We start from the raw sequence: 72,089 nt of genomic DNA, 5'->3' as shown, positions 1-72,089 counted from the left end.
TCTATCTTGTGCAGATTGAATGCTGGTGGATTCTGAAGATCAATACCCTCAAGTTTACAAAAGTCCTTAAGTATTTTGTTCACATATATGCTTTGATTTACCATTCTAAGAACTTTCGTGGCTTTCCTTGAGTGCTTTTCAACATGAGCCTTGAAGGCTAGAAACTTATCCAACACTTCATTCTCGTGATGAAGAAAGTAGACCCGAGTGTAGCATGAAAATTCATCAATGAAAGTAAGTATGTAGCGACCTTGGCTGACTGATGTCATTACAAAAGGTCATGTTAGTACCATGTGAACCATCTGAAGAAAAATTGGTGCTCTTGAAGACTTCCCTTTATGTAACTTCTCATCTGGATGCATATCCATCGAACATGCTGAACATTCACCTTGGAAAAAGTTGATTGTAGGTAGACCTTTGACCATGTTATTTGAGAAAAGTAGATGAAGATAGCAGAAGGCAAGATGTCCATACCGCTCATGCCAAAATTTGGTTTGTGAATTGGATTGAGTCAACAAGGCTTGTAAAGGAGACTTGGGCACAAAGTGAGAGAAAGAATACAGCTTTTTTTCATGATTAACTTTCTCCATTGCAACCAATGAATCATCTTTTAGACTGCACACCTTTACTAAGTATGGAAGGAACTCAACTTTGTGGCCATCTCCAAGGTGAGTGATTTGGTAAATTGAGAGGAGATTAGAACTTAGCTTTAGAACATAGAGAACATCTTTGAAATCTCCATTATCCATCTCCACATTTCCTTTCCTTTCAACTTCCATTTTGTATCATCTCCCACAAAGATGTGTGGTAACTTTGACTGCTTCAATGAAGAAAAAACTCCTTTTGAAGAACCCATATGATATGAGGCACCTAAGTCAACAATCCATTTTGTTGGAGAACTTGAATTTTCCATGAGTGCTTGCCCTTTGCCCTTTGAATCTAAAGAAGATCCTTTCTCCTTATAAGCATTAGACAGTGGAACATTGTGTTTCTTCATGATGTTCGTCAACTAATCAATCTTTTTATGATAGCAGTCATGTTTTTCATGACCCAACTTCTTGCAATAGGCACACTTTTTCTTCTCCTTATTAGTGTCCCCCTTCTTGTTTGAATTCATGGAAGACTTTCCTTGTTGATTTGATGATGGTGTTTTCTTATTTGCATCCTTTGATTTTTTATTCTTCCACTTCTTATTCTTGCCCTTTCCTTTATTTGAAGATTGACTAGCTGAATTTTGAGAACCCTCATTATTTGCCGCCAATGCCTTAGACTTTGAGGAATTGAGAATCCCCATTGATTTCAACTTCTTTTGTTCTTCATCCAATAGTATAGCATAGCAATCAAAAGAGACTTTCTGATAGGCAGACCCTAATGTAGTCTTTGAGATGTTATAAGAAGAAACAAATGTGGAGTACTCATATGGCAGCTTATTATGTATGAGATAGATCAACCTATCATCTTCAATAGGACTACAACAATCATCAAGCTTTGTTCTTAATTCATTCACCTTTATGATAAAATCCTATATGAAATCAAATCTCTTTGGATCTAAGGAGACAAGCTCATCTTCAATTTTGTAAACATCTTCCTTGGACACTTTACCATAGAGGTTTTGGAGGGTATTTGAAGCTTCCTTGGATGTAGAAGACTTCTGAATCTAATATATGATCTTGTCTTCAACCCCCAAACATATATCACCTAGGGCTTTCCTATCCATTGTTTCCCAAGCAAAGATGTCACTTGAAGATACTTGATCACCTTCTGGTTTAGGAAGGGTACCATCTACATATGTGAAACTCCCTTATGCATTAAATGACACCACATATTAATGGACCATGTAGTATAGTTATATGGAGTTAATTTTGCAAACTTAAAATTTCCCATGATGTAGAAAATGAAAGAAAATGGTAGAAAAAGAGGAAAACAACACCAAGAACACCCCCCTTTTTCACTTAATCAAGAAACACCCCCCCCAAAAAAGTTGCTTTTGGTACTTTATAAGTAGTGTGTTTATAATGGCCACTTGCTAATTTTGGCCTTTGTGGGCTTCTGATTTTGTTGTTTACAATCTCTTTATGGAGCACAAATTTGAAACTTTACAATGTACAACAATTTTGAAGTAATACAAAGCAAAGAGAGGACCTATTTTTGAAAGTGATACTTTTATCCACATAGCCCTATAATTTGATTGTAGATCTAGAAACTAGATGAAAAATAATGCACTTTCAAAAAAAGTGACTCTTGTTTTCTAGTCTAGATGAGCCCGTACGGAGCAATTAAAGTTGCCAACTATAGGATTAGATAGGTACAGTTGCCAAAAGATGCAATTCCTAAAAAATTTGTGCACCAAAACTAGAAAAGAACTACACCACTAAAAAGTTCAGGAAATTCTAACTAGAACAAAAAAAATTCACCTCCCAAAGTTGGACTGTCAAATCAAAAATCAATCTAGAGACGTGTTGGATCAGCAAAAGATGGGGTTAAATTTGATGGTCAAATAGCTATCACAATAGCTCAAATTTGACTCCTGATGATGGTCATACAGTCATTAAATATAGGCTTGTGATAATTATGACGTCAACAAAAACGTTGCCCCTAGATAATGTCAGTGTGATGTGTCATGTATGGATGATGACATTAACATCTACAAATTTGTACAAAGCCTAAAAAGACTGATAAATGTCTGGCCTATGTGGGCATACAGTCAGGGTGACTAGGTTGTGCTAAGGGGGTGGTACAGTTGCCTGTGTGTCAGTCGAATTGACTTGCTGATTGGGTGCTGACTTTATTGTCAAACCTACGACAGACTGGGTGAGCTGGCATATCCAACATGGTGGGTTGGCAGGTTTGTTGAGTCCACATGTCTTTGCAAATGGGCAAGGGGTGGGATTACGAGCCACGTAGCAGCTGAAACTAGAGATTGGTAGGGTTCTGGTTACTACTGTCACCGGGAGTGATTAAACTACCAAATTTGTTGTTGTTGATGCTAGGGACTTTCAGCAATAGACAGCGATTGGGATTTTAATCCCACATTGCCACGGTGTGAGTAAATACACTTATTTAAAAGTGTGATGCTGCATAAAGAAAATAAAATGAACTACAGGGGGACTTGTGTAGTCACCGATTTTTGTTTCACTCACGAGATTGGTAGTTGGCCGATCGGTAAAACTAGGTCATTGGTAGACTTGTAGAAGCCAGAACCTAAAGTGTTGTCTGACGATTAATGAAGATAGAATATGTTGTTGAATCGTGATAAATGTTGATGGAATATTCAACTTGCAGGGCTAGGGTGTAACTGCCTGACACCTACAAAAAATTTCTCTGTAGCCCCTAACGGGCTAAAAAAAATTCAAAAAAATACTCCAAAAAATAATTGCAGAGAATAATTAAAATTCAAATCTAAAAATAAAATTTGTAGATTGAATAAATGACCATACCCAAGTTGCAAATTAGGCCTTCGGGTTTCAGTTTGCAAAAAAAAATTTCCTCAAAATCAACTTTGGCCTAGCATAGGCGAATTTATAGTTGATTTTCACTGAATCGATGTTCTAGACATAATGGCGAGGTCTGTTTTGGCTCTAAACTCTCCCAATTTTTATGGATTCTCCAAATCTGGGTCAAGGTGTTGAAGCACGAATGGTCTCAAATGACTATGTGAAGAGAATCTCCCCGAGCTCTGATACCATGTAAGAATTTGCCTTAGGGAAAAAATCACCCAAGATCAAGGAACTCAAGCACAAGAAAAATAGTAGACCAAAAAAGTATAATCAAAAAATTTGCGGAAGCCGAAACCTTGAGTGTTGTCCACCAATTAATGAAGATAGAATATGTCGTTGAACTATGATAAATGACGATGAAATATTCGACTTCCAGAGGCTGGGGTTTAATTGCCTGGTACCTACAAAATTTTACACTACAGCCCTTGACAGGCTAAATTTTTTTGAAAAAATACTTTGAAAATTAATTGCAGAGAATAATTAAAATTTAGATCTGAAAATAAAATTTGCAAATCGAATAAATAACGATACCCAAGTTGCAAATCGGGCCTTCAAGTGCTGGTTTGCAAAAAAAAATTGCCTCAAAATCAACTTTGGCCCAGCATAGGCAAATTTATAGCCAATTTCACCGAATCGACATTTCAGACATAATGGCGAGGTCCATTTTGGCTCTAGACGCTCCCAATTTCTATGAATTCTCTAAATCTGAGACGAGGTGTTGAAGTAAGAATGGTCTCAAATAACTATGTGAAGAGAATCTTCCCAAAGTCTGATACCATGTAAGAATTTGCCTTAGGGAAAAATTCACCCAAAATCAAAGAAATCAAGCACAAACACAATAGTTGACCAAAAAAGTATGATCAATATGAGAATCAATTATCTCAAGCATGTATATACACACTAGGAGTGCATGTATATAAAGGCCTCTAAGATGCATCTAGAATGGTTCTAGAAAGAACTAGGAGATAAGCATGAAAACTAAGCACACGTCCTCCATTATGCATGAATATACAAATAAAGTGCTCAAATAAAGTGCTTACTCCTATGTTGTAGACACCATGTGCATAATTAGAGTGCTAACTCCTATGTTGTCAACATGACAACTCATAAGAGTATGCATACTCCTAGGTAACTAACTAATAAATAATAAAATAATGCATTAACCTAAGTAAACTTAAGTAAAGTGTAAATAGTAATTACTTATTTACACCAACAAGATCGAATGCCTCCTACATAAACAAAAAGGAAAACCCAAAGTTAGAGTACTAAATTTATACAATTCTATGTATCTAACATTGAATTACTCAAATGCATAATGATCATTTTTCTAATGAAGATTTATAATTTTAAACTTCCATCCTAAATACCTCTATCATTGACCTCCTAGGGTGGTTAGGAGTCCTCTCACATGTCAAGATTTGTGGAAGCTGGTTGGTTGTGGCCTATATATGTTCAAGTATGTTTGTTAGATGTATCTACAACTTAAACTATAGCATTATAATTCATAGCGTACTAAATTTATAGCATATAATCAAGATTTCAAACTAAAACTTACCTCTGTCAACTACTCCTCTAGATATAATGGCTGCATGAGCAAAGATACAAAACTCTAATGGCTGGCCTCTTGTGCACTAGGTGTTTCCTATAAGATACAAAATCCTGGCTGTTAATATCATGGAAATCAGTTTTGAATTTGTTCATGAAAATAAGGAAAATAACAAATAAATGATACTTCTACATACAATGGGGTTGTCATTGCGAATGGAAATGCTAGAGGGTTTACAATGCCCAATCTACCTAGACTCACCACCACTAGCCACACCATGTACAATAAAGAATGTAATTAAATTTCATTAGCACAAACATTGTACAAGAATGCATTGATATTTAATCACTTCAAAAGCACCTAATTACCTTTCTATTATCAATGGGTTGTGCCTCACCCCCTGCACTTTACCCCCACTGATAGGTGATACCTACAAGAGAAAAGAAAGATTAGAAACCATATATGTTCCAATATAAAAGATAAAAATAATGAGAACACAAAATAATGTATCATAGATGTCTAAAGGAAAAATGAAAGAGCCAAGAGTATGACATCGTCAAAATTCCTAAGCTCCTCCTTAGTCACCAACTAAATATGAATGAAAATCACATACATGTATAAGTCAATATGGGTTAAAATTACTCTACTATAAAGATTATCTTTAAATCACATATGTCATAACAAAAAAATGTATACACATACCAACACAAAGGGATCCCATGGCCCTGCATGCCTCTCCTCTCTCACGTCAAGGTGTGTGGTCTCTGTAGGTGCATCTATTGTATCATCCTCCTCAAATAGAAATTGATACTTAGAAAGATCACCTATGAGCCCTAGACAAATATTCTTGCATGTTATGCAAGTATGGGCACATAAACATGTGATGAGTTCGCCAGTGATGAACTCACATCAACATCATCAATATGGGGAGTCACCACTGACCTAACATGGGATATCAATAGGCTACTCAATCTATGGACAGCTCTAATAGTTTGAGAGCTAGCCTCTGTAATGATATCAAGGTACTACACTAGAGGAGGGGGAGACACCATTAGGGGGGACAAAAGTGCTAGCTTTCTTCCATTGGGAAAAGGGTATATCCTGAGGATCTCCTCCTCTTATAGCAATATTGGGCCTCATGCTCCAATTATTCACCTTGAGGCCCAACAAAAATTCAGCATACATCTTCTTAATGGAATAGAATGGCACCTCTAAATTGTTGTATGGAGGTTTGTCAAAAATCATCCACCAACAATCCTAAAATTTCACATGCATAGCCTCATTTGTGCACCATTTAATTGATAATTTGGTCTTTTTGTAGGCTATTGGTTTACTGATTTTTGGGTTTGCAAAAAGGTTAACTATATCATCTTCACTTATGTTTAGGGCCACAACCTCATCATAGTCCAACCCATCATCAAACATGACATGCATTTTCTCACGCTACTAAAGAGTAGGATTTTGTTCATCAATAAGTGTTTGAATATTATCCACTATGGTGTTTAACGTGGATAATTTGGGAGCCAATGTAGGTATAGTGTTATATATGTTTTACAAACCCTTCAGTTCAGTAAGATTTTCTTATATGAAATCTTCAATTCAAGGAGAGTTTTGAGGGGGTAGGGGATCATTTGGTGGATGGTTTTGAGGGGGTACTTGATCATTTGGTGGAAGGTTTTGAGGAACATTATTTCATGGCTCAGTGTCATCAATATCACTCGGGTCAGCCATACCTATTAAATTGTAATTTACAACATTTTAAGTTTTTATTTAAAATAAAACAAACCAACAAGTTATATTAAAATAAACATAATTTTAATTAAAATTCATTAAAAACCATCAAATTAAAAAAATTACTTACCTAAATCGTATACCCATTCTTGTATCCGATACCTAAAATGGGAGGAAAAACAATATTGTTCGAAAAAGACTGATCTTGCTCTCAATTTTATTTTACTTCATTCCTAGTCATAGGTTTCGAGTATTTGATCTCATGTTGGATACTTGATATGATATTGGGTAGTTGATAATGGATCAGATACCCAATAAGGGTTGGTCTAACCTTTTTGCCTTGGTATCAGGATGGGTGGAAAAAAGTCAAAGCGGATTTTGAAATGCTTTTAGATGTTTGAAAACTCCACTTTTTTCACATTGCCACTTTTTGGCTCACCATGATCCTACACATACACTAGAATCTCTGTTGAAATTTATTTGAATAACCCATTACCAGATTCTATTGAAATTTGTCTTGGTTCTTCTTTCTGGGTGCAACAATTGGATTATGAATCTCTTCCTTTCTGATGTCAAATATGTCATGATTATGGTCATTTGCATCATCAATACCCTTGAATCTCATCTTCTAAAGGGAAAATTGGCTCTGCTACTAGCAATGGTAGTGGTTAGACAAACACTATAGGAAAAGGTAAAGCTTAGATGACTAACATATCTAAGGGGCATACACAAGAAAATAATGCAGGAAAACGGAAGACTTAATTGAATGATATTGGCCTAGCTAAAGATGGATTTATTCCTACTTTCCCATGACCTAAGGGGTGTGGTCAAAAAAGGCCCTTCAAAGACCATCAGTTAGATTCTAGGTTTAATTAATTTGAGGTGCTAGAAAGTATGGTTTTAGAGGATGGTATTCCTCCTAGTATCTCAATTGATCTAGTTTGCAATGGGGAAGATCCACCTCATGATTCTTACGAAGCATCTCAAGTTGTGGTTTGATAGAAAAATGAGCTCCCTATTATTGTTGAGTCTAGAGATTTGGTGACTCCTGTGGTGCCTCAAGATAATGATGATGTTTTGGTGGACTTAGTTAAGGATGTTTTGACATCTGGTAAGGGTAAGGGGTCTCCCCTCCCTTTGGGTTTTCTGCAAAGACCTTTTAAGAGGGTTTCACTTACTCCTCTAAAGAGTGGGTGTAAAAAAGACCAAGAGAAGCTTAGATTTGGAGGAGATATGTTGATAGAGTTTGGGGTTGTGAAACACTTGGGTTCTCAATTCCCCCATTACACTAAGTGATGATCATCAACTAATGGAATATTAGGGGCTTGAATAGAATCCCTAGACAAAAGACTATTCACGATTTGGTGATTGATCATTCTCGAGACATTTTTTGTGTGTCTAGGAGACTATGCTTTTAATGGATTCTATAATTTGATTTGCCTCTAGTATTTGGCCACTTGGGCAATGCCAGTGTGTTGTATCTATGGGGATTGTTGATGATTTGACTATCTTTTGGGACCCTCTAAAAATTTCACCCCTTGAATCAATGTCTGCTCATTCAACTATTTCTATGATGGCTTCTTCTTTGGATTTTGGTTGAAGTAATCCTGATTACTAATGTGTATGTGCCTGTCAATTTTTTGGAGAAGGTGGAACTCTAGATGCATATTTTACATGTTATAAACTTGCATTCTTACCATCCTTGAGTGTTAGCAAGAGATTTCAACTCAATTTTAAGTCTAGAAGTGAAGCAGGGTAGGTTGCCCCAATTAGGGCCTTCATCTGATCTTCTTCGTCAAAATATAGATCTTTTGCATCTTTCTAATATTAATCCTTCTAATGGTCTCTTTACTTGGAATAATAGAAGGATTAGATTTGAAGCTATCTCAAAATGTCTAGATAGATTTTTAGTTTCTTGCTTCTGGGTTAGTCGTTCCCCCACTATCTATTCTAAAATTTTAGACTGGAGGGGTTTTTATCATTGGCCAAGTAACTTATCTACTACTAGGGTAATTATTTGAAGAGTCCTCCTTTTATGTTTCAACTCATGTGGCTTTAGGACTCCTCTTTTCATGACCTTATTTCTTGGTGGTGGAGGGATGGTGACCCTACTTTAGGAACTACAATATTTTCTTTTCTTCTAAAAAGCTTCAATATGTCAAAAGGCATCTCAAGAGATAGAGAAAAGATTTTTTTGGGAACCTTCATTCCATGAAGAGGCTAATTCATGAGCATCTAGATGTCATAACCAAATATATTAGGGATATTAGTTTCTCGGAGGATCTATGTAATGTTGAATCCCTTGCTTCTAGAGATGTGGAAGAACTAAAGCTTTAGGAGGAAATGTTTTGGAAGCAAAAAGCTAAAGTTGATTAGCTCTAGGAAGGTGATAGTAATGCTACATTTTTCCACAAATTCATGTAATCTCATCAGAATCAGAGCTATATTTTGTCTTTGGTTAATTATGAATTCATCCAATTACTTCCTTGCTAGCTTTATTTTAGGAGGCTACTCATTACTTTGCTAACCTCTTCTCTAAGGATTCTCCTCTTGCCGATAATGAACAACATTTTATTTTGTCTTGTATCCATTCCCTTATTTCTCAGGAAATGAATGATTATCTTATGTTTTCAATCTCTTTGGTTGAGTTGTAGGAGGTGGTATATGGTATGCCTAAGGTAAAAGCTCATAGCCTCAATGGCTTTCTTGTTGAAATATTTTAGGACTTCTAGGACATCATTAATTAGGATTTGTTAGAAGTTGTTAAGGAATCTTATTCTAACAAGATACTTCGAGCACTATATTCTACTTTCTTGACCTTTTTACACTAACCAAATATGGGGTTAATCAATTGGATCTTTTTATACATATTTTTTTATGTAACATTGTTTACATAGTTATTACTAAGTTGATTGCTGAGAGACTTAAAAAGTGGCTACCTACTATTATCTCAAAAGAAAAAGGAGGTTTTTTTGTAGGAAGACAAATCTTAGATGAGGTGGTTATTGCTACCGAAGGTATCCACTCTATGGCTAGCTCAAGGGAGCGATTTGTGTTTATTAAGATGGCTAAGGCATATGATAGAGTCAAATGGATCTTTCTAAGGAATATTCTTCTTACCTTTGGCTTTATCTCAGAGTGGGTGAGTTGGGCTATGAGTTTTATCACTTCTTCCTCTTTCTCTATTCTTATTAATTGCTAACCTTCCCAATTATATGGTGCTTCTAGGCAGCTTCGCCACGGTAATCCTCTTTGTCACTATCTTTTCATTATTATGACAAAGGTTTTGGATAGATTCACTAAGTATTAGGTGTCCCACAAATCTATCCAAGGGTGGAAATGGGGTAATGGTTTACCTTCTCTTTCTCATCTTCAATTTTTTGATGACTCTACTCTTGTGGGAATTGCTCGAGTCAAGGAAGTTTAAGACTTCTAACATACTTTGGATATTTATTTGGCAGTGATAGGCTATAAAGTTAATGAACACAAATCTTCTATGTATTTCTTTAACACTCTTGAACCTATTTAGTGGAGGATTGCTAATATCCTTACGTTTCAAATTAGTTTGCTCCCTTTGACATATCTTGGCATTCCTATCATTGTTTCTAGGAAGCCACGACTCTTTTGGTAGGATTAATTAACAAGCATTGGGAGGAGATAAATAATGAGATGCATACATGACTCTCTACTATTGCTCATGTTACCCTTCTTCAATATGTTATTCAAGTGCTCCCTATTTATGGAAGCATGGGTGAAGTTGCTCCTATTTACTTTCACAAGGAATTTGATGTTCTTTCTTGATAATTCCTTTGGAGTGGTAATTTGTGTAACTCTAAATGGAATTTGATCAATTAGGAGACTATTTATCAGCTTAAGAAGGAGGGTGGTCTTCACCTCTGATCTACTATCTTGAGTAGCCAAGATTTGGATGCTAAGATTTAATAGCGATGGTGCTCTAGGAAAAATAAAATGTGGCCTCGTATAATTACTCATAAGTATTTTAGAGGCGTTGATACTTGGTCTATTTCCACACTTCCTCTTAAAGGTTGTGGCTCTATGGCATAGAATACTCTCAAGATTGGAGCTCAAATGATTAAGAGGGACATTTTCTAGATATGTAAGGGAGGCTCTAAGGCTTTATTTTAGTTTGATGCTTGGGATGGCGACCCTCCCATCTTATCCATTTACCCTCATCTTCAGACTCTATGTGAATCTTTTCTTGTTGTTTTTTATAAGATAAACAGGATTTGAAGGGACCTTGAAACCCTTTACAATTTAAGAATTTTCAATGAAGCTCAACTAAACAAAACTATAGATGTAAGGAAAAATGGGTCACCAAATAGAACATAGTGACCAGAGTGGCATCGCAGATAACACAATACTATTCAACCACACAAATAGGTTTTGAAGGGAGCCTGAAACCCAATAAGAGTCAACAACGGTGAAACAAGTCACCAAACAAAAGGTGACCAAAGTGGCAACATATTAAACAAGACAACAACAACAACAAAGACACTTTTTACCAGGCTCCTGAAACCCCATAAAGAAACACACTATCAATAACAAAAGGTCAAAAGAGCCAGGGGACAGCTAGCCAAAAGCGACGAGGGTCATACTTTCCCTTTTGAACCCTTCTTGTGGGAACTTAGGGCCATATCAAAAGAGGGAGTGGATGACATCACCTTTTTTCCTTTTACTATGGTCCATCCGTCCTCCACCAGACTAGCAACCTTCTGCCAAAGTAAATCTACACCATCATAGCCAGAACTTGAAACTACAGAAGTCGGGGAAGTGGATGTGACAACAAAGACCAAAGATGGAACAGTGGCACCCTACAAAGGAACCAAGGAAGGAACTTCCTTGGAAACACCAGGAGAAAGACCATCGACCACAACAGAAGGAGCCAAAAGTGGATCCATCCGCAAGAGGTCAAGAGAAGGCACCAAAGTCAATTGGACCCCACAGAACTAGGAGGAAGAACTGGGGCAGGGGCAGGAGAGGAAAAAGGGTCCTAGCCCAAAAAAGGACTAGGAGGAACATCCAGTACTGTGATAGGAGAAGAAATAGGAACCTTCTAAAATTAAGGCACCAAAAGAACATCAGCAAAAGAAACATCTGTAGATACAACCACTGAATCCATAGGTGCAACACTAGATTTAGCCATCAAATAGTGTTCAAAAGATCCCCCTGACCACCAGGAAGGTGGTCGCCTGAATTTAGTCTTCATAGCAGAACAGTGAGCAACAATGTGACCAGTCTTATGACATTTTCTACAGCGAAAGGGGATACCTTCATAATCCAATGATTGGGTCCAAGAGCCCCTCAAAGAATCCAAACAGACCATATCAGGAAAGCCCTTAGAAATATCCATCTCTACAAGAAATCTAGCATATGTAGAATGAAGGAGATCTGAAGTGTCTAGGTCCACATATAGAAAATCTGTTAGGATAAACCATGGACAGAAATAAAAAATTACATGCAAATATAACCAATAATTGAAAATAATAAAACACACAAAAATGAACACAAGGCACCAAGATTTAACGTGGTTCACCCAATCCCTGGGCTACATCCACCAAACAGAAAGTCTGATCTTATTACAATCCAGTGATTACAACCTGATTACAATCCGTAATCCCTTACAGCTCAATACCGCCGCAAGAACCAATTTCGTATCACCACATTATGAAAAATACCCAACCCTAAGCCCTTTTATACAAGTATTAAACCGCTTTAGGGTTATGACATGTCGGCCATATGTCGGCTACTGCCCAAAAAAAAAATTTGAGGCGATGCCCCGAACCCCACTATTTATGAAGTATGTACAGTACTTTCCTGATCAGTCACCACAATCTAACAATCTCCCACTTGGGGACTGATCAGGCTCCACACTAAACAACAATCTCCCACTTGGAGACTGATCCTATAGCAATACCACTACCACATGGGGCTCCCACTGGATCAAACCATCCTAGACTCTACTGTGCTTTTATTCATGTTCAATCTAAAAGACCAACCGAAGCTGAAGAGGAGTTCAGCTTCTCCCTTGTTACAACCTTTGTCAACATATCTACTGGATTTTCATTGGTATGTATCTTCTCCAGCTTTAACTATCCATCCTCCAAAACTGACCGAATGAAATGGTACCGCAACTGTATGTGTTTGGTCTTAGAATGCAGAGCTGAATTCTTAGCAAGATGAATGGCACTCTGACTATCTATGAACAAATAATTATCCTTCTGAGGATGTCCCAATTCTTCCAAGAAGAACTGAAGCCATATCATCTCCTTGGCTGCCTCTGTAGCAGCAACATACTCTACCTCTGTAGTGGATAAAGCATTAATCTTCTGTAACCTAGAAACCCAGCTCACGGCTGCCCCACCAACAGTAAAGACATAACCTGTAGTACTCCGCCTGGTATAAATATCCCCAGCCAAATCCGAGTCAACATAGCCCTGTAAATCAGTAGTAGAGCCCCCAAAGTGTAAACACTTATTGGATGTTCCTCTCAAATATCTGAGAATCCACTTGACAGCATTCCAATGCTCAAATCCTGGGTGACTCATATATCTGCTAACGACTCCCACTGCATGTGCAATATCTGGCCTAGTGCATACCATAGCATACATCAAACTTCCTACAGCTGAAGCATAGGGTACCTTGGACATCTTATCCTCCTCTTCCTGTGTCTTGGGACACATCTCCTTAGTCAATTTCAAATGACCAGGTAAAGGTGTGCTGACAGCTTTAGCATTCTCCATAGAGAAACGTTGCAACACCTTCTCAACATAATCAGCTTGAGATAGCGTCAATGTTCTGTTCTTCCTATCTCTGCAAATCTTCATACCAAGGATTTGTTTTGCTGCCCCCAAATCCTTCATAGCAAATGCATGTGCTAACTAGCATTTTAGCCCCTTAATATGATGCATGTTAGACCCAGCTATAAGCATATCATCAACATATAAACATAAAATAATGTAGCTATCATCATCCAACCTCTTAAAATAAACACAATAATCTGAATGACACCTATTATATCCATGCTCATGCATAAAACTATCAAATTTTAGATACCATTGCCGAGGTGCTTGCTTTAAGCCATATAAACTTTTCTTCAATTTTCACACTAAGTTCTCCTTACCTTTGACCTCAAAACCCTATGGCTGAGCCATATATATTTCTTCATCCAAATCACCATGAAGAAAGGTTGTTTTAACATCCATCTGCTCTAAATGCAAATCTTCAGTAGCCACAAGAATTAAAACAGTACGAATAGAAGTCATTTTAACAACAAGAGAAAATATCTCATCAAAATCAATTCTCTTTTTCTGTAAAAATCCTTTTACAACTAACCTGGCCTTAAATCTTTTCTTACCTCCTTCCTCTTCTTTCAACCTGTAAACCCATTTATTCTGTAAAGCTTTTTTACCTGCAGGCAACTTGCACAAATCCCATGTCTTATTTTTCAGCAAAGAGTCCATTTCATCTTTCATTGCAGACTCCCACTGAATATTAGTATCCACCTGCATAGCTTCATCATAACTTTCAGGTTCACCAGCATCAGTAAGTAAAATAGAATACAAAGAGGGAGAAAACCTTTGTGGAGGTCTAATTTGCCTTGTTGACCATCTAACATTTACTGGTGTGTGTGGTATTTGTTGTTGCAGTTGTTGCACATCATGAGGAATGGCTGGAACATCAGCTTTTGGAGTATCATCCAGCACTACATAATCATCTTCTTTCTTCTCATGTTGCTGCAACAGATCTTTGTACAACACTTTTTCTTTGAATATGACATCCTGAGTTCTTATAATTTTATGATTTTCAAAATCCCAAAGCCTATAACCAAATTCATTAATTCCATATCCAACAAATACACATTTCTTTGATTTAGCTTCTAGCTTGGTTCTATTTTCAGAGTCTATATGAGAAAAAGCTTCACAATCGAAGGTCTTGAGAAAAGAATAACTCACCTTCTTCCCAATCCATGCTTCCTCTGGAATACCACAGCCCAAAGGAGTAAAGGGACCTCTATTAATCAAATATATTGCAGTATTGACAGCCTCCTCCCACATGTGTAAGGGCAACCCAGCATGCAACCTCATGCTCCTTGCGTGCTCCATTATAGTCCTGTTCATGCGTTCAGCCACTCCATTTTCCTGTGGAGTCCTTGGAACAGTTTTTTGTCTACGAATACCATTAGTGAAGCAATAATCTTCAAATTCATGACTGCAATACTCACCACCATTATCAGATCTGAGACATTTTAATTTCTTACCAGTCTCATTTTCAACCAAGCATTTCCATTTTTTAAAAGTTTGAAATACATCAAATTTCTGTCTAAGGAAATAAACCCATACTTTTCTAGTTGCATCATCAATAAATGTAACATAATAATGAGAGCCACCAAGGGAAGATACCTGAGCCGTTCCCCATACATCTGTATGCACAAGCTCTAATTTCTCTTTTTTGTTTTCCTTCCCTGTCTTTACAAAACTCACTCTCTTTTGTTTTCCATGCACACAACTTTCACAGAAATCCATATTCACACATTTTAGACTGGGTAAAACTTTCCTTGAATGAAGTACTTTCATACCTTTCTCACTCATGTGCCCAAGTCTATTGTGCCACAGCGCTGTATCAGAATCTACAGCAGCTATTTGTTCTCCCTGCTCAACTGCAGTAATTGTTCCTGAATATTCATTTTTCTCTGAAACAATCAAAGTAGAAGGAACAATATGACCTGTACAAAGATATAAGGTGCCTACTTTCACACCTTTTGCTACTACAAGGGAACCTTTTGAAACCTTCCAATTTTTATCATTAAAAGTAACTACACAACCCTCATCACCGAGTTGCCCTGCTGAAATTAAATTTCTACTTAGTTTTGGAACATGTCTTACCTCATGTAGTAGCCAATGATTCCCATTCTGCAACTTAATCTTAATTTTTCCCTTTCCAACAATCTGACAGGGTTCATTATCCCCCAAATAAACAAGCCCAAAATCCCCTTGGACATAATCAATGAAATAACCTCTATGAGGTGTAGCATGAAATGAAGCACCAGAATCTAAAACCCATGAATCATCAACACTCTCTAAAGACAGAAGCAAAGCATCCTCTTTGGATTTGTTACTTACCACATTTGCCTCCTTGTCTCTATCTGATTTATCTCCTTCATTTTTCTTTCGATTCCAACAATCTTTCTTTTTGTGCCCTGGTTTCCCACAGTACCAGCAATCATTTGGTCCTCTCGATTGAGACCTCCTCCCCTTTGACTTTCCTCTTGATTTCCCACGATTTCCAAAGTTACTTCCTCTTTCAGTCGTTCTGCCCCTGCTTTGTGCATTTAAAGAACTTCTTGATGTAGATCCACCTGAGAATTTTCTACGAGTTTCCTCACTTAAAATAACACCAATCACATCATCATATTTTAGGGTACTAGATCCAGGAACGGAATTACTCACCGCCATTACCAAGCCATTCCAGCTTTCAGGCAAAGAACACAAAATCAAGAGAGCCCTAATTTCTTCATCAAAATTGATACCCACAGAAGATAATTGACTAGTAATAGTATTAAACTCATTTAAATGATCTGCAACAAATCCACCTTCTGCCATTTTCATATTAAATAAACGCTTCATGAGAAATACCTTATTTGAAGCGGAGGGCTTTTCATACAGTGTCGCTAGGGTTTTCATCAAATCTTCTGTCGTCTTTGCTTTTGTAATATTAAATGCCACCGATGGTGCCAAGCATAACCAAATGCTTCTGAGTGCCTTTCTGTCCAAAAGATCCCATTCAGCCTCTGACATAGTTCCCTGATTATTGGCTTTTCCTTCCAACGGCTTCCATAAATCCTTCTGATATAAATAGTCTTCCAGTTGCATCTTCCATAACTGGAAGTTATGCCCATTAAACCTGTCAACCCTCAACTTACCCTCATCTGCCATCGCTCCCACTCAACCGTGAGACTCCCAGTTAACCGTGAGACTTTCCTGCAGAGGATAACTAAAAAACAACCTTGCTCTGATACCACTTGTTAGGATAAACCACGAACAGAAATAAAAACTACATGCAAATATAACCAATAACAGAAAATAATAGAACACAAGGCACCAAGATTTAATGTGGTTCACCCAATCCCTGGGCTACGTCCACCAAACAGCAAGTTCGATCTTATTACAATCCAGTGATTACAACCTGATTACAATCTGTAATCCCTTACAGCTCAATACCGCCGCAAGAACCAATTTCGTATCACCACATTATGAAAAATACCCAACCCTAAGCCCTTTTATACAATTATTAAACCGCTTTAGGGTTATAACATGTCAGCCATATGTCAGCCATAATATGTCGGCCACTGCCCAAAAAAAAAAAAATTAACCCCACTATTTATGAATTATGTACAGTACTTTCCTGATCAGTTACCACAATCTAACAAAATCACCAATGGTAGCCCCAATAGCTTCATAAACTAAAACTAGCTAGAGATGCATCGAGAGATTCGGTAACCAGACCCAGATAGGAACCTTGTTAAATGATGCAGTAAGTGGATCAAAATCCATATGCCATGGTTTGGCCATAAGAGGAAATTTTTCCTCCCATGAGAAACTGTGATTGCACAAAATAGTCTTCTTGTCTTTAACAGAATTGAACTTAACTATGAAAAATCTTTTAGCCACTGGAAAGATATGAACCTCACTATCTAAAATGGGCTCCCAATGCTTAGAAACCCAAGCATGAAGATTAGAAAGAGAGGGCCAAAAAACACAAAATCTAAAGATAGCAACAAAAGAAGAAAGCTCATCTATCATACCTAAAATATTATTGATTGTTTCAGAATCCAAGAGAACCCTTATAGGGTTTGAAACACAAACAGGGAAACTTCACAAGGATGAGAAGGCCCAGATAGAACAACATGAGCACCACGAAGACCCGCCTCAAATGTAGCCACATCGGCATAAGAGGTAGATCTACCCCCAGAAGGCATAGAAGAAGCCAACCCAGAACCAGCAATAGTGGTAGGAAGCATTCCCACACCAAGACCCTGCAACCAAAGATAGCTACCAATAGCCAACAGAGAGAGGCACGAAACACAATGAAATGAACCCGAACAACCATCAACCAGCATCAACAAACCATCTCTGATCAGAGATACAAAGTAGGACCCATGCAGGAGCCGAAGCTGAAGCCTAGCACTAAAGCTAAAGCCGAAGTTGAATCCATGAGCAAAATCCAGTACGAAGCCAAGGGCCAAATCCGAAGTTGAAGCCAGGTGCAGGGAGCCAGGTGGGAAAAAAAAATTCAAAAGTTGAAGCCGAAGCCAAGCACAAGGAGCCAGGTAGGAAAAAGATTCTCTAGAAATGGACTGCAATCTTTTCTTGTTATTGAATGGGATAAAGTGGTTCATTATAAGACTACTTATCAGCTGGGTCTTATTGTTGCATATAGATGGAAGTACTCTTCAAACTAGCCTCCTAGGAGCTTAGAGGTAGACTATCAGGAGCTTTCTAGGATTTTGGCTTGTAGTGAGTGCTTCTCTCTACTAGGACCAAACATTTTGGCTTCAATTTGTACTCTATCTGGTAAAAAAAAATTATGTTAGGTACTAGTAGATTACTTGATTACTATTAGGGGATGTTAAGGCCCCTTGGTAGAAACAAGTTTGGAATAAGTTTTCTTGGTCCAACTATAATTTCTTTATGTGGTTGGTGGCTCACAACTAGTGCCTTACGTGGGATAATCTTTGGAAACATGGATTTTAGGGTCCATATTTCTATGTTTTGTGTGGTAATGGAGATTGGTCCATCTCTCATATCTTCTTCCATTATTCTTTTTCTAACCAATTATGGCATCTTTGGTGGAGTGCTTGGGGTTTCTCTTGTTGGCATGCTTCCTCCTAGCCTAAGTTTTCAGATCACTTAGGGAGTGACCCCTCCAAGGCTTTACCTCTTTTAGCTACATGGATTGTTGGACCCTTTTTTATTCTTTGGCATATATAGTTGGAGAGAATTTGATGAATCTTTTAGGATGTCCAGAACAATGTCATGCATATTTGGTGGAAGATCTCCCACTCTATCTAGTAAACTATTCAAGCTAAGTGTAATTTAGATGGAGGTATGAATCCCAGTGATCTTGTTATTTGTAGTTGCCTTAACTTCTATCTTCAAGATGAGTTATCAGGGGTTGTAGGTCAATGGTATCATAATGTTCCAAACCATCCTAGACATCAAGGGAAGTGGCATATGAACCATGTGGGTCACATTGACAATTGGCTACATGTAGATATGTAAATGTTGTCAATAATGGAAACACACAATGTACATACTTGTAGAAAACCTTGGAAATAAAGATACTTAACATTTTGGTACTCAGCAAATTGTTTAAGTATAAAAATGGTTTACAACCGTATATTTTTTTGTATCCAACTTGTTACTGATTTCATATTATGACTAGAAAGGTTACATGGAGGTAGAATGAAGTGATTTGAACATGTGGTTAATGTCTCTTGTAGGACTAACTCTGACACTTGTTATTCAAGTTCTAGTGAATGCAGTTATGTGTTTATCTGACAGGAACAAAGAATAACATTTGAAGTATAACTTGTTTGTATGATGTTATTTTTGAGAGAGAGGTTAGATGGAGATAGTATACACATTGATGATAATATGTATAACCACAGACATCAATACAGATAGTATGAAAAAAAGATATTTAAGATTTACCAGTATAACTATGTACAGAATAGTGGAAAAAAAGGTAAAGGAATTTTTTTTTTACAAAATAATTACTTGACCAATTAAGGACAACATCCTAGATGTTTACCCTAAGTTAGCAAATTTTATTTTGGTTCTAGCCGACCTAGCAACAATTTGTGAAAAGGCATGGTATTTATACAAAGACATCTTGCGAGATTATTGAAGCGAATTATATGAAAATTATATATGCAAATTTTTGTATCATATGCATGAAGTGAGTTTTTGAGAACCTGGTTTGTGATCCAAGATTGAGCTGAGATAAAAGATCAACTAGAAAGAAGTTGCCACATCTACACTTATGCATTTGAGGAACCTAAAGGATAATTAATTGTTTGGGAAGTGAGTTATTCTTGTAATTGAAAGTGCATATTTGGTTAGTGAGCTCTTCTTGCATACATTGTACTACAACTTCTAATAGGGTTGGAATTCAAAGTCTCATAACAGGGACTCTTATAAACTGAATGTGTTTATAGACTCCTAATAGGGTCCATCCTCTAACAAGGCGTATTATTTTATTTTTTGTGGGCATCATTCCTACTGGGGTTTTCCCTTGGCTAGGGTTTCCCTAGTTAAAAAAATATGGTGTTATGAGATCTCTTTGTGCATGGTTACTTTTACTATTCAACATTACTAGTTTACTTTCTTATGTATGGTTCAAAGTAATAAATAATATCCAATTGGTAACAAAAGTTTTGTAGAAAATTGGTTCACCCCCCCTCTCAGTATTTTCCCTATTTCTAACAATTGGTATGAGAGCTTAGTTACTCAGAAGAGAATTAACAACTTGAGAAAGATCCCTATGGATATGGAACAGTTGATGAAGAACCTTGAAGAGGCACTTGAATAAATTGATCTCCTTAGTGAAGAAAGAGAAAATTTTAAAAATAGATATGAAGACTCCAAAGTGTACATTGGACAACTGAAGGACAAGATTGAACATCTCAAATCCAAGTCTGAATCTACTAGATCTGAAATTGGTGATGATGAATATTCAAAGCCAAAAATAGAGTAAAAGATCTTGAAGCATGAATTGAAGATTACCAATCTAAAATTGAGTTCAAAGAATGATCCTAGCAAAGTTGAATCTGTTTTGAAGGCTGAAAATCTAGATCTTAGAGCCAATCTAAAAAAGGGGACATTTGAACTTGAATCATTAAAATCAAATCATGAAGAACTTCAAAAGTACAACACTATTGTGAAAGCTGAACTAACTCAAAGAAAGCTGCAACTTGAAAAGATTTATTGTAGCAAAGAAAATCTTGATGAACAAATGCCAGTACAAAGACCTAATTATGATAAGACTGGTCTTGGTTACCTATTTAACATGTCTACAAAGAAACCTAAAAGTGGACCAGATTTGAAAGAAAAATGATAAATCTAATGTTAAGATTCAATCCAGTCAATCCTCTAATAAATCTAAAGAAGTTGGACAAGACAAGGAAACTGAAAAATTGGATGAACCTAAGCAAGTTGAATCTCCTAAAGAAACCAGGTATGAATTTAGAGGTAAGTGTTTTTCATGTAATGAAATAGGTCATAGGAAAAGAGATTGTAAAAATAAGTCATTTAATCATGTTACAAATTTTTATTGTCATAATTGTCATGGTATTGGTCATAAAGCAATTGATTGTAAGAAAACTAAATATTATAAGGATAAAAGGAATAGTAGAATGTTTTAAAATACTAACCCTACAGATAGAAGAATATCTAATGAGAGGACATCAAGAGAAAGAAGACCTTATGAAGAAAGAAAGTAGATTGTGTGTTATAAGTGTAACAACTTTAGACACGTAGCCTAGAATTTTCAAGCACCTATTGATCAACAAAATCTTAGAAGCAGAACCATAGTATGTCAGTTATGGAACAACTTCGGACATATAGCAAAGTATTGTAGAATGGATAGAAGGAACAATGGAAGAAACTTTAGAAATGATAGAAGGAATCATGAAAGGAACTTCAGAACTAACAAAGGTAATGAAGATCAAAGAAATGTAGTTAGTGAACTTCGAGAAGAACTTGATGAGACATTTGTAAAGGGATTAACTATTGGGTCTGAGGAAAAGTTAGATGATGCAGAGAAAGGAAGATTGAAGTCAGTAATTAAGTTTGACTCAACCAAGTTGAAATAGGCTTGTTCACAGCACTAGAATTTGAAAATTCATTTAGAGATTGAACTATGAATAGTGAGGTTGGGAAAAGATGTATCTAGATGAGTTGAGACTGTAGCTAATCTCACTTGCAATTTGGAGCTTATCAAAACAAGTTACGAAGGAAGTATGAAAGGCTAGTAGAAGTTGAGACTCACAAGTCAAAAGAGTCAAGCAATAGGCTACTGGACCTGGGAGAAGGAAGAAAGCATTGTTAACAATTGAAGGTTCCAATAAGGAAGAAGAAGAGGTAAAAGAAGTCAAACAACCTAAAAAGGTTATTGCTTCTAAACAACCAGCAAGAAAAACAAGGCAACCCTAGAAATCGAAGATAGAAAAGATTAACATAGCTATTTTCAATGAGGGGAACTGTGTGCAACTAAATAAGTTTTATGAGTTATACATTAAAGACAGTTTGAATCAGAAAGTCTATGACATACTTATAGCAAAGAAGGCACTAGTTCATGAAAAAGACATGGAACTTCAGAAATCCATAATAAGAACTATGTGCAAAATTGATGATGAAGAAGAAATCGGGAAATTGATGGAAAAAATGGAAAAATACTTACGAAGTAAGATGAAGCCATTTTTATTTATGGGAGGCAAGAAGAATGTTATTAGAAGTGAAACAACTGCAACCATCAAAAATATGATGTTTTTGTTAAAGGAAAAACCTACCACTGCAGAGAAAACTTCAAAAGTGTCAATAAGTGGTGATACAATAAAAATTGATCAAACAAATGTTACTATTAATATTAATGATGATCCTTTTGTAATTTTTTATCAGCCTGAGTCCTATTTTGAAATCTTTCAAGATCGGTTAAAACTGATTGAACACGAAAAAACGCAGTTGGAAGAGGAAAAGAAAAAGATTGAAAAAGCCAAACTAAAGTTTCTTAAGGAGGAGAAGAAGTAGAAAGTGTAGACACCTAAATTTGATTACACTATTTTAGTAATCCTATTTAGTTATCTAAAAAGGCATTATTAATTAAATTTCTATTTAATTAATCCTTTGTCATCCCCTAGTTGATTAATTTAATTAATCATCTATAGTCCTAATTGATAAATCAAATAATCTATTATTTATCAATTAAATCCTTTTCTCCTATCTAATTCCAAAAATCCCCATTTATTAAATAAATCTATTTGATAAATGAAATCCTCAAATTCAAAAACCCCTAACCTATCTCTAATCCTCCATTTAGCCTAATCCACCCCATCCACCCATACTAACCAAGCTTAGCCACTAACTCACCCACCCTCATTAATGCCATCCACTTGCACATCTCTAACATCCCTAATCTAATCCTAAACCCAAGCCTAATCCACCCCCTAATGTTGTCACATTCCTTAAACAAGTTTAAGAATTTCCTAATCCAAACCAAAGTCTCCCCTCAAAAAAACCCAACCACTAAGTCATGAGTTCTCTTACAAAACATAAAAGACTCTTACAAGCCCACTCATGACTCTTACACCCATCTTCCACACTCTTCCCTCTTCCACACTCATTCCTCTTACATCCCTCTTACATACTCAACCCCACTCATCATGCCTTTAACCAACCCTTTACCCTACCCTCTCACACTCATCCTCCTTGTGACAAGTGTCACCTTCTCATTGGTGCTAAAAAAGCACAATCCATGTGCTCTCCTTTGAGTGCATCCTAGCCCTCCTTAAGCCTTCATCCATCCTTGCATCTAAGCCCTCCATCCCTCTACCCCTTAGCCTATAAATTGAATCCCATCCCAAGCTATTTCATCAACAATCTTTGAGCTAAAGTTACCATGCTATTTTGAGAACCAAAGCCATCAACCATACCCTTATAATGCCAAATTGAGAGCTCACAAAGCTACCAATTTGCCATTACCCATCTCCATTGAAGCAACTTTTGAGCATCTTGAGCATACATCCACAGCAAAAGGACACATCTACAGAATCAAGAAAGCATGGAGTGTTTTCTCTTGTGAGGTTTGCACTTCTTGTTTTCTTTCTTTGTCTAAGCATATATGTGAATTTAGTTTTTGGTTTGTGAATGTTTACTTTATTTGTTAATGTTCTTTGCATACTAATTCTTGTTCTACAGAAAGAAGAAAAAAGGAGGAGAGAAGAAGAAAAAGAGAAGAATCTAGAAGAAGAAAAGAAAGAATAGGAAAGGAAGGAAAAAGAGCAGAAGGAAGAAGAAGAGAGAGAAAACAAGGGAGGTAGCAGAGAAGAAACAAAAGGAAGATGAGACTAAATCATCTAGCTCATCCACTCCAATATCTCTTGCTAATCGTACAAGTGATGATGATGATCAATTTGACTTAATCTCATATTTGACCAAGTTGATTGAGAAGAACAAGAAAGTCAAGTGTCTACAAAGGACATTAATGGAGGTGACTAATAGATTACATAACACTCTGGCAACCAAACATACAGAAGAAGACCCTAAATAAAGAGCCAAAGCAATAGTAAATCCTTTGATGATGAATTTATAGATTTTTTGAGTGTTACATAATCTAAGGCTCAAATTTCTCATGATGCTAATCTTTTTAGCACTGTTTGTCAAAACATAAAGAATGATTTGTTGAGTCTTGATACTTGTATCAAGGAACTCCAAAGATTTCAACAATATGGAAAGGTATTGTACATCAAATGTACTTTATCTCACAAATTGACTAAATATTTGGATAATAAGATTGAAGGGAATTTGAGTGAGCTTGAAGCTCTAACAAGTTAGTTACAACAACCCTCTAGCAGCATTGATGATTTTGAAGGACAAGTTGCCAGTATTCACACTAATATCAAGAAATTACAACTTGGAAAAGAGAAAATTTTGAGAGGATTATTAGATTTCAAAAAATCTATAGCTCTGAAACTATTAGCCATTGAGAGACAATTAGAAGAATGTGTCAAAACAAAAGACACTTTTTCCAATTTCATATATTCTGACATTAATGTAGTTGAGATTGCATCATATGCCTTATGTGTAATTCTCATACTACCGAAGCAACCAAGGACACATGGGAGAAAGGTATGGAAATTCTAAAGGCAAATTTGGATGATTGTATGAAGATGATATTAGCTTGAGGCAACAAGGAAAAAAATTTAACAAGGTTTCATAGTTTTTGACAGCACTTAGACATAACTTTTTGACAATTTTTTGGAAATTCCAACCTTTGCCATTAATGCCAAAGTGGAAGAATTTGTATGCAAAATTTTTAAGTTATGTATTTTGTATTCGTATAAAAAAGGGGAGTATTTTTAATAAATGAAGATGGAGCATTTGTAATAAACGGTAAGTGTAGTAATGTTGTGAGTTTTGGTAAAGTTTTTATACTTAGCTGATTTTTCGTACTTTTTATTCATCAATGCCAAAGGGGGAGATTGTTAACAATTGGTTACATGTAGATATGTAAATGTTGTCATTAATGGAAATACATGATGTACATTCTTGTACAAAACCTCAGAAATAAAGATACTTAACATTTTGGTACTCATAAAATTGTCTAAGTATGAAAATGGTCTACAGTAGAGCATTGTTTTGTATGCAACTTGTTGCTGACATCATATTATGACTAGCAAGGTTACATGTGATGGATAAAATTGTCTAATTGTGTGTTGTCTTTGATGTTACACAAAAGTCATATCAGCTATCAGTCTGTGCTTACCAAGCTCACTTGGTCAGCAAGATAGTTTCTCTTGTCTACTGAGCATTCCTAGAGATTACTCTATGAAGACAGTGTCTACCAAGCTCACTTGGGCGTCAAAGAAGATTATTGCATAAAGTAGAGTTAACCAAGCTCTCATGGTTAATGAAGGAAAGTTGGTCAGAGTTAGTGCTCATCGAGTTAACTCGGTTGCCAAAGGACTTTGCAAGTTCACAATGTTAACCAAGCATCTATTCATCAACATAGGAAATCATGTCAGGATTAGTGTTTACTAAGCAGGGTCGACTAATGAAGGATTTTGTTAATTTGGGAAATAAAGTTTAGTTATTTTAAGTATTATTTCTAGCTAACTAAGGTAATGATTATTGGTCATTGTAATTTGTAAATGAGCCAACTTGATAATCTGGATGGTATATATGAAAGGTCAAGTTGAGTTTCTAAAGAATGAGTGAGTATACAAGTGTATTGATTGTTTGAGAAGGAAAGTGTGAGAAAAATTGAAGGATGTTCAGATATCCTTAAGGAGCAGCAAAGTTATATTCGATCAAGAAGGATCTAGTGTGAAGCAGAGCAGAGATCTGTAATCAGCAATTCAGTTGCATCTTAGTCAGGTCATTTCATTGTTACTTTCTTACCACTGTAGCAGTGATTCCAAAAATCTCTTAACAGAGTTGGTTTAATAGTCAGTTGTAAATCCTCTAACAAGGTGACAGTTCCATTGAATTGTTTTAAGACCTCTTGCAAGGCCACTCCTAATAGGGTGATTAAATCCTCTAACAAGGTCACACCTAACAATGTGTTTTGTAACCTTTAACCAGGTTGGCTCCTAACAGGACTCACTTCAGAAGAGTGAAAATTAGTAGCTAGTTACTTGGTGGTTTTTCCCATATTGGGTTTCCACATTAAATTTGGTGTCTCATGTGTTCATGTTTTTTCTTTTATGCTTGCAAGTTAAACATTGTGAATGTTTAAGTTTAGTTAAAAGTATAACATACACTGCATTTACCGAGTTACAACATTTTCAGTACGTTTATTGAGTGACAGTAGTAAGTAGTTTTATCAGACATCTAAGGGAGCTATGGGAATGTTTTTGTGCTAACTGATTCACCACACCCCATACCCCCCCCCCCCCTCTCAGTTACTCCATCTACATTTCCAAGAACATGGAGGTATAATGAAGTGAGTTGAACATGTGGTTAACGTCGCTTGTAGGAATACTAACTCTAACACTTATTATTCAAGTTCTAGTGAATGTAGTTATGTGTTAATCATACAAGAACAAAGAACATTATTGGAAGTATAACTTGTTTCTATGATGTTATTTTTGAGAGAGGTTAGACGGAGACAGTATACATGTTGATGATAATGTGTATAACTGTAGATATCAATACAGATGGTATGAAAAAAAGATATTTACCAATATAACTACGTAAATAACAGCCGTAGTTATAAATTATATGATTGAATGAACTCATTTTGTGTTATAGGAGTCCTTTTTCGGAGGTTCTCCACCATGCAATATTTTTTGCTAGAATCAAGGTAAAATAAGACATAGTTGCATAAGTTTTAGTTTCTCTTTGCATAAGATTTGGTTAATGCAAATTTATACAAAATCAAATACTACTATAAATGTTTAAAATCTTAATAAATTTAATAGCACAATTAATTTTAATTTACCTTCTAATATTTGAATTAGATTAGATTCAATTAATTAGAAATTTAGTAAAAAACTACAATTTGTATTTGATACTTATAAATACAATTAATAACAATAAGCCAAGTACATGCCACTATGTGGCACTTGTTTTAACATTGTTTAAATAAATTAAAAAACTAGAAAACATTTAACAAGGTCGACAAGAGAAGGTTGACAAGAGTGCAAGGTTGTCGGCAACACTTTTTTTTTAAAATGAATTAGATTACAACAAGTTCGTTAAAGAATAACACCCTGCCACAAACTTGTTGTAATGCCATAGTTGTGAACTCGACACATTATTAAGACTGAATGTTTTTGCAAGTGTTTCGCTCAATTCTTGCTCCTTTGGCATTTTGAATTTGGATGTGTGGGAATGGTCCCTAGGGGCCACGCCTAATCCAAGATTCCTACCTAGACCTATAGCTTGTTTTGACCTCATCTAGCGTAACCTAGGGAAGTGTTGACATTGGTCATGTTGATAGTGGGGTGCCAATGGAGTGGAAACTATTGTGGTCCAGGAGGATAAAATGAGTCCTTCTGGGGCTCATGGATGGAAGGATGTCATCCTTGGTGAGAAGATGACTCATGTCCCACTAGAAGCACCCAAGGTGATCAATGGTGATAAGGGAGTGAAAATTGTTATTTCGAACAGCTTGGTTAACAGTGTGTCTACCAACCCAAAACTTTGCCTGATTAGTAGGTTTTTATCCTTTTGCCCATCGATTGAGATGGTCAGGAAGTGGGTAAGCCAGAGATGGAAGTTAAAGGGAAGTGTGATGGTTTCGACAATGCTGGGGGGTCTGTTCTACTTTAAATTCATGGCAGCTAATGACATGACAATGCTGATGGTTGGGTCTTGGTCATATGGAAAGCATAGTCTAGTGGTGGCTAAGTGGCACCCGATGTTGGATCCAGAAAAACAACTAAATAGGATGGATCTGGTTTGGCTTAGACTTCTGGGACTCCCCCTAGAGTTTTAGGATGAGAGGATCTTGAAATCTATTGGGAAATCTTTTGGACATTTTGTTGCCGCAGATACGGTTACACTTCAGAGGTCTAGGTTGGTGTTCGTCAGATTCAATGTGAATGTGGTCGTGGGTACTTCCTTACTTGAGTCCATTACTCTGAGCTTGAAGTGGGGTAAAAAAGTGCAACCCATCATTTATTAAAATGTGAGGTTGTTTTTCCAAAAATGCTCGTCCTTTGGGCATTTGATTGTTGACTACAAAAAAATTAATAAGGCGGTTGAGGAGGAGATAGCAGGGGAGAAGGAAGTTGTGATTGTCCCTTTGGACATGGGGGAGGAGGGAGTTATGGTACTAGAAAAAGGGGGTAGAGAGAAGGAAGAGAAGGTGAAGACTTCTTCACCTAGGAAGGTGCTAGAGGATAAGAAAGCCACCCATCTAGGTGAAGTGGAGAGTTTTAGGATAGAAGAGAAGGCATCCCACTAGGGTTGGGTGGAGTTGAGTAGGGAAAAGACTTTTGAGAAAACCTGTGAACTAGAGGAGTAGCTGGAAGGATTAGAGGAAGGTGAAATTTTTCATGAAGTAAAGACTTTTCCCTTTCTGCAAGGTATTGAAGAGCTTCTCAGTACCCCTTCGAGAAACATGGTGTTTGAGGAGGTATTTGGGTATGAGACTGTTAATGTGTTGGAGAAAGGGAAAGAGAAAGGCTCAGAGGAGAGGAGCTAGCTAGAGCACTTTGCTGGAGTGATGAGGTGCCCCAATTCCTAAGAGGGTGGAATCACTGGCCTTGTTGGAAGAGAAGGAAGGGAAGTGGCAAACCTAGAGAAGGTAAACAAGAGTATCAAAGAAAGCTAAGGTGGTTTCAGAGTTAATAATGGATGTAGGGAAGTCTGGGAAACAAAGTAGAAGAATGAAGAAGACGGAAAGGGAGGTGGCTAGTGGCAAGAAACCTACTTTGGAGTCCCTGAAAAAGGGTAGAAAATGATCATTCTATCATGGAATGTGAGGGGGTTGAATAGCCCTCAAAAGTAGTATGCTCTCAAGCAACTGTTGTCTAACCTAAAAACTGATATCCTTCTTAACCAAGAAGTTAAAATGACTATGTCTAATTTGAAATGCATTGCTAGTAATATTTGGCCAAGGGCTAATTTTTGTTATAGTGAAGCAAAGGGGGCATCAAGAGGTGTGGCTACTTTTTGGAACCCAAGTGCTAGGAAAGGAAGTTTTATTCACTGTTCTAGAAACTATCTAATTAATGAACATAAGAAGGGTGATAAGATATGGAATATTGTCAATGTGTATGCACCTAATACTAGGCATGGAAGAAGTTGTCTTTGGGAGGAGTTATTTGTCTTCCTCTCTTGTAATAAAAATACCTTTTCTATGGGAGACTTCAACTCACCTCTTTATCCTTCGAAGAAGATTGATGGAACTATGGATTTTAACAACAGTATGAAGAATTTAGCAAAATTCATTAATAAAAATGACTTGATGGATATGGAGATGCGTGGAGTAAAGTTCACCTAGTCAAAAAATAGAAGGGGTGTTGACCTTATCAAAGTCAAATTGGATAGACTTTTGGTTCTGGCTGGTTGGGAGGGTCTAACCTCCTCCTTGCTCATGGGCTTACCTAGGACAGTCTCGACTCATGCTCCTATCTTTTTTAATTGGAAAGAAGATTCCTAGAGGGGCCAACAACCTTTTAGATATGAAATTATGTGGCAATCCCATCCTAATTTTAGTACTAAGGTGGCAGAGTGGTGGGGGATCTGTGAGGAAGGAACTAATGTGTATAGACTTTCTGCTAAACTGGAGAATGTAAGAAGAAATGTGTGGCCTTGGAAGAAAAGATACTTTGGTGATATCTTTAACACTAAGGTAGAGGTGGAAGAGAAGTTACAAAAGTTACAAAAAGTGATGGGGGAAGACCTCGCATCAGAAGATATGATTCAAGAGGAGGATAATTGTAGAAAGGTATGGATGGAAACGATGATCAAAGAGGAGACCTTCTAGAAGCAGAGACCCAAGGTATTATTTCTTAACGTGGGTGATAGGAATACTGTGTTTTTTCATAGATCAAACTCAATCCATAAAAGGTGAAATATGATGGATAATGTCAAAAACGATAACAACATGAAACTCACTAAAACTGAAGAAATAGGAAACTGGGCAACTGATTATTTCAAGAACTCCTATTTGGAAGAGCACAAAAATATCATGCAAGAGGACAGACAAGGGTTGGTTAATTCCATGCCCATTGTGTTCTTGGTTGAAGAGAATGGGGAGCTTGCACATTTGGTCACTGAGGAGGAAGTCTGTTGAGTTGTCTTCTCTATGAAAGCCTATAAATCCCTAGGGTCTGATGGTTTCCCCCTAGCTTTCTTCCAGCACTTTTGGGATATAGTTAAATTAGATCTACTCTGGGCTGCTTGTGACTATTTCAGGAGGGAAGCTTCTTGAGCTAAATTATGGTGAATAGGTTGAAACATTTGTTGCGTAAATTCATTGGAAAAACCTAGAATGGATTTGTTCCAAGTCACCAAATCCTTGATGCTGCCATAACAACTGATGAGGTGTTGCACTCTATAGAGAAGAGTGGTAATCCGGGCATGGCCTTGAAACTTGTATTTCTAAAGCTTATGATAGGGTCAAATGGATTTGTTTTATGAAGTTATGGGAAAAATTGGTTTTAGTCAAAAGATTATAAGTATGGTGAAATTGATGGTTGAAACTATTAGTTACTCGGTGACGGTGAATTGTTCACCCTGGGGGAACTTTGGTGTGGAGAGGGGACTAAGACAGGGTGACCTTATCTCACCCTACTTATTTATTATGGTTGTTGAAGTTCTAAGAAGGGCCTTCTTGATAAGGATGGAAGGAGTGATTAAAGACATTAAGCCTACTTCCACGTTTCCGCCAAAGGTGATCCAATAGTTTGTGGACGACACATTCCTAAGAAAGGAATCTTTGGTGGGAGAAGCTAGAGCTTGAAAGTTTGTCCTGGAGATATATGTGGTCAATGCAGGACAGAAAATTAATTTAGATAAAAGTAAGGTGTTCTTCTTCAACACCCCCCTAATATATAGAAAAGAATCATTTCTATTTTGGGGTGCAATATTCTTGTGTTACTAGACATGTATCTGGGCCTTCCCTTGATATAAGTAACAACTTGTTAGTAAACAAATTTTTCCTCTCCAAAAACACCTTCACAATTGACTCTTGAATACCCGAAAGAAAGACAAACTCTAAAACTAACAATAGAGTCACTTGCAATTATCTTGTCAAGTGCTCTCTAAATTTTGAAATGAAGGTACGGCTCCCTCCTTTTGATTTACAATAAATGATTTTCTAGTTATGCCTTTAACCTATAAGGAAATAAAGGAATACTAGCATCCATTCATCAACATGATTGGATATTAAAATAAAAGTAGATGAACAATTTTAACTTCCTCCCTTAGAACCTTTAAACTCCAAAATACGTTTCCAATATGCAACAAGGCAAAGCTAAACTTTCACATGCAATTAATATCCACAAGAACATGAATCACAGTAGAGTAAACAATAGTATCTACTCCAAAAAGTTTAACATAACATATAAAACTATAGAATTTTATATACTTTGCCACAACTTCAGAAAATATATTCAAAGTTTTAAAGCATAGAATACTTAGGCAAAAATAGTTCTGACTTAATATTCTATGGAGAGATGAACCTTTCTGATACAAAATTTTTTTTAAAAAAATTTGTCTTCCCTTTCCTTCAGAAGTGCAGACTACTTCAAAATGGGAGGAACCTATTTACAATAGAATTTTCTATTTTTAAAGAAATCCTACCCAAGCCGTTTCTCAACTACCCGAACTCCCTTTCTTTTAAAATCCCTTTTCCAATCCCGTACAACTTTTCCATAAAATCCCCTATTACATTAATAATTAATTCTTTAAAGAATTAATCATTTTTAAATCTCTTTCCAATTTACCCTACCAATACTAATTACAATAATAATAATTAATTCCTTTAAAAAAGAATTAATTATTTTAAATCATTCTTTTCCCAATATAATTCTTCTACTTTCACCCTCATATTATAATTAATTTGTTATAGAGTTAATCATATGAGAAATTAGAGTAATGGTTTAATAATTAATGACTTTGCATTTAACTTGAATACATTTAATTCATTAAAGAATTAAATAATATAAATGTAAAATAATTTGTAGGTTTTAAAAGTTTCTAATTTCTCATGTTGTTGAGTTAAGAGAGGAAATATTTAGGGTTCCAAAACCCTAGCTAACATTGGCTCTTTCTGGGGGCTGCATTCTGTGCCGGGATGCAGAGAACTCCAGAATCTCTGTCTATCTTTACCCAATGCCTGTCCATTGGGTCATAGAGTCATTATTCCATTTACCATTTGAATGAATATTGCAATGTATGTGACAGCATCACTTTAGAGAGATTCAAGCCTTGGAACAATTTGTCACAATGCATCGTACACCTCATCACTTCTCTGTTACATAGGACTGTCAAATAAAATTCCCTTGATTATCATCCACTAGAAAGCCTTTGATTATTTTATTACCACAAGCTTGGATTTATTCAATGTTGCACCACCTTCTGGACTCCAAATCACTACTGGGCTTCAAATTATCTACCTAGTTGAAATAAAAATATACCCTCCTCCTCACTCTAAAAGGCAGTGGATTAAACAACATTTGGATTGCATTGCACAGGTGTATTGGAGTTATTCTTTTGACATTCAGCATCTCCTCATGAACTCAAAGTTGAAGTGGCTACAAAGTCGCTTCAATTTCAACATCAGGTGAACAAAATTTGTCTTCATAAGTTGGACTCTCATTTCTTCAAGGGATCTCCTGATGATAGCAACAACAATTTTTTTTTTATTCATTCATTTAGAGATTCCAGAAACAAAATAGTCTCTTGCAGCTTTAATTTCTTCTTCACTGTTGGCAAAAGCATGGTAGAGCCATCTACATAAGTGACTTCATGAGCCATAAGAAATCCAAAGTTTCCAGATTGTGTTTCTTTGGAACTAAGAATTGTATGGACTAGGCTTGGAGAACATAGCTTCTGAAATAGAGATACCAACCTTGTGGTTGCAATCTGACTGAGCCTAGTATCGAATTCTAACAATGATATGACTTGTATAGAGCAGCGCAACAATAGAATTATATTATTGGGTCCTTTAAGGCATGGACAATGATTACCACCATTGCTACTAAACTTCTGACTTGAATAATCAACAATGAAATATATCCTTCTGACTCGGTTGAAGAGCTCTTGAAAGAATAGGTTGTTTAGTAGCCATATATCTTCTAACTTTACCATTATCCAAATGCCCATAATACAGAGAGAGATTGAATGCATATCACAATCAAAATTACTTGATGTCAATGCTGAAGACAAGAATAATAACAGACAAGAAAGTGGTTCTAGAATATGAGCCTTTGAAACCTACTACTTTCGTGTGCACCGTCTTCTGGACGAAGTGGCTCAATTGGAGGGGATTCCAATGAGTCAAAATAATAATAATAATAAAACTGAAAAAGTGGGTGAAACTTCTCATAACATGCTTTGACAGCTACCTGTCCAACAATTTCGCCAGACATAGATGTTATTAGATTCAGTACAGCTCGTGAGCCACGTCTAGCAAAATGCTTTAAAACATTTTCATCGATACTATTCAACTTTATCAGCAGAAAATGTTTCATTAATGGTCTTTATTGTTTCAACAAAAATACTTGCATCTTCTTCAGCGTGCAAGATGGATTGGGTCGGCCTCTTTTATCAACTAACTGTCATGTCACCACCCCTAATTAGGGTTGGCACATTTTAAGCGCGAGACTCAAAACTCCTTCACCACTCATCCACGTCAACACAGGTATCTGCAATAACATTGTTAAGTGCAATAAACACACCACTAAGAACAAATGTACCTGTCATGAGCAACCATCCAATAATGACCAGCCCACATATATTATGTTTGAAGCGAAGAATAGTCAATAAGAAACCAAGAATGGCTACCAGAAGCATCACACCAGCTACTGCAATTAAAGCATTCCGAAGAGCATCAAGAGCCTTCTCATGTGTTTTTTCTTCAAGTTCATCTGCTGCAACTTATCTCAAAATGGAACTTATACTAACCCATTAAAAGCAATACGCATCCTACCACTGCAGTGAATGTGAAAAGAATTAACAGTAGCAGGGAGGATTTGTTTCAATCCACGCATCCAAGGGATCGAAGTCATATCATTTGCATTTGTCTCACTTAATAGGATTTTCTATCTTCCATCAATCACCTTTTGGATTTCATTGATGAGGAGTTATCTTACTTAGCGGCACAGATCCTTAATGTCTCAGCCTTGACATATTGAACTCTAAAGGAATAATCTTGATGTATGATGGCCAAAATGAATCTCCTCATATACACCCAATAAATCAAGTACACCTGTCCACACTTTCAAATTTTATATAACTCTATACGGGCTGGAGTCATGAATACTCGATAAAGAGGGCATACCATTCCAGATTTTTTCTTTGACCTACTGTTATATACTGTCAAATGAAAAGGCTCGATAGCAACCAACTATAGGTAAAATGTGACCCATGGTGCAATACACAATGCTTCTAAGTCTCCAACCAATGAATATATTCCTTTTTCCAAGGGTATCCTTTTTTAAACTATAGTCTGGCACTAAATATTTGCCCGCACATTTAGCCTTTAAAGTATTTCTGAATGAAGCCTTTACTGTCTACATATTCCATTGATGATAAAGACGAGTATTATTCCATTATGCCAACTTATCATCATTTATCTTTTGATGAACCCTAATTTCTTGAGGTGTAAGCATAGAAATGTCTAGAGCCCATGTAGTTTGAAAAATATATTCGCTCCATTGATGAAAAGAGCCATTAGAGAAATAGAATCGTAGGGTCTGAGAACAAAGAGAGCTACTTGCAAAGAAGAAAAGAGCATGGGAACACCAAAAACACAAAAACTACCAGCACCACAAAAGCGAACACGAAAAAACCACACCTAGCCACAACAAAAACTTTATCTACAAAGAGTAGGGTAAGCAACCCATACTCAGAAGAATGTACCTGGCTACTCAAGGAAAACCATTAACTGGTTGAGAGAAGTATGCGCCGATGCAAAATAATGGTTGGTGTGCAAGTGAGCCCATTCCTGAAAATTGGAGAACAACCATTGAAAAGAAAAACTCTATAGCTATAAGCTTTTCGAACAGTAGATTAAAACCAAGAAGCCAGCCAGCATTATAGCTCATCAATTGTGGCACTTCCATGTCTTCTTGCGCAGGTTGTTTCTTATCAGCACTCTTGACATCTTCCATGAGATTCTTGGTAAATAAAATGGAGTCTCTATGGTGATAGTATTTCTTGAAACTACTGAAGTGATAACCCACATAGTTCTCATTTAAATCTGCAACTTCTTCCTTCAAAGATTCAAGTTCCAAGAATATGTCTATGAAGTCTATCTCAAAACAAAAAGATTTCATCATAGGACCAAAATCAATTAGCCCGTCTTCACAATCAAACCTAAACACTTCTAATTCAGGTTGTGTGCATGGAATTGGTCTAGGGCTAAAAGTATTTCCTTTAACTTCCATCTCATCTTTCTCAATATCTTTGAATGCCTTGGGCTGAAAAGACTCTTCATTCATTTCAATGTGATCAAACAAAAACAATTCATAATCAACATCAATCTTTTCTTGTGTATGTTGACCTTTCATACCCTCCTAAATAACATCATTTGATGAAATATCAATAGCAGTCCCAAATATAAAAGAATCAAACTCTGCATCTGAAACATCCTCTGACAATTTTTCATTTGATCTTCCACCTTGCAACCTTTGTTCATTATGAGGTACTTCTAGGCTAATCATTGAGCCAAATGATCGAGAGACATGTTCATCCTCAGACTCAACATGTAGATGGTAGGCTTCAACAACACTACAGGAAGTACTTTCACTCATCAGAGGGATTTGAAGATCTTTATCATTGAAAATTGTTAGACTTTGATAAATAGGAGGTGCTAATTTAATTGCTTTGAGAATGAGCCTTTTTTGTTTAGGCCTTACCTCTAGACAATTATGTTTTTCACAGAGATAAACTCCTTCCTGTGTAAAGTCTTTACACTTCATTCCACTTAGAATCATATCATCATCTAAACTAATAGCCTCCCTTTGTGCATCTTGCAATGTTTTCACTTTTAAACGAAGAAGCAAGAATTTAATTTCTGTTTGTATGGCAGCAATGAAAACACACAACTGATTACTTTCAGTTGGTTGGCTGGTTAGTGGTATCTTACCAACAGTTCTATTGAATCTATCAATGAAATCTCTCATGACTTCCCCTTTTTCCAACTTGATTTGAAAGAAATTAAATAACAATTTAGCTACATCAAGTGCACGCATAAACCTCTAAACAAATTTCACCTCAAGGTCATTCCAACAAGTGATGCAACCATCCGACAAATTCTAGAACCAATTTGCTGCACTTCCAATGAGGCTTCCAACAAATAATCTAACAAAGACATTCTCCTCCTGCACGCCAAGAATCACGCAAGCAACTGTAAATGCTTTGATGTGGTCATTAGGGTCTTGATTTGCATCACCAGAAAACTTTTGGAGATATTCTAATGAATTCTTAGGTAAGGCTGAGTATTGCGATAAAGAAAATGGCCCAATCTGAGCCCCCCATGGTTGGGTTGCAACCAAAGCCATAACACCAAAATTCTTTCACCACAATTAGTTAGAGTCACCAACCTCCATCCTCGAGGAGGTAACCTTCAGATTTCGAAGAAAAGAAAAGCACTGGAACTTGTTTCTTTCCCCAGTAGAGATGCCAAAAACTGTTAGTAAACAGATTTGTCCTCTCCAAAAACACCTTTACAATTGACTCTTGAATACCCAAAAGAAAGACAAACTCTAAAACTAACAATAGAGTCACTTGCAATTATCTTGTCAAGTGCTCTCTGAATTTTGAAATGAAGGTACAGCTCCCTCCTTTTGATTTACAATAAATGATTTTCTGGTTATGCCTTCAACCTATAAGGAAATAAAGGAATACTAGCATCCATTCATCAACATGACTAGATATTAAAATAAAAGTAGATGAACAATTTTAACTTCCTCCCTCATAACCTTTAACTCCAAAATAGGTTTCCAATATACAACAAGGCAAAGCTAAACTTTCACATGCAATTAATATCCACAAGAACATGAATCACAGTAGAGTAAACAATAGTATCTACTCCAAAAAGTTTAACATAACATATAAAACTATACAATTTTATATACTTAGCCACAACTTCAGAAAATATATTCAAAGTTTTAAAGCATAGAATACTTAGGCAAAAATAGTTCTGACTTAATATTCTATGGAGAGATGAACCTTTCTGATACAAGATTAAAAAAAAAACTAAATTGTCTTCCCTTTCCTTCAGAAGTGCAGACTCCTTCAAAATGGGAGGAACCCATTTACAATACAATTTCCTATTTTTAAAGAAATCCTACCCAAGTCGTTTCTCAACTACCCTAACTCCCTTTCTTTTAAAATCCCTTTTCCAATCCCGTACAACTTTTCCATAAAACCCCCTATTACATTAATAATTAATTCTTTAAAGAATTAATCATTTTTAAATCTCTTTCCAATTTACCCTACCAATACTAATTACAATAATAATAATTAATTCCTTTAAAAAAGAATTAATTATTTTAAATCATTCTTTTCCCAATATAATTCTTCTACTTTCACCCTCATATTATAATTAATTCGTTATAGAATTAATCGTATGAGAAATTAGAGTAATGGTTTAATAATTAATGACTTTTCATTTAACTTGAATATATTTAATTCATTAAAGAATTAAATAATATAAATGCAAACTAATTTATAGGTTTTAAAAGTTTCTAATTTCTCATGTTGTTGAGTTAAGAGGGGAAATATTTAGGGTTCCAAAACCCTAGCTAACACAACTTTTGGAATAGTTGGGTTGATAAGCCTTCTAGGGGAAACAAGGCAATTATTACCCATGTATGCAATGCTGTCATGGTAATCGTTATCTTTCTCCCCTAATTACTACCCAAAAAACCTCACCCAAAAAAAAACTTCGTCACCATGAAGACATAGTCGTTAATTTTTTTTTCATTTTTTAGTTTTCTTGATTGTTATTGGTCCATTTGTGCAAAAAGTATTCTAACGACTACTGGGGGGTCTTAGTAGCTAGTATTGGGTGAATGTTTTAAAATGACACTTTTAGACCACTTCACACTCTAAGTTTTACAAAGAGCTCTGTAAATGCAAGAAAGTCGAAAGGTTAGCTTTAATAGGGAGTTTCATCAAAAAAAATCAACAGTTTTGACATACAAATTAGGAACTATAGGTGTGTGAAAGCCCTAGCAAATTTCAACATAACATTAGAGAAGAAGTGCAATATATTTTCTAGAAGGTGGTGACACAAAGCCATTATATTTTGTAGGCTCTTATATGCATAGAGATGAATTTTCCAATTGTTTCCTATTGCTAGGGTTTTCAATTGTAATCTCCAAATTGTGGAAAAAATCATATTTGTTGACAACAAAATACAAATCAACTTTAAAATTTATCGAGGTCTTGTATGAAATTTTATTAATAGTTGTCTAATGTTTTATTGTAACAAAACATTGGCGGCATGCAATAGAAATCCAAATGAAATCTGAGGTTTTTTCGTTTGTGTGTTTTTGGAATATTTGAAAAAAAAAAATCAATTAAAAGATGAACTATACACCTTAAACTAAAGGCTCTCCCATCATTCGTCAAGAGGCTCTTCAGTCTCATAAACGAGATCTAAAATCTGTGTAAACATTTTTTCTACAATTCATAGAAATATAAAATAAAAATTTGCACATCATTTTACAATATTAAATGTAATTTGATATTCAAATTTGGCATACAGTTTGTCCAACTGTATTGCTTCATGGTTATCCACAAACATGGGGTGACCTATTGGTTGTGTAACCATTCCAAATTTTCCACTTTCAAACATATCTCCTCTTTTCCCAATAGCAGTAATTGAATCTTGTTTTTGATATGTGAGATTGTAAAACTCTTTGACAAGTAAGGCATTTTACTTCTTAGCGAAGAAAAGTAATTCGGGAAAACAAATGTTATTTTTGTTTTGCTGAGCATAAAAGCATAGAGTACAATCTGATTAGAAGCCTTGTCTGAGGAGCTAGAGCTTGGAATATGTCTTGAGGATTTTGGCGCAGACAAAAAGTATTGTAACGACTATTGGGGGGTCTTAGTGGTGGGTATTGAGCGAACATTTTAAAATGATAGTTTTAGAGCACCTCACACTCTACGAATTCTACAATTGTAAAGGGCATAGGGCCTCCCCCCCCCCCTTTCAATATCGAGTGTGTAAGGGTTGTGTAGAGGCTCGCGCTAGCCCCTTAGAAGTTGTAGGTGGTAGGGGGCTCGATGAATGAAATCTCTCCGTAAAGGAAGAGACCAATTCAGAGCAAGCGGCATATGGAGTATCTCTCTTATCAATGGATAAGGGATTGGCTAAACTAAACTAAGGAGCCTCTCACCCTTTATTTCATTTTTCTATACAGGGTGAGTTTGTTCTCAAAGTAGAGGTAGGTGGGGCCACTTCCTTTACCCTGTGTGGGTTCATTAACCAAGTGGTGGTAGATAGGGAGATATAACCCCGACACTTTATCCCACCCAACCAATCCTATGAATAGTAGGGCAATAGGCCCCTTAGCCTAAAATGGCAGGTCAATGTAGGTGGTTGTCTATTCTGGTGCTTGTATGTCAAGCTAAGCCTTGGTGTGGCACCCTTTAGCGGTAGCACTCATTGTGTTGGGAAAGGGTACATCCAAACATCCGAGAAGAAGTGTACTATATTTCTTTGGCTGGTGAGAGTGTTCTGGATTCAACACGAAGCCATTATATCCCACAGGCTATTGGCCGCACATGGATGAATTTTTCAATTGTTTCTGCTACAAGTCGCTTGATCACAAGTTTGAGAAATGAAGATGGCAACTAAATGATTGTAAGAGAAGGCAAAGTCCATTTCCTATTGCCAGGGTTTTCAATTGTCATTTCCAAGTTGTGGAAAAAGTTCTCTATTGTTGTCAGAAGTATCGAAAAACTTATTTTTAGTATTTATTTGTGTAAAGGATTTTTCCTTTTAAAGTTCATTATTACATTTGGAAAACGTCTTAGAAAGAGAAGGGAGTGAAAGGAAAATAGGTAGCTTGAGTTAGAGTTGCGAAAACTAAACTAGATTTGATATTATTTTCTTTATATTCATTATTTTTCTTTAACCCTATCATCAAGAACAACATTCCCCTTGGTATATCATTGTAGACAAGTTAAATGCTTCTTATATAATTCATATAAAAGAAACATATCATCTATTGTAAATTTATTTATGGTATACACATTATATTAAGAATTTTATTAATGAATATAATTATATGATTAAATGATATTTTTTCTTTATTTGTTAAAAATTTCTTTGAACAGACTTTTCTTAATATGTTTAAGAAATTGCTAAGAAAATCAATATTTTTTAATATTATTTTTAATAAAAAATTAAAATTAAAAATTTGACAAATAACAATTAATATTCCAATAGTAATTTTAAAACTTCTAAGCTTCCACAAGATCTACAAAATCAAATGTTCATTCACAATCTTTTCGCAAATGGGTCAAATCATAGAACTGTACTTTTTTTTAGGAACAAGGTAATCTATACAAACCATACAAACTATACAAATCATGAAAATCAAACACTGAAATTTTTTTTAAAATTCATGATATTTTCAATATTTTGAAAATTGATCCACTATACATAGATAGCCCCGTCCCTTTTTAGGGTGAAGCCCCCAACAAGCCTTCGCCGCACAAATTTATTAATGGGTCCTGCTTTGAAGATGGGCTACACGGACTGCTAATGGTGCCTGTATTATTTATTGCCTTCATCAGTGCAACTTCGATAATGTCAATGATTTGATCGATGATTGAGATGCTCCACAGTCTTACTTTGGACTGCGATGTCTACCTGCAGCCTTTTGAATTCGGCTGATTCGAAAAACTATCTCGTATATATTAATTAATTTGAAAACCACAAAATAAGGGATATGTACTAGCAGAACAATATGGACAGGGGACAAATCTGTCATGTTATTCGCGGGCAGCAGAAGCCGGGCAAGCCTGCAAATCGTGAACGATTTAAATGAAGTGAGTTCTAATTAAGATTTGCAGGAAATGTACAAATCTGTATAGAAGACTAGTAATAAATAAATAAGACGCATTCTGGTTTCTGTTGTTATCGAGGTACCGGTCTAAAACAATTATTTTGACCAAAGTCTTTAAATGCCGTTTTTTTCTATAGCTTGGCGGAGAAGATTTTAAGTCTCATTGTGGAAGAGTGCGTCGGAAGCTTCACAAATCAAAAATCAAATTGTTTTGTATACTTTTATAAACGTGTAAATAAATAAATAAAACATAGATCTTATGACTCAGAAATATATATAATCTTGATCAGACAAACATGAGAAAAACAAGAGAGTTCATATTGAGACATACCAAGTCGTTTTTTCTTTCCTTTTAATTTGCCATGGGCCTTATTGGTCGGAGTTACTATAAACCTTCTACGAACCTCTTTGAAATTAGTTTGTAAAATTCAATGATCTGATGACGATATTTTAACTGGTTAAACTTTTTTCTTGTGTAGTCTGTAATTTGTATGCGCAGGGTGCATATAAAGATATTCCGCGGTACTCCAAAAAAATCAATAAAATAATTTGTAATCACATGTAAATGAACGAATATAGTAATTAAAAACTCCATTTGTGTCAAGATCAACTGATCAGAAAAGAAGAGGCTGGCATTAAAAGCCCATCAGATGCATACCACAATGTGGGTGCCCAAATATCATTCACATAGACATTGCAGACCATCTTTCTCCGTCGAAAAACATTACACAAAAACAACACTAGCAGACCAAAGATTATGTTTTTAGTAGCTCAACTGACAAAACTTTAAAAAGAGAATCCATTATCTAATATCTACTGAAAAAGCAGAATGAGCGAAAGAAACGTTTTCATCTGTACATTCTGATAACAGAAAAAGCTGGTTTCACGGAGTCTTGGCAAACGGTGATCACTCTGCAAGCCTCCAAATCAGCGAGGCTCGCATACTGCTGTTTGGCACTACACCAGGCAGCAAAAGCATCTGTGTGGAACCAAATGTAGGGTTCGCAGGTTTCATCGTAATAAAACGTATCGTGCTCTCTTGGGGAATATTTGCTGCATATGTTGCTACAACTGAGAGTTTTGGTGCAGCCAGGATCGAGTCTGTAGACCTTCCTCAGAATGACACCCACGCGAATTTGGAGATACAGGGGCTCCTCTGTCAGGTTTCGAACCTTGGTCTTCCGGCCACCAAATCCATTGAAACCCAACAAAGAAGACAATAAAAGACACATGATTCTGTAGGCTGCAAAACGTTTTACAAGTTAGGAAGTTGCAATAGCAGAAGAGAGAAGAGAGTAAATAAATAAGAGGGAATGCATGGACAAAGAAACAAATCTCTGTGTTGTGAGTGGTGGAGCAGCTGAAAAACGTGAACGAATTGAATGAAGTAAGTGAGTTATAATAAATAAGGAAGGTACAAATGTGTGAGACAAATCCGTCCCGAGAAAGGGAAGCAGATGGGCAAATTGATTAAAAGAGAAGACACAAACTGCCCGTTTGAGCTTTGGCTGTGTCTGCTATTATCGAGGTACCGGTTTAAAGCAATGTTTATGTCCAAAGTCTTTAAATGCCATTTATTTCAACGGCTTCGCGGGGAAGATTTAAATCTCGCCGAGGAAGATTCAGGAAGAAGATTCACTGTTACAGAATTGCTTTATGTAATCTGGTAAGAAAGGGGTATCAGTAAATGTACAAGCATTTTAAAATGGTATTGTAAGTAAAGATAATTTATGTCTTAATAGGTGAACATCGTACATATGATGCCATCGAATAAGTGCAACTATTTAATATCGTATGAAGTGACCAATGTACATAACTATTTTTACCCTCACCACCGAAAAAAATTGTTTTCTTTACAGGGAAATAAACCTATAGCAGTCGGGTCAATAAAGGATATGTATATATTTCTTCGTTTTTTAAAGTATATATATTTCTTAGTTTTTAAAAAGTTTAAAATTAGCAATTGTGCGTTAATGTACATGCAACATGTAAGGATTAGTCGAAATGAATCATTTATCTTGGACCATGCCGAAAATACTGTATTATATTTGCTAGAGAAAGATAAAAGATCAGTCCAAATAACATGACCAAAATAATAGAAATGATTTATTTGATCTACAAAAGAATGTTCAAAGAAGACAAGGGAGAGATAAAACACTATCATTTCCAAAAAAAAATTGAAAAATTGTATAGTAATGGTTTAGAACACAATAATTTTTAGGTATATAGAGAAGGAAAGCTTGATGTAGGCTTGCATATATATCTCGTTTTTGTAAATATATAAAGAATTATTTGCATACTCCATCTCCATTCTCCTATTTTCCCTTTGAGTCCATCATCCTTGTACCAATTAACCAATCCCATTTTTAGCCTATAGCAAGTTATTGTTGGACCTTTGAGGTTAACTAATCTTTTTCATGTTTTCATGACTTTTCTTTCGTCTTCTTTTATATTGAAAAAATGTGAATTACAAAATTGCAGTTAGGACTGCAAGAAAATGAGCAAGATACACAAAAAATAGCAAATGACGTTGTTGTAGCAAAACCAGTACAAAAGAAGTCATAGCTGGAGCAAAATAAGAAGCAACTATATGCCAAATTCAATCCTGTAGTAATGCAGTCATGTGACGCCGATGTTAATCAAATGACTTTTCTTTCTTTCTTTTACAAGATTTTAAATCGGTTACAAGATTTTATTTGGTATTTAATATTAGAACATGATCTTTAGGGTGAAACCTCTACTACTAAGAATGAATGACTAAAAGACATCCATTCTATCAAAATTGTTTAATATACAACTCAAGCATCATCCTTTATAATATCATAACAAATAAATACACTCTGAAGGACATGATCTCTAAACTCATTATTACAACGTCTCATCCACCTTAAATAGGTTCCATCAGATATCGAACATGTATGAGAAAAAAGTTGGAGACCTATCTATTAGGTTTAGTTTGTTGTTATTAGTTTCCTTCTTCTTTGTTGAAAAACTCCTCTTATTTGTCACCATAACTGACATAATTACTATAAATTGTTGAACTATTATGTACATGTATATACATATGTAACTGTGTTTGATGAGTTATATGAATGGTGTGTCCAGTACATTTTTTTCTTAGTTGTTATGTTTTCTTTTGACTCTCTATTCGTGTTTTTAGTTCATAATTGCTCATTTTACTTAAAAGTTTAATAGAACACTTCATCAATTTCAAAAATTTCATATAGGAATCACTGTGTTGAATTCTATTAATGGTGTTCTTAAAAGCACATACTATTATTAACATTCTTAGAGAAAGATTTGTCGGAAACTACAATTTGAGCAATTGTTATGTTGTTGTTGATGTCAAACTTATTGGTAAGACAGAGTGTCAAACCTACTAGAGAGACATTTACTAACAATGTAGAGTGTCAAATCATTTTATTGATGAAGGGGATTTCAAAAGAAGAGATCATGAGATGACCTAGTAAAAGGTTGAGTTGAGATGTGTTAAGTATCATGGAAACACGGTGAGCACTTGATAAGTTAGTTCTTGATAAGATAATGTGATGTTCAATCAATTCATGAAGTGAAGAAGATAGTTGGATCAATATTTCATGGTCAAGGTAGGAGCTAAAGTAGAAGATTAAGGAACTTAAGTAGAAGTCAAACATAACAGTTCAAGCCGAGTATTAGTTATTGCCGAGAAAATGTATGAAGGAATGTAGTAATGATCGAGCATAGTAACGATCGAGCGAGCCTGTTGATGTCGAGTGAGAAAGTATAGTGATTATTGAGATACACAATGATGACCAAGTTGAAGAACACAATGATTGTTGAGGGACACCAAAAGTTACAATTTGAGAAAGATTTGATTTTGAGGCCAACATAGACAGAATATTGAATTAGTCAAAGCACGTAGAAGACAAGGATTGATGAGATGGCATATTTAATGCACAAGCAGAGTTTGTTACACAATCAAATGCAAGGATTTAATCAAAAGTTTCTAGAAGAAAAAGGAGAACAAAATGACGGAAGGATTTGATGTATCTCACCTAAACCTAAGATCAATGACGATGTTTAAGCGAAAAAAGATCAAAATTGCCTATTTAAGGAGGCATAAGGAATGAATTTCAAGGTTGGTTTGTTACTGATTGGCAATCTTCAGGAGAAGTTGTGAAGAGAAGAATAACAAAGGTGATGTGTGAAGAATTTATGAAGTTTGATTGCTTGTGGAGATGCCAAGCATATTAGTAATGGAGATGTCAATGAAGGCCAGGCAATGAACCAGCAGATGAGCGAATGGAGATCTATATTTTTTAAGTGAGTTGTACTTTACAGATCTAGCCTATTGTTACATTATAATCACTGTATTAGTCCAAAATCCTTTAATTAAGGCTTACCTAAAAGACATTTTGTAAATCCTTTAATCAAGGTGGCATTCTAATGGAATGATCCAAAGTCCTCTAACAAAGCCACTCCTAATAGTTGATTAAATCCTTTAATAGGGTCACATTTTACAGCGTGTTGTATAACCTTTAACAAATTTGGCTTTTAACCAAGCTCACTTCAGAAGAGTGAAAATTTGGTAGCATGCTACTTGGTGGTTTTTCCCTAATTGGCTTTCCACATTAAATCCTAGTGTCAAACTATTATTTTCATGTGTGGATGTTATTGCTTTGCATGCTATATTTTATAGTAGTTTATCTACTAGAAGTCGACCCATATAGAGACATATAGTTAAGAAATTACATGAAATATTAAATTGTTAATAATATGTTATAGAGACCAAGTGAGTATCTAAGATTGATTAATTTTTTTAAAGTGATTATAATTTTATTTGGTACATTTTTACCTATGAATAACTGATTCACCAACACCCCGCTCCCCCCCCCCACCCTGCCAAGTTATTATAAATCATTATAACAATTGGTATCAGAGCTTTGGTGTGTGTTAAGAAAGTTTGAAGGACTCAAGCCATAGATCAAGATGTACAAGATAGAGGTACCTGAGCTAAACAAGGAGAACTTCTCAGCATGGAAAATGTTGATGAGATTGCACTTATATGGTATTGGAGATTCTGCATTCTACTACAATGAATACATTAAGGTGCCTAGACCTATGACAATTGAACAAATGAAAGAGAAGTAAGAATACAACCAATGTTGATTGAACTTTTAGTAGCCCTCAGTTATGTAGAATATGATGATGTGAAGGAATGCACTATTGCTAAGAAAATGCGGGACAACTTAGCAAAAATCCATTGTGGAGACAAGAATGTGTTGAGAGTTAACGCAAAGAGATTGAGAGGAAACTTTCATGACATGAGAATGCAAGAAGGTGAGAATATTGTACAGTATTGTGGTTGAATCAAAGAAGTAGTGAATTCTATGAGAGGAATTAGAAGGCATATAACTGATGAGACTGTGATAAGTAAGTATTGAAGACTTTACTTCCTATCTATGCAATCAAAGTACCTGCAATTCAATAATTGAGGTGTACACCTAGTACTGATCTGACCTTGGATAGTCTGATTGGTAGACTTACTGCATTTGAATGATCAAATGTTGATAATTACTCCCTTGTGAATGTTGAATCTACATTCAAAGCACAACTAACCCTTGATGGATATAAGAAAATGAAGAAAAGAAAGTATATAGAAAGTGATAGTGGATTTGATGATGAGCTTGATGAGCTTGAAGCATTGTTGGCAAGAAGACTCTCTAGAGTAAAAGGAAAAATACAAAGGTAAACTTCCTATTATTTATTTTGCATGTAGCAAATTTGCTCATATTGTCGCTAAATACCCTGACAGAGATGGCAAAGAGAAAATAAAAGACTTCGACTACAAAGGAATAAGAGATGACAGAAGAGAAAAAGATAAAAGAGACTACAAAGACAAAGGTAAGAAATCTTTCTATGTTGATAAAGATCATAGTTCTAACAGTGATTCTGATGATCAAGATGAAGAAGTTGTTTATGTTGCAATGAAAGATGTTTCTGATGAAGATGATAAAACTGCATTGATCTCACATGTGAGTAAGAATGATAGATGGATAATTTATAGTGGTTTCTCACAGCATATGACTAGTGATACAAGTAAGTCTAATAAGCCTGAACATTATAATGAAAGTAGTGTTAAGTTTGGTATTGATGCACCATGGTATGTTAAGGGTAAAGGATCAATTAAATTGAATAAAAAAGATCAAGTGTGACAATGCATATTGGGTTGTCGGTTTGAAATATAACTTGTTAAGTGTAGCACAATTAATAAGTTCAGGTTATAGATTTGATTTCCAGAATAAGAAGGAAAAGATCTATGATGCTACCCGTGACCTAGTTGGAAGTGGAGAACAAAAAAGAGATAACTTGTTTTATCTCTACCTATATGAAGAAACTTGTCTATTTGCACAATGTGAAGATGTTTGGTTATGTCATAAGAGGCTATGTCATGTGAACTTTGACAACTTGGTAAGCATTGATAAAATTAAAAGAGTTAGAGGGTTACCAAGACTAAGAAAACCTGATAAAGTGATGTGCAAACAATGTCAAACCATGGGTAAAATGATAATGTCTAGTTTCAAGAGAAAGACCTATTCTTCTGATGGTATTTTCGAGTTGGTTCATATTAAGTTGTGTGATCCTATTGGAATACAAAGTTATTATGGTAATAAATACTTTATTATGTTTGTTGATGTCTTTTCTAAAATGATGTATCTAATATTTCTTAAACAAAAATATGATGCATTTCAAATGTTAAAGTGGTATCTGGCTAGAGTTGAGAAAGAAATAGGTAAGAATCTGACATGTTTGAGATCAAATAGAGGTGGTGAATTCATTTCAGATGAGTTAATATATTTTTTAGTGACAAAGGAATCAAGAGGTAAATGAGTGCGCCAAGCACACGACCAAAGAATGGAATAGCTGAGAGAAGGAATAGATCACTTATGGATAGTGCAAGAACATCAATGATGGAGAAAAATATTTCACAAAAATACTACAGAGAGGCAGTTAGTACTAATGTCTACACACTCTAAATTGAGTTCAAGTGAAGAAAAAAACAAATAAAACACCTTTTAAACTATGGTATCGATATGCAACAAATGTGAATTATTTTAAAGTCTTTGGAACCAAATGCTACATATTGAAAGATGAAAGGAAAGGTAAACTTGATGAAAATAGTGATGAAGGTATATTCCTAGGTTATTCTAGCAAGAGCAAAGCTTATAAGTGTTTGAATTCCAACACTAACAAAATTGATAAGTAGGAGATGATTTCCACAGCTAGTCAAATTGTGATGTGAATATCAGGATTTAACTGTGTGATTTTGAGTCAAACTCGATGACCCATATTTCATGAGTAGTGATTCAACATTAATCCATCTCTCATGAGAGTAAATGGAACACTTAGCACTCATTGGATCTAGGTGATGCTCACAGGGGTGAAGCACCGGGACTTCCCGGGAGGTCACCCATCCCAGTACTACTAACAAAATTGTTGAAAGTGCAAATGTTAGAGTTGATAAATTTAGAAAGAAAAATGAAGAAGAATGCAAGAAAGAACCTAAATATTATAAAAAGTTTGTCTACATCTAAAAAGGTGAACCTAGCACCTTACCTAAAGTAGAAAAGGTGGTTGTTGAGCATAAGCAACCAAAAACTATCAAGGTTTTGTAGTAGAATTCTATCGAGCATCAAACTATAGGAGATGAGTCACAGACTATGACTATTGACAAGCATACAAAGGAAGTTGAGTTGCAACCAAAGATAATAGAAGATGTTCAACATGCAAAATCCAGTGAACAACACCAAGAGGAACCAAGACCTGAGCCTGTATTGGAAAAGTATGTAAGAAGACTGTTGGAAATCTTAATGGAAAACAAGATACTAAGTGCGGGTTGGGGCTAATCAAGATATATAATGCTTTTTACTGATAAATCAATTCACACCTAATTCATCTATAATCTATAAACTTATACCATATAATCATAAATATGTAATGTTGAAATGAAATCTATTTAAGCATAACATCCATGAAAATCATCAACACATAACACAATGATTTTGGTTACCTAGAAACACTTCAATATGAAGGTAAAATTAGGGTGGGGATGAAATCCACAAATCTTCACTATTGCAACAACAATGTCAACCTATTAGGGTTACAATTTGATCATATTAGATGATCTACCCTATGAGAGGTCTAGTTAGTTAAAAGTGTTTAAGACTGTTAGCTCTTACCTTGTGAAAGGATTTTATACTTACAATAATGTAAGGAACCTATTAGGAGATTTAAAGTAGGTATATTAGAACCACTCTATTAAGAAATTCACCCTGACTCAATCCATTAGAACTGATTCAGTGCCCAACCCTTTAGTTCTCTAAAAGATAATTATGGATCTCCCCTCTCCAAAAATATGATCTCCTTATCTGATATATATGTTATGTCCTTCGTTGCTCTATTTGCACTATCTGAACTCCTTCACTATGTACTTAGATTGTTTTCTTCTTCACTTCACTTCTCTTCACATACACGCTTTTGTATATGATTCACACACTTTCTATCGCTCTTATTTATTTCTAGGTTAGAAAACCTCCTTAAATAGATCATCCTTGAACATTCTATATTACGATCAATGATTCATATTTCATCATTTTTCCAACATTCTAATTTTTTGATTAGGTAATCTATTTTCCTAGGGATTAATACCCTCTGACAAAATGCGGAATCTCCTCCTTAATTATCTCTTTGATCCTTAAATATCATGTAGAGGTTGGCTAGAATGAATCACATAAGTGTTTGTGCAATTAAAAACTCATATATCAATTCTGGTTTACTCAGTTCTTGAATGTTCTGATGCTTGATCATAACTAGCATTCATGTTGTCACTCGACCTCCACATAGTCTAGAACACTCAATAGTAATTGACTTTCTATTTTCTTGGTCTCAAATGAATTACTCGGCTTGTATGCTTGCTTGTTCTCAATTGGGGTGCTCAACAACCTTTGACTTGCTGAGCATGTATTGATATTAAACAAGTCATTTCATAGCTTGGCCTTCTCTGGATGGCTCAGTCATAGTGATGATCATCCTACTCTGACTTGGAAATAACTAAGTGTTAGACACTGATAGGAAACTTAGGTTTAGAGATCAACAATCTCCCCCTTTGACATTAGTGGCAAAAATAGTTTGTCATGACATAACTTTCCATGCAAAAATAATACTCCCTCTGAGACTGTAATTCAATCTACAAAAAGTAATCTCTTCTATACAATATGTATATATGTAAAATCTCTCTGGAAAACTTTGATTTATGGTACCTTCTATGTCATGTGGATATCTCCCCTCGTTATTTCTAGATATTTATTCCCTCATTTCCCCTTTGATATATATCTTTGTATATTTCCCCCTTATTTTTGTCACTTATGGCTTGGGGTGTACTAGGGCTATCTTTTACCTATCAAAAAAAGTTTGATGAGTGCTTCAAGTCCTTTGTTCCATCTATTGCTTGTGTATTCAATGAATTGAATATGAATTTCTAGTTCAATACCTAAATCAATTAAGCTCACAATATTGGAAAGATGTGTATCTTTCTAGACTCTGAGCTATAGACGATTCCTTTTGAATAATCTCCAAATGTGGTAAAAGCATGAATTGAATAGAAATCAATTTGGTCCTCATGTCACTGTCTCTAACCAATAACTCGACTAACCTCTGTTGACCAAATGTCAACTTATTGTATGAAGGTGAGTTTGAACTTGCGTCCTTGTCCAATGAATGTGAACATGCCTTCATATCTACCTAAATTATACCAATTGAGCATTAATTCTCCAATGTGAAGAACTCAACATCACAAAGCTTCATGTATAAAGAATGAATAGTCTACAAAATTTATTTCATTCATTTGACTAGATTAGAAAGCTCTACTTTTCTATGTACAAGTTCCATAGAGACTTTCTCCAAAACTTTGTGCTCAAACTTTCTCTCGGACCATTGCATCAATTTATCATTGGTCTCAATATCGTCCGTTTGAATTTTGTCAACTATATACACCAACCGATCTAAAATTGGATGTTGTTTATTAACATCAATGGTTCCAAATGAATCAACAAGAAAGTTTTTAATATTGTGTAATACCTACTTCTTTTTGTGCTCTCTTGTTAATTGTTCTTGCTTTGCTTTATGACTCAGCAAGGTTTGTAATTCCTGCATTTTTTTCAATGTGAAATTGTTTAAGCCATACATGGGTAAAGTGATTACCTAATCTAGACTTAGTGATAGTTGCAATTGTTTACCCGTTGCATTCAATCTAGATACATATGTATTCTCTTGTTGAGTAGACATAACATGTTGTTCATGTGTAATAATAATATATCAGCTAACTTGGCACTTAGCAATTGTATAAGAGCTTTGGTAGTCTCTTGTTCTATGAGTTTCTCTCCTTTGTTTGTCATTTATTTTTCTCTCTTTTCTTCAACCTTTTCAACTATTTGGCCCATTTGGAAACAAGTAAATTGTGGAAGCAAAATATGAGCCTTGCTTTGTTTCTCAACACTTGTATCAACAACAATTGAGTTAACATCAAAATTATTAGTTTTGGCAGCTTCAATCCTTGGATAATCCTTGATTTTAGTAATAATGGATTGGTTCGAGGTAGAAATGTATCAGATTCAACATTTTTTAGGTCCTCTTCTATTACCACATTCTGGTCATGAATTGATAAAACATGAATGTCCACAATTGTGACAACATCTTGTTGTTTCCACCCTTCTACTCATTGCCCGATTCTACAATTTTTGCAACATCTGTTGCATCATCCTCATCTTCCACAAATTCTTCACTTCTTTCCTTTTGCTCCTCAAATTCTTCACCTCTTTCCTCTTCCTCGTCATCTCTTGTATTAGTTGATGGATTAAGAAACTCAAATGCTTCCTTCCATATAGCTATGCTCTCTTGCTCAACTTATTAAGCTTTATTCATCAAATTTTTATAAGCCCTTTCCTTAGACATAAATTTATTGACAAAATCTTTGAGGGCAATAGACATACGTGTCTTCCCCAGTCTCCCTGATTTGTCTTTCAGTGAATAATGTCTTCTTCCACTTAGCGTCAACCTTATTATACAAATTTTCTGGAATGCCCTAACCTAACTCTACAGGTGTGGATTTAAAATGTGTAGCTAAACTCCTTGGTATTAAATATGAACTGATGGTTAGGGATGTCCTCCAGTTAGATGGTAGCTCTATTAAAACAGTGGGAGTCCTAAAAAATGTGTAAACAACATTGCATGCTTTCAGTGGTTGTACTATCACCAAAGACATATCAGTAGTTGGGGTTCATTCATGTTTTGCCATCTTACTTTCCAGAGACTTCACCACACAAATAGGTGGTTATATTACATCATATTGGTCCTATATTTTCTTTAGGACAAGATATGTTACAAAAGATTCCATAAGGACAAAACCTCTAGCCCTTAATCACATAGAGACCTATACACCTAGTCCTGTAAACATGAATTGTACAATTCATGAGATAGATGATAAAGGCATAACACATGAACCTGCCACTTCCCCAAAAGAGTTGTCTGATTATCTTTTAGATGAGTGGGCCACTACTTTTCAGTTTGATCCAATACAAGAAGCTCTAGAAAAAGGTCTTGGAACTTATTGTATATTAGAAAAGAATGCTCCTATTCATAATCTCATAAAATTAAAAGAAGATGCTAATGGATTATGGAGCATGTTCTTTGATGGCTCAAGAAACAAGAATGGTTGAGGAGCTAGTGTGATGCTTGGCTTCCCTAGTTTGGAGAAGTTTTACTTCTCTTATAGACTCCAATTTAGTTGCACTAACAACATAGCATAATATGAAGCATTGATTCAAGGCCTCCAACTTGTGAAAAGGAGGGGAATCAAATCTTTAAAGGTATTTGGAGATAGTGAGCTAGTTGTTAACCAAGTAACAAGTCAAAACATCACAAAAATAATCTACTCATTTCATACAAGCACATAGTTTGGGATCTACTTGAGGCTTTCCAAGCATTCAATATTCAAAGTGTCCCTAGAAGAGATAATAAACATGTTGATAGACTTACATAAATAGGTGCTCACTATGATGTACCATAGCATGTTGAAGATAAAAGAGAGCAACACATCAGACTAGTTGTAAGACTTGTAGTTCCAGATAACCATGCCAATTGGTAGGTGTTTGACTCTGATGTGAAAATTGTCAACTTTCTACAAAGTGAGATAGAATTCTTTGATAGGAATCAGTCCAAGCTACAAAGATAATATGGTGATTAGTTCATGAACCTCAGCTCCAACAAGTTGCCCAAGGGTCTAATCACCTTAGAGAGCATTTTCAATCCTGATGATCAAGCAAGAAGTAGAGGTTTGAACCTAGATGCAAATAAAGATGATCACATAGCAGTTGTCAATGTTGATGGAAGGGTTCTTAGTTTAGGAAAGGTATGCTCTGAAACTGAACAATAAGATTTTGTTTATTTATGTCAAGAATTAAATGATGTATTTGTATGAAAATATGATGATTTAAAGGTTTTTGACCCAAGTTTGTTTCAACATACCATAGATTTATATAGTGATGCAAAACTTGTTAGGCAAAAGCAAAGACTGGTCAATTCTAAGATTGAGCCTATGATGAAAAAGGAGCTATCCAAGTTGTTAGAGGCTAGTATTATTTTTCCTATTAAGCATTTCTCTTGGATAGCTAACCTTGTTCTTGTTTGAAAGAAGAATGCAAAAATCATATTATATGTAGATTTTAGAGACCTAAATAGGGGCTCTCTCAAAGGTCACCATCCTCTTCCTTCCATGAAACAAATATTATCCAAGGTTAGTGGCTTTAAAATATTTTCCTTCTTGGATGGGTTTTCATGTTATAACTAAGTGTTAGTGCAAGAGTCTGATAGATACAATAAAACCTTCACTACTACTAAATGGGGCACTTATTCCTATATCAAAATACATTTTGGTCTAACCAATGTAGGTGATACTTTCCAAAAAGAAATGGAAGTGGCTTTCAAGAGCATGCTTGAGGAATTCATGTTGGTCTATCTTGATGACATAACAGTCTACTCAAAGAACATGGCTGACCATTTTGGTCACTTGAGGCAAGTGTTCATCAAGTGCAAAGAATATGGTGTGTCCCTAAATCCAAGAAAGTGTGTGTTTTCCACCAGTCAAGGAAAGTTTCTAGGACATATTGTATCCAAGGATGGCTTAACCATTGATCTAGAGAGAACAAAAGAAATCCTTGCTCTTCCACTTCCTAGTCATAAGAAGCAGCTACAAAGTTTCCTTGGTAGAAACAACTTTGTAAGAGGGTTCATTCCTAACCTTGCTACCATAGTCAAACCTCTTGCAACCATGCTAAAGAAGTATATGGTTTTCACTTGGACAAGGGAAGGGAGAGCCATTCTTGAAGAAATCAAAGTAGTAATAGCATAAACTCCTAACCTTATCAACCCCAACTTTGATAAGGATTTCATTCTCTATACCCTTGAGGATGAGTCAAGCATATCATTTGTCTTGACACAGTTGAATGATGTAGATGAAGAACAACCTATAGCCTTTTTCACTGAAGGGCTAAAGGATTATGAGGAAAAATATAGTTATGTGGAAAAGCAAGTTCTTGCTGTCATAAGAGCTTTAAATAAATTTAGACATCTATTATCAAATAAAAAGATCCAGCTCCTAGTTCCACATGCAAATGTGATGGAGTTCCTCTTGATCAAGGATATCAATGAGAAAAGAGCTAGATGGATCACCAAAGTCATGGAATATGATGTTGACATCAAAATCACAAAGCTTGTGAGAGGTAAAGGATTGTGTAATCAAATAATTTCATACTAGGAAATGACTGAAGAGGTTGTACTAGTATTAGAGGATGAACAACTAGTGAATGATGAAAATCCGAATAGTTGGATACATGGTATGACAACCTTCTTATTGGGAGGAGGATTTCCACAAGGATTAGACAGAGCTAAAAGAAGACAGTTCAGATTGTAGTCTATTCCTTTTGTCCTAGTGGATGAGATTCCTTTTCGAAGAGATCTTAATGGAGTCCTATTAAGATTCGTTAACCTTGATCAAATATATAGAATGATTAAAGAGTTTCATGATGGCCCTCATGGTGGCCACTTCTCAGCTAGAATAATAACCATAAAGATAATAAGAGTTGGTTATTAGTGGCCAACTCTATTCAATTATTGTCATAAAAATGTGAGGAAATGTGAGAAGTGGGCTTTCTTTTCAGGAAAACAAAGACTAACAACACTTCCCCTTCATCTTATTCAGGTTGATCAACCAATTTCCCAGTGGGGGCTGGATTTCATTTGTCCAATCAATCCACTTTCTAGCTTTGGTCACAAGTGGATATTATCTATAACAAATTACTTTACAAGGTGGAAAAAAGCAGTACCCTTGAACGATGGCACAGAGACTTCAGTGGTGGAATTCCTTGATGGAATTGTTACCAGGTATGGTGTCCCTTCAACAATTATATCAGATAATGCCAAGTCCTTTATTGGGACTCACATTTTCTCTTTGGTAGTTGACCATGGTATCTATTTGAGCACTTCCTCAAATTACTATCCCCAGGGAAATGGTTTGGCTAAATCCTCCAACAAGAACCTAATTTTGGATTATCAAGAGGATAATTTAAGACAATCAGAGGTTTTGGCATTCAAAGTTAAGAACAACCCTTTGGGTTGACAGGATTACACCTAAGAGAGATATTGGGAACTCACCCTTCATGCTAGTATATGGAAGGGAAGCAAGGCTTCCTATTTCATTAGAGTTCCTCTCTCTTGAATTAGCTCATCAATTGGAGCTAATTGAAGATGATGCCATGATAGTTAGGATGGCAAAATTGATTCAACTAGAAGAAAAAAGACAACAAGCTATGTAGACACTTGAGACATGTTAACAACAAGTAAAAAAGAGTTTTGACAAGAAGGATAAAGCTAAGGTTTTCAAGGAAGGAGACCTTGTTCTCAAGTGGGATGCAAACAGAGCTAAACTAGGAAGACACTCCAAGTTTGATGCTATGTGGAGTGGCCCATATGTTATCATCAGCTATAAACAAGAAATTTCTTTCCAGTTATCCAAGCCTGATGGTGATTTTCTACCAATTCCAATCAATGGAATTAACCTTAAGCCTTGCTTCTAGAGAAGGTCAAAGATTTATGTACATAATAGAGTAGTTTTTTCAGTTTTCAATAAGTGCACGGGCATAGGCTGGTTCTCTGTGAAATAACAACATTTTGAGGTGCTGCAGTTGCAGAGGTTTCCTTTTGGTTGCAAAGCAGGGCTCATTTTTTGTGACCCCATAGCCCAATGGATTTCTTAAGGCCATTAGTCCATTCTTAGTAGGAAAGCATCCCCTCCAAGTCACTAGAAATGTTAGCCATTTTAGCCCCCCTATTTTTTGTTTCAACATTGTCATCTTTGTGAATACCCAAAGTGATGGTCATGCCCTATGTTCTTTAAATTATTCATAATTTTCATGCAAACATAAAAGGGGATACGTAAAACCTTGGTTATAAATTATTTTCTTTTATATCCCTATGTCTTTAATTTATTCATATTATATGTCAATATCTCTATGAATGCTTCAAGTTGTGATAGTACAAAATCCTTTCAATCATCTTGTCACTCTACTTTGTGATCAAACTATCAGAGGGGCTACAAAGATTTGAAATAGCCAAGTTCACAGTCATCACGACTTCATAGCGGTTAGCACTAACATTCAAGTCAATGTTGTGAGAGAGCAAAAGTAGTCAACCATACAATCGCAGATCAATTATGCATTAAGGGATTTTAAGTTGCAAAGTTGTAACTAATGGTTTTCTCATTTCTCACATGCAATTTCAGTGGGACCCAATGGTGGTGATGTAACAAGGTAGACAGGTGTCAATATTAAGGAAATTCCATGGAGCATCGAAGGAAGAAATGTCTTGGAGGCTTACGATCAATCACGACTGTTGATATGGAATAAGATCAACATCTACCGCTTTCTCACTTTTCAAAGGTGCATGAAGAATAGCCAAAGTGAGAAAGTGACAAGATGACATGTGTCATATTCACCCTATATTCAAAGAAAGAGACCATCACATGATGGAAAGCAATTAGATAAACCCTAGTTTCTAAGTTGTGAAGGTGCCAAAGATAGCAACAGTTAAGTCAAATGGTTATCGTAACATTGCTCACAATTAGATAAACCCTAAAATTCAAGTCACAAATTTGCAAAAAAGGAACAACAATAGTTAAATCAAGGTGATCACATATTTGCATGAGGTTAATAATGAGTTAGAAGTTCATTTGTAAGGTTGCAAAATGAGAAAATAGTTAAGTTTAAGGGTTAATCGCAGCATCACAAGATCTGATCTACTATGAAAGTTTTGTAGTTGCAAGGTTGTCAAATAGTGATGGTAGTTAATCAAAATAGTATGTGTAGCATCACATGATTGTGAAGAGAATTGTGTATGGCAGTTCTAATGGGGCGACACAATTAAAGATAGAAACTAATTCCTATATTGTGGTATTGCACAGTTAAGGAAGTGTTAGATCCTAACCATTGCAAAGGTGTGAAGCAGTTAGTATTATGAGGTTTGCAAGGTCACTATAGTTAGTGTGCTAAAGTTATTTCAAGCTACAAAGTAGCGATAGGGAATAATATGAAGTAGTCATGGTTTCATATGAAGCAGTCACAGTTTGATAGGACCATATAGTCAACAAAGGTTTTAAGTTGTGAAGCCGTGAATAAGAGCAGGCAGAGGTCAACATGATAGTTAGAAAATTTGGTTGATCTGGCATAATATTAAAAGGATATAGGGCCATGTGGAGAAGTTGACTATTGAATTCAGTTGACTTGATGACATTGCTGACCTGGCATCATCGCAAACATGAAATCAAGCAACACTTTGATGGCGAACAAGTCCTTGATCACTTGAAACCCCCCTTTCGAGTGTTCTCCATGCCTGATAAATATAGTTTTCATTCTATTGCCACCTTTTAGCTATCCATCTACCCATCTAGAACATTTATGTTCATCATTTATGTCTCTTCAAGGCTAGAGTTTGCATGTAAAGATCAAATTTCTTACATATGGACAGGCACCTGATCAAATCTTTTTGGGATCAACAGTTATTGCTCTTTTCAACTTGAAGACAATAGTTGAGTTTTGGCTTTTAGGGGAAGTCTTCTAAGTTATTCTTAAGCTATAAAAGAAAATTTTGTCACTCTTTCAGGGGTCTGTCTCTTCTCTAATTTTGTATTAGCTATATTGCATACTCTTCTACTGTAATTTCCTTTGCCTCTGAGTGAATATAATTCTTTGTTGTATCTCTTTCTTCCACTAATACATTGTGCAATATCTTTTTCCTTTTGTTAATGTATTGCCTCTATTCCTCAACTTATATGATTATATCTATCTCCCATTTGAATGATATAGAGTGAAGTTCCTTCCTTATAGCATTCTATTGGTTTTTGATCTACATATGGTTGTTAAGTGAAAGCAAGGATTGAATCTGTGTATTTTTGGATTATATTGATGAGTTGTGCATTTCTAAGCAAAGATAAGACTGAACATACTATTTTGGTGTATAACCCCTCTAGATTAGACAAGGTATTTTTATTTTCATGCATTTCCTTCCCCCTTTTCCTCTCAAGAAGTAGTTAGGTGGATCTAGATAGTAAGGAAGTTGGTCTTCTCCAGAGACTCAATCTCATTATTCAAGTCCCACAACTTGGAGATTGTTTCCATTTTTCACAAGGTTGCCTTTAGGTCAAACTTTAGGCAAGGGCTCAAAATTTTGTGACAACACTCATATGATTTCTCATTTTATTCTTAAGCTCCTCAAAATAGTTATCCATAATTGCCTTAAAATTTTCTTCTAAATGATTTATCAAGTCATTAATTTTCTCCATAGTTTGCTTTCTTTTATCTTATGTTACAGTGAGGACAGTAGGAAATGAATTTTGTACATAGAAAAATATACAAACTAACAAAGATCCAAGCTAACACAATGTGTTCTTCACTTTTCTTATAGCTCCAAGATTTTATGTTAATTGTTGTAGTTGCAGCTTGGCAAGATCATATTTATGATCCTTTTTGACAATTTTGTAGCCTAGCTCCATTGTAATGCATGGCACACTATGTAGTTGGCTTGACTAATTAAAATTATGTTTAATAACTTACTACAAATTCGATTACCAGGTCTTCAATTTCATCGATTGACATGCCTCAACCGTTCCATCTCGCTTTTGTTGATTTCTTAACTTCATTTCTTGTAGCACATCTTATTGATTTTGGTCTATCCAGAGTAGGATATCTAGTTACTCTATGTATGATGGCCTTATTGATCTTGATTGGCCCTCCTTCTAACCATACCTTTGATTCATGAACATGGCTCAACATGATCTTTATCCATTCAGCTTTGAAAACTTTTAGAAAACCTAGGGCATGGGTAAGCCCTTTCTCGGTAACAATCTTATGCTCCTCTTTTAATATTCCATTATCACAACTTCTCATAAGCTTCTCTCAGCTCAAAATCTCCAATTTCTCTGATTTTGCATATGTAATATGTATGTATATCATGAATTGCCAAAACCTTTGGTGGGATTGATGATAGAACACCAATTTTGTCTTCTATTGCCTTAACATCTGAATGATTCCTAAAATTAGGTGGGGGACATTGGTCATTCGTCATGATTTGTGCATTGTTCTCCTTTAATGTCTCACTAGCAATTGGATATGATGCCATTTCAGACTAGGGTTTTTGAAAATAAACTTTTCGTTGATAACCTCTAAAAACAACTAGCTTGAAGATAAAAGTTTCACTTACTAAGTTCTGACAAATCGCCAATGACACACAATGATTCGCTTACTTTGTCACTAAATTTACCTCGGAATCACATGTGCACTAGAATTTTCTTGGTAAAGTGAAAATGAATGCCCAAATGTTATATATACCTTTAGTTTTGTCAATTAGGTTTGTAATAAATGCGTTTATACTTAGGTAGGTGCACAACAATTTTCTTGTCTTTTCACATCGATTTTCAAATACTCAGACACTATTACCTTGCTTGGCCAATACCAATTTTCTCGGCCTATGCATCAACTTGGTCATCGTAAGATCTTGGTCTATATTTCAATGCTCCATCAATACAAACTATAATACTAATGCTCGACATTCAATAGTAAAATATATTTCATTGATCAATACTTCTCACATATTTATCCTTATGCATCTTTATTTATGGTGATGTGGACTTTTAACTTTGACTTGTTAGGAATTTTTTTATGATATTACATTAGGTATATAGTTCGTACTTACCTTCTCCTGCTTAGTTAGATGAGATGTGATCACCTAATCCATTGGATTTGGTGATCTCAACTTTTCTTTCACCACTGCTTCCAGCTTGTACTATCTCTTTCCATGTTTTATTTACCTCAACTTTCCCTCTTTTTTTGTTATTTTCATTATTTGGTGTTGGTTCTCTGCTCCTACAGTTCTTAATAACATGTCCAACTTTAAGACAACTAAAAAAAACTAGGTTTCCATTTAACTATTTCTTATAGTTGCCTCTGAAATGTGTCTTTATGCAATTCTCTAGAATGTTCCCATACTCTCCATAATAATGACAATTATACCATGTATTTTAATCCTCATTTTAAGAGTTACCTTGCTCAGGTGTATGTGTTTTCTTTTCAAATATCCAAATATATTTTTCCTTGGATCTATATTATGAGCTCTATCTTCATATTTATGATAGTTATAACAATGTTCTTCATATCTAGGTGAGTTGCATGCATCACTTTTCTTTGATATGCATTCATGTGCTTTGTGTTCTTGCTTCTTGCAATTAAAATAGTTACCAGTAAACTTAGGTTTAGGATTTTGCATACCATTTTTGCTCCTACATATATTGCTAGTGTGTCCAAGTTTACCAAAATGATGACTAGTAGGCTTGTCTTTGGATTTGGCATTTCTTTTCTCTCCACTCTTTGATGACTCTCCTACCTTAGTAGATCAAGGTTGCTTGCCATGTTCTAGACTAAAAGTATCACTGCATGACCTTGGTGATCTCATTAGTTCTTCAAATTATTTGATGGCTTCACTTGGCTTGTGCATTCTTTTCAATATTTATTTCTTAGATCTTAACTCACTTCTTAGTTGCGCACTCTATAATCTAAGATTTGTGATCTCCATGTCCCTTTTGTTAAATTCCCAATTTGCAATTAACAATTGTTTGTGGGCTTCTACATCTCAAAGAATCTTTCTTTAAGTCTCGAAGCCTTTTTTCTTTTGTCTTCCTCAGTCATGACTTTGTCTTCTTTTGATTTCTTCTTTTGTTCAGTCACTTCACATAATCTTAATGATTGGATTTCTTGTTCTCTCTTGAGCTCTTTGACTTATTTACTCAGAATGTTGTTTTTCTCTAGTAGGTCTTCTATTGCCACATCACTTTCATCAACGTTCCCACTATTAAGAAATCCTTGTGTATCAACTTCCTTGTATTGTGTATCATTTTTCTAAATGAAAAATTCTTTCCTTTTCTATAAGGATTTCCTTAACTCTTCTTTTGCTCCTTCAAGTTGTTGCAATATAATTTGGATTTCAATCATCTGATTCTCAATAATTTTTCCCATCTTGTATTCCTCGATCTTCAAGATCTCATCCTCTCAAGCTATTAGAATTTTTTAACAGAATTAAGCTCTGATACCAATTGGTGGAAATATTAATGGGAAACAAGATACTAGGGGGGTGGATCATGGTCTATAATGTTTTTTAATGATAAATCAATTCACACCTAATTCATCTCTAATCTATAAACATACGCCATATAGCCATAACTAAGTAATGCTGAAATGAAATCTATTTAAGTATAATATCCATGAAAATCATACACACATAACACAATGATTTTGATTACCCATAAATACTTCAGTATGAAGGTAAAAATGGGGTGGTGATGAAACCCACAAATCTTCACTATTACAACAACAAATTTAAACTATTAGGGTTACGATTTGATCATATCAGATGATCTACCCTGTGAGGGCTTTTCTTTGTTAAAAATGTTTAAGGTTGTTAGGTCTTACCCTATGAAAGAATTTTACACTTACAATAAAATAAGGACTTTGTTAGGAGATTTGAAGTAGGTCTGTTATAACCACTTTGTTAAGAGATTTTTCCTAACTCAATCTTATAGAACTGATTCAATACTTGACCCTTCAGTTTTCCCTGAAAAATGATTATGGATCTCCTCTCTCAAAAAAATGATCTCCTTGATTTTTTTTTTTGTTCTTCACTGCTTTGGTTGCACTATTTGAACTCCTTCGTTTTGTACTTAGCATGTTTTCTTCTTCACTTATCTTTCTCTTCACATACATGCTTTTGTATATGATTCACACACTCTCTCTCACTCATATTTATTTCTAGGTGAGAAACCTTCCTTAAATAGATAGTCCTCGAAGGTTCTAGATTAGGATCAACGATCCACATTTCATCCTTTTTTTCATTTTTCATTTTGATTTTATGATTGGTTAATACGTTTGCCTAGGGACTAATACCTTCTAAAAAAATGTGTAATCTCCTCCTTAGTTATCTCTTTGATCCTTAAGTATCATGTAGAGATCAAATACAATGAATTACATAAGTGTTTGTGCAATTATAAACTCATATGTCAATATTGGTTTACTTGACACTTGGATGTTCTGATGTGAGGTCATAACTAGCAATCATGTTGTCACTTAGCCTCTACATAGTCTATTCACTCAATAATAATTGACTCTTTGTTTGCTTGGTCTCAACTAAATTGCCCACCTTGTATGCTAATGGGTCTTAACTGGGGTGCTCAGCAACCTTTCACTTGCTCGACATGTATTGATAATTAATCAAGTCCTTTCATAGCTCGACCTTCTTTGGATGGCTCGGTTGTAGTGATGACCATCTAACTCTGCCTTGGACATGACTAAGTGTTAGACACTGATAGGCAACTTAGGCTTAGAGATCAACACTAATAGACATCATGCACCATATCAAATTATTGGAGATAAAGATTTAAGTGGCATGACAAGAAAAAGACTGAAGAATGATACATGCTTATTATGTGAGTTTGAACCTAAATCTATCAAAGATGCTTTAGGGACCATTTGGTTGCTAGAATGTGATTTTAGAATTGGCATCCAAAATCTTGGATTTGAGATTCTAGAACTTGAAATCCATATTACGGTTTCTAGAATTTATCTTGGACCTTTTGGTTCAAACCCACCAAAAAATTGATATTCTGAATTTCTTATTCTAAAAGTGTTTGATTCAAAATATGAAACATGGTTCAAAAAATGAATTAAAAGTTACACAGTTTCCTCAATAATCCATTGCTGGATTTAACATCCAAAAAAATGTTGCTCGATTTAACGTCTCTGTGCACAATTGTTTTCTCCCACTGTTCGTGCAAATACGACAAACCCAAAATGACCTCCTTTAAAAAGTTTATATATCTTAGTCCACTGTAGTACCTCTGTTGGGTTGAAGATCACTTTATTGAGGCTTCCATTGGGCATTTAAGCATAGACTATGTTATGCTAACGTCACTATTGACTGGACACAAAGTGCTAATGTGGAGTGACAATCCTCGTTTTGCCAAGAAAAGATGGATGACAGATTGTACAAACTGAAGTTCACTGGAAGTCATATCTGCAATGGCCCAGGTTAGATCTTTATTGCTCAGGGTGAGCTTTTCTCGCAGGCACATATGTCAAATCAAATTTTATAGTATATCACGACTGTCAATGTTAGATGTGCGATGTCAATGACTTAGAAATGTGACTGACTTGGAATTAAATGTTGAAGCCACTGGGAAATGTGATCCTCTACAAAAGTCTGATAAAAATGATTAAATCTGATGTCTACTGAATTGAATTGCCTCCAATATGATATCCTCTTGAATGGATCAATGTTAGATTGTAAATCATTGAGATTGGGCTCGGGCTCAACTCAGGTTTGGAGGATCAGATTTGTGTGCACTGTGAATGATGACCATTGATCTCTCCTGTGGGTTCTTATGACCTCCATGCTTAGATAGACCTTGAGGGACTATAGAGATAATCAAACTATTTTAATATAGGATGCCTCTAAATCTAAAAAAATTATTCATCTGGATGTCAAACCTAATTAAACTCAGCTTTATTTGGAACCTTCATTTTGGGAAAATGGTATTTAAAATGGGATATAAAATGGGGATTCCAAGTAACAAGTATTTTGAGGGGAGATGGAAATCTTGTTTTGGGAGTCAAATGGGGATACCAAATCCACATTTTCTCAAATCCTAATTCCTATTTTGTGCACCCAAACAATGGATTTGAAATTTTCAAGTATTGGCCATGCCAATTCTTGTCTAATTCGACAACCAAATGAGCCCTTAGAGAACAAAGATTGGATCAAGACAATGAATGAATAAATTGAAGAAAATAAGAAGAGCAAAATATGGACATTGGTACCTACACCAAAATATAAAAATGTGATTCGTACTAAGTAGATGTTAAGAAACAAGCTGAATGAAAAAGGTGAAGTCACAAGGAACAAGGCAAGATTGGTTTGTAAAGGATATACACAAGAGGAAGGGGTTGACTATGGTGAATTTTTTTCCCAAATTACAAGGCTAGAAGGAGTGAGAACTTTGCTTGCATATACTACTTACAAAGGCTTCAAAGTGTGCAAAATTGATGTAAAATATAATTTTTTAGAATGACATTCAGAGGAAGAAGTCTACATTGAACAACCTGAAGAATTTTTTGACCCAAACAAAAATAATATGGTATGCAAGCTGCACAAAGATTTATATGGTTTAAAACAAGCCCCTAGAGCATGTATGAAAGGTTACATAATTGTTTGGTGAAAATTAGTTTTGCAAGAACTAAGAGACAATAGAAATTTGTATTTGAAAAGTTAAGTTGAAAACAAGATATTTCTATGAGAGTTTTTTTTTTATGAAATCATATTTATAGGGGGTAAGAGAAAGAAGATGATTCTCAATTCCACAAAAGTCCTTTTCACGGAATGAGACTTCTTCCAAATTGGGCACCCAATTTTTAAGAATCGGGTACCTATTATGGTTCGATAGTCTGATTCATTTTCAAAAATTAGGTGCTCGAGTCTTGAGTACAAAATGGGCTATCGAACATAAACAAGTGCATGATTTCAAATGTCAATTTAGTATATAAAACGTAGAATAGGTAAACTATAAATGGAAACATAAATCATAGGTTCAACTGATACTAAAAACATAAACTATAGGTTCACTTTCAATTAAAAAACATAAAATTTAAGTAGAAAACATGAACATTAGTGTTAGGTAAAACAATAAAAATAAAATACAAATTAACAAATTACGCAAATAAAATTAAAGTAAACTTCATTGCACAAAAGAAATCTAAATTTAAAAATTGTAAACTTAGAAAACTAAAATATGTATAAAAAAATTGTTCATATTCATTGTCTTCGAGCTCCTCTATATTAGTTTAAACATTAAAGACTTTAAGTTGATGTAAATTCGTACCCTAATCTTAACCCTGATTCATTTAAACCCTAACTATATAAAATAACATTCCAAAATAGTAAATGATGATTGTAAATGTAAACACTAACTCTAAATACTAAACCATAGTTGTCAACAAAAAACCATAATCCTATCCCTAATTACAAATGCTAAAATTATATTTTAAATGTTAAACCCTAACCCTAATACTAAATGCTAGATCATAATATTAAATGTAAGCCTAACCCTTATTCTAAATGCTAAATTGTAACCTTAATTCTAAATAACAAAACTTTAATGGAAAATGTTAAACCCAAATCTTAACCAACATATATTAATGCTCAATAGTAAAACCTAATTTTGTAAATCTTAAGTTCCATAATTTTAAATCCTAACCCTAAAAGTAAATGCCAAGCCCTAATGATAATCCTTATTTTTTAAAAAAAATTCTTAAATGTTAATTTGTAATCTTAATTGTAACCTTAAATAATAGCCCTAATTATCATTTAATGATCTAGGATTAAGGTTTAGCATTTAACATTTAAGATTAGGGTTTAACATTTAGTATCATGGATTGAATTCAATTTTAGATTATTATTATTATTAGGCTTAGGATTTAGGGGCAGGGTCAAAATTAGGATTTTGAAAAATTGAGATTACAGTTTAACATTTAGTATTAAAGGGTTAGGGTTTAACATTTAGGATTATAAGGGTTTAACATTTATGATTAAGGTTACAATTATGATTTAGCATTTACAATTAGGGTTCATGTCTAATATTTATTATTAGGGTTCATTATTTAGGATTGTTTTTAGGATATGATTTAGGGTTTAATGTTTTAGATTTAGATTGAGTATTTAGGACTATTGTTTAGCAAATTGGGATTCAACATTTAGGATCAATATTTTTCATTTAAACCATAACTAAAAACCTAATCCATATATCAAGTGTAACCATAACCCAAAATGTAATATAAACTAGGTAACACTTTAGAACCAAATGTGTAAGCATAATCATAACACTAACTATATTGCTAACTCAAATCATAAAAATAATTGTTATCCTAATCATAACCTAAATTCTAACCCTAGCACTAAACATAAGCATTTATTTGAACTAAGACTTATTTTGTTACAATGGTTTAACACAATGTTTTTAAGGGGTTTTAAGTTACATGCAAATTATTTATATTTCTAGGGTTAGATAATTTTGTGTTTACTTCAACATGTTAATTTAGAGTTATCATTCAAATTTTTTAGTTTATTTGGGGTTTTAGATCTCCTTATAAAACTTATTTTTACCTTAAGCCAGAAAATAATGTCTATTGTTAACTATTCTTAGTCATATTCATCATCAAATGCTATAATACATATTGTAAGCTTTAAGGTTGACATCAATGGAAACACGTAACACTAACCAAAATATCATATCAAAGTTTGTTTCTCTACCCATGTTGGCATGAATTATACACAACCTCAATGGTCAAGACCACATCCATGATTTTATCAAAAGTCATAATATTTACTATTTATGGTGAATCTCTCATCCATTATGGATTATATACTCACAATATTAGGTTTAACTAAATATATAAAATTTACAAGGTTGATAGAACTTCGATCCTAATTTCAAATGTGGAAATGCAATTTTGATGCTAATTAGTAATGTTTATATTTAAATATCAATTAATTCATTTTATTAATCTAGTAATCGCCTAAACCACTTGTCTAATCATCTCGATATTTTTCAAAGTTCAATACTTTATGAAACATTTATCTATAAGTGCTTCAAATTCTACCATCATTTGACAAGAAAATCCAAAAAAAAGGTAAAATGCTTCCACTTTTTGGCCAAAAGTGAGACCTAACTTCTTACACTGACCCTTAGAGGAAAAGATACAATGATTAAATCATTTGCTGATCAAATGAAAAAGGAGTTGAAATGTCAATGTTTGGAGAGATTAAATTATGTGTTGGTTTGCAATTTTATCAGATGAACAAAGGTATTTTCATCACTCCATCAAATTATATCAAGGAAATCTTGAAAGATTTTGGTATGGAAGACTCAAGACTAGTTGGAACACCTATGGTGACTAGGCATAGATTGTTAAGAATGATGATTCTCCTGAGGTGAATCAAACTCTATACAAGTCAATGATTGGGAAACTACAATATGTTGTACATGTAGTAGACCTGACATTGCATTAGCTATTGAAATTGTTGCTAAATTCTTTGCTAATCACATAGAGATTCATACCATGGCAATAAACAAAATAGTGACATACCTGAAGGAACATAAGACCATGGCCTATGGTACAAGACAAGTGAAAGTTTTTAATTGAACATTTTACATCTTATTTATACTATAAATTAGCAATTTTAACCCCTACTAAATGACTACCCATTATGCAAATAATGAGTTTGAGAGAAGCACAAATGGTCATTCTCCACCAGTACATTTGCACCCATTTTTCTACCAAAATTTTTGACCAAAGCTATAAATCCTCTTTTTTTTTTGTTTTCATTCTCGTGCTGGTCGCAAAAAAATATTTTTTTCCCACTTTGGTCTAAATTTTGACCAACATGAGTTTTCCCAACCCAGGTTGGTCAAAATTTTGACCAACTTGGGTCATAACAAAATTCTAACTAACCAAATTTTGATAAAGTCAATGCAAAACAAAAGAATATTTCTACGCGCATTTTCTAATGCCCCATCCAAATCCTTATTCCTTTCTGCTCCTCCCTTGGGGAACACTTGAAATGGCTCCTACATCAAATCAAGCTTTAGATGAGTGAAAACAGGCATAACCACTCTCCATGGTGTTCATCATTGTCAGAAATTAAATAAAGAATGTCTTCTATTAAGGTTCCTAAATTGGATGCATTTGTAGAAAAATAGAAAAAAAAAGAGCACATGTGCATTGATCTATAGACTTTGAGTGGCTCTGTGGATGTTGCAAGGGAGTTATTATATTTGGAACAAGTAGCCAGAGTTTGAAGAAACCTATGGCATTTTCAATGCCCATTAGGATGGCCTTAGAAATCCAGTCTCTGTTGCCAAATTGAAACCACTTCACCAGTCATTCCAAGGTATTGTCACATTCAATTCAAAATTTAACTTCAGATTACATAAATTTAATGTCATTTGACAAAAAAGCTCTATTTTGTTTTAATGGTGGATCAATACCATTTTCTTCCTCACTAAAAGCTTTGCACCAAATAATCTATCACCCGATAAGCGATCTTTGTGTCTCCGCGAATCACTGCGAACTTCCTTGGCACTTTAGTAATATAGTGGGAAGGTTTGAAATTTAAAATAAATCATTTACTTCTTTCCATAAAACATCTTCACTTTGCATTATTTGTAACCTCCACTCAATCCACATCTCAAATTTTGAAAAGCTAATAAGGTATTCACCAAACTTTAGTACATCTCAAAAGTCAAATTCATCTTTCGACATAGGCCTCAGACCCACCTTCTATGGATTGTTCTATTCATCCTTGATCTTGTCTTTGTACCTAATAACATAGTTCTTTTCCTTCCCTTAATTCTCTTGTAACCCATACGAAATATGCAAATCTGATGTCATCTATTAGAACTATTTAGTTCTTGATACTTGAGTTGACTAGAGAGGCTTTAAGTTTTAGTTCATTTTATTTTCGAATAAAATTTTATCTCTCCAATTTTTCTTTGGATTTTGATGGATCTAATTACATTTTTTAGCCTCTAGGTTTCCCAAAGTGTTTGGGAATGGTAAAAGATAGCCAACGCCTTCGATAGCTCTAAGACTGCTTAGCTAAAATAGACATAGTTGTCTTAAACCTCATAGATACACCTTAGCAATGCAGTCATAAATACTAAGAAGACAAAACCAATTGTTGATAGCAATATCACAATAGAGAGATATCATATTGGAATTTCGTGAGATAGGTGATAAAGTCGATGCAAAAGAGTAGAAACACATAATATTTCCATAGGCATTTTCTGAACTTTGGTGAGTGATATCGGATTAGCATTTTGCAGGATACGGTTTGCCCATGAACAAGTTTTAAGCCATGAGTAATTTCTTTCTTGCAGGTGGCCATGAATCATGTGTGATTGTTTTCTTGCAGGTGGTCGTGAATCATGTAGGTATTCCTCTAGATGTGGTGAAGAATGAAGCAACAATTATTTCTTTGAACTTCATGCTAAAGACAAGTTGAAATGAGGTCAAGAGGAAGGAAAAAGAGAGGGCTTCAGAGGGTAGAATGCTGATTGGGTGGATTTACTCTATGCCTTCCTTGCTCTTGATTCTCTCAAAGCTCCCCATCTTTGGCCCTCAATGCCCACAAACTATAGGTTAGCCAAATGTTCAAACTAACAATTCATGAGGGTATTAAAGATTTTCAGAATTTGGCAATTAGATATGATAAGTGTATCTAGATAATAGGTTAGACAAAATTTCAAGCTAATAATTTATGATGGTATCAAAGATTATAAGATTTTGGTGATTGCGTATACTCTGTGGGAATCGGTCTATCTAAAGGTCAAACGCTGGCAGGAAGCTACATCTTTTCCTTGGCACAAACATTTAGAAATCAATAGGATAGTAACCCTAGATTGGCAAAGGGAAAATAAATATATATATATCTATAACAGGTCAGAACCATAACCATTAAACTCTATTTGAGACTTGATATCAATATTTTCATTTGCAAGATGTTGGTAGTTGTTTGATAGAGACTTTTCTATAAGCATATCTTCTGCTTAATTTATGGTCATATAAGCATTAATTGTCTCATTTTCAAGGGAGATCCTATTTATATGATTAGCTTTGGCATTGTTTTTTATTGGGTTTAATATATTCTTTGCACTGTCATTAATCTTTGGAAAAGGCCAAATAAAGATATAAGACCATGACTATCACCCTTATTAGGTCAGTGTTTCCTTCAATGTTGTTTCTCATGATACCTTCATATATCATATTCTTAATTGTCACATGTGAACTAGGCATGCCAAATATATTCATTTAATTGTATAATTCTTTGACCTATAATTGAATCACTCTTTATGGTTTGTAGTATGTTCTTCATGGTGATTATCTAGAGGTTCTACAATCTTTGCTATCACTAGGACTTTCATCACATGCTTTTTGCTCGAGTCTTGATATTTTGCACCCTAAAATTTTCCTTGGAAGATTTTACTCAACTTTATTATATAAAAAACCTAACTTGTAGGTACTAAAAAACAACTCTTGCTTATATTAGCATTTAGTCATATACTATGCACTCTTAATGGCACCACTACTTGTAAGGCTGCCACATCCCCTAAACATGATTTGCCACTATCACAAGTCTTCTTTTTGAGGGATGTTAGTTGATTATTCTCTTTTACATTACAATATCTTTTTTATTTCAAGATACATAATTGTCCTTCAAATAATATTATCTCATGCAAACCTATATGTGATGTCTTGGCAACAAAGATTTCACACACATTTAATAACAAAATTCTCTTTTTCTAAAAATAATTGAACAAAAGCTATGTAGTTGATTCAATTAGTTAATCATGTATGAAAAAACAACCTAATGTTTAACTTTACATTAAATAAGAAAAGTAAAGAGATGTAAATTTGGATCTACAGATAGTTCGTATTAGGAAAGTCACTTAATGAGATGTGAAATTGTGATCTTATTCAAGAACGCAAGTCCTCTCAAGTCCTGTGTCATAAAATACAGGACTTATAAGTACTCTGACAAGTATAATAGTTAACAGAAAACTAAAGGATTGTCCCATTTTATTTCTATGACACAAACTACCTAATAATTACTCTTAAAGTACAGTCCCACAGTCATGATTTGTCCTTTACAATAAGCCATAGAAGAACATAAATACAAACAAAATGATTGAAAGTAACCAACAATCACAAAAATCTACAACATAAAAAAAAATATGATGTAGCAATTAAAAACTTGTTGAGAGCATAAGATTAATGACTATTGCTTACCGTATCCCAGTGGAATAGATGTTACATAAACCATATTCAGCTAGCCTTCATGAGAAAGGGTTTCAATTCTAGACGTCTCAGAGCATTTTCTGCAGTAGACATAACCAATAGAACAAAACAAATTGATATAGATATATATTAGGAAACCATTGTCCTTTACATGCTACTACATCGTTGATTTGGATTAAAGTTAATTCATATTGTTAACATACCTTCAACACTATCATAATAGTGTAGTTATCATTTGTTCATCATTGTTATTTATACATCCCATTTACAAC

The sequence above is a fragment of the Cupressus sempervirens genome, chromosome 9 (genome assembly GCF_028749045.1).
Source record: "Cupressus sempervirens isolate cs-2001-9-10 chromosome 9, ASM2874904v1, whole genome shotgun sequence".
NCBI classification, from domain to species: Eukaryota; Viridiplantae; Streptophyta; class Pinopsida; order Cupressales; family Cupressaceae; genus Cupressus; species Cupressus sempervirens.
Note: the sequence above shows the minus strand (reverse complement) of the source record.